This window comes from Lethenteron reissneri, chromosome 69 (assembly GCF_015708825.2).
Source record: "Lethenteron reissneri isolate LAM-NWPU_2019-01 chromosome 69, ASM1570882v1, whole genome shotgun sequence".
Lineage (NCBI taxonomy): Eukaryota > Metazoa > Chordata > Hyperoartia > Petromyzontiformes > Petromyzontidae > Lethenteron > Lethenteron reissneri.
The window spans coordinates 2,045,483-2,117,553 of record NC_083847.1 but is presented as its reverse complement, the minus strand read 5'-3'; the positions used below and the strand labels follow the sequence as shown (position 1 = coordinate 2,117,553).

Genomic DNA, 72,071 nt, shown 5'->3' with positions numbered 1-72,071 from the left:
AGCAGTCCATGGCGGCAAACTTCTGGTAGGGGAGGGAGGGCGATCTCTGTGTCGAGAAGTCAATGTGATCAGATCGAGCTGAGCGGAACTATGTCGCGCGAGTAGGAATACGTGGTTTGTAACGGCGGCTGCCTCAACATCGCATCATCATCGTCTTCTCGCACAAGGCACTGAGATGCTGCTGGATGCTGCTTCTAGATTAGTGGTCCTTAATACTGGTAGGAACCTCCTGGTAACACCAGCCCACAGGGGATTATTGTGTCCATCCGTCCGTTGTGCATCCTCATGTCCAACATAGAGTTGGACATGAGAGAAGCATGGGCTGAAGAGGTTGAGGCCAACAACTTAAGAGTGATTGACCCTGCACCTTACTGATGTTCATTGCGAAACTGAGGGGGACAGGGAATTGATGGCGTTTATATTGAAAGGGCAGGTCAAAGGGAATGACTGGAATGCTTTGAATGACGACATGGTGTCCTGCTGCATGGCCAGTCATGATGGTGGCTTCAGCTACATAGGGCATAATTCCCTTCATAGCTAATCGTGTACCATTGCAAAGTGTTGGTGGGTCTAGATTCCTGAGAAGCATGATGGGTGTGCCAATCTTGAGATTGAGCTTGTGTGGAGGCACACCAGGTGGCTGCAGAGAGTTGAAAAATTATGTCGGGTAGTTGACTGCCTCATTAGTGTTCAGTACAGTGTCAATTTACTTGAATGTGTGAGGAGTGCCTGTCAATTAATAAAGACGGTCGTTGTTACTGATATTGACATTGTAATTTTTTGGTGCGAGGATGGCTCTTTCGCATAGCCACTTGTGGTCATGGTAGTGGCGTGCAACATCACCAAAGACAGCTTCTTTAAGTTGCGGAAGTGTTGTAACTGTTGTGCCAATGTTGGTCAGAGATACTTCTATCTGCATTGTCAGGTAGTATGACTCCATTACCCATTTTGAGCAGACTTGCAGCAAACTGCAACAGATGTATTGCCTCTTAGATGTACTTGCATATTCATGTTTAGCCTGAGTCACAAAATGTATTTTCAAACGTATGATGCTTTGAGGCAGGAGTGGAATTCATCAGCTTTTGTTGCACGTGGAATGACTGGCAGTGTTTGTCGCAAATATTCCCAGTCAATAACAGAGTAACCCCTCCCATTGTTGTGTCATTATGACGAAAGTCTTGGAGGTTGCGAGCAATAGCCCCTAAGGCAGTTTTGTGAGACATCGTGCACTCATTCCAGACAATGATGTGGCACTGCTGCAGGACCTTGGCTTTGCCAGTGGCCCTATAAATGTTGCAGTTAGGTGCCTCTGCTTTAGCCAAATTTAAGGCAATTTGAAGACAGTGTGAGCTGTTCTTCCTCCTGTCAAGAGCGTGGCCGCAATGGCTGATGATGCGACTGCAATGGCAGATTTTGTCCAAAAGAAGATTGATGAGGAAAGTTCTGTCAGTTCCACCCGGAGCATCAAGACATCAAATGGCACCACTGCCTTGAAAACAGCAGTAAAAGTAATCTTCTTGAAGGCTTCTCTTTTTGGCTGGGAAGCAGAATTAGCTCATGTAGTTTGAATTTATTCCGTATTCTGCTGCATGTTATAGTTGGTTTCTCACATAAGCCTCAAGGTGCACGCTGAGATGAACCACAGTGAGATGTCGCTCGTGAATGGCGAAGTAGAGGATTCTCTATATGGCTTCATTGGTGCAAATGTATCTGCCCAATTAATATTATTAAACTTCATCATGCACTGCTCCATCTGTTGCGAGGCCAAATATAGCCATGTCAGATCCTTAGTGGATATACCTGCACACATATGTTACGGATTTTATAGAGTGGCAATACTCATAATTGATGTGTGCATTGAAGAGGCGTGAGAGAAGCAGACAGTGTGGAACAATGTTGTCTATTTCAAGGTCAGAACCACGAACTTTATAGCAGCTGTAAAGCCGCCTTTGTCGGGTGTTCTGCTACGATACAGTGGGTATCCATCTTGTGCAGTCTGTCTATCTTTCAGAAGTTGTCGTGGCAAGCGTTTAGTGCATTTGTTGTCTTTCATGCATGGTGATTTGGGATTGATGGCTCCACAGGGCACATGCGTGTTTTGACAGTGCTCTGCAGAAGAGGATCGACGTGTGGGTCTGGAAGTTCAGAGCTGATTAAGTCATCCACTGTGTGCACGTGAAGTTGATTTTGAAGCCACGGCAGAATATGTGTATGTGGAAGGCCACGCATTTGCCACTCAATTGCGTACATATAGCATCGGGTTTTGCCGAAAAGCTTTGCCTTGTCGATGGTGTGGCACATTAGGAATCGACCACTCTTTTAACAAGTCCTTATGTGCTGTGCAGTACATCAATGCACTTGTGTACACCAGAATGTGATGCCTGAGTTGGGCCTGTGGGGGGGCTGGCAGGGTTAATGATTAACCGGACGTGTACACCAGTCACGTGGTTAATGGCGACTCGTTGAAGACTGCTGTGTGTGACATTCTACAGATTAACCACAATAAATGTGTTTGCCCTCGATTTGGAGCACCTGCCCACGTCCTTCATTTCGAGTGTGCAACAATTGCATTCTTAAAAAAAAAATTTTGTGAGAATACTCTGACCAGAAAATCATGGCGATTGTGCGGTTTTTGGCCTTCCATCAGCTCAAGAGCCACTTCCTCCCAAGAACGTGGTGAAGAGATGAGGCCGGCCATAGTTTTGCACGTATGCATGTAGAGTGCGATCATGCATTTAGCGGGGAGCACCGGTGAAAGTGGAAGGCAAGATGACTAATTCTTTAACTTTGGCAGCATGTCCGTTGTTGTTGATTGCATCTTTGAGGTGAACATAGGTTTCGACTATTAGTTTAGTTTGGTTTAATGTAGTGAAGTGCAGCCTTTCCGCTTCAATTTTGGCATACATGTTGACAGCTAATTGGTGGAAGAGTTTTTGCATCACAAGACGAGATTGAAACTGCCATTTTGCACCATGATCCTGAAGGCATGGAAGTTCCTGGCTGAAATCTTCCTTTGTGTTAGCAAGTTTGTTACTCGGTCAGTTTGGCGAAGCAGGAAATGGTAGCCATCATCACCTTGCCATTGACCCACCCAATCGTTCACCCACTCACTCGTTGACCCACCCACTCGTTGACCCACTCACTCGTTGCCCCACTCACTTATTACCCCATCACTCATTGACCCACCCACTCATTCATCCACTCACTCATTGATCAACTCACTCATTCATGCACTCACTCATTTACGCACTCACTCATTCATGCACTCACTCGCTCATTGGCCCACGCGCTTATCGGCCCACTCGCCCATCAACCCACTCAACTCAATGACCCACCCACACATTGACCCACCCACTCAACGACCCACCCACTCAATGACCCACTCACTCAATGACCCACTCACTCATTGACCCACTCACTCATTCACCCTCTCACTCATTCACCCACCCACTCACCCACTCCCTGACTTCTTAAAAATGAGACTCATCTTGGTCTCGAGAGTTCTCACCCGGTCACACAAAATAAACACCAACTTGTTATCGCCACGTGCGATGCATATCGGTTACGTTGCATGTGCGCTAAGCACTGTTCTATGAACCCGGCGTGCCGAGTTTGGTTATCGCTCACTTCCACACCAACGCCAGGTACGCATGTGTAATGAGAGCCTATGTCCGGCTCACGTGGTGATCGGCTCTGCCGGTCCTGCTCTACAGCCAATGGGGGGAGAGCCTGGGAGCATGGCCCTGGCGTGATTGATGGATGTCAGCTAGGGTGATTGGTTCTGCTGGTCTTGGCCTCAGCCAATGGGAAGACAAGTCAGGGGCGTGGTCCCGGGAGTTGATGGGGAATCTGGAACATTCAGCGCAGGCTATTAAGGATTGGCTGGAGCGTACCACGTGACCCAGGCATTAAATAAGGGAAGAGCCGAGGGACACGGGGTCAGACGAGGAACGAAGAGAGAGAGGGGCCACGCGCGAGCGGGGCTCCGAGTGCCACGTGGCGGTGCGTCTCTTTCGATCTGTCAGCCCACTTCCCGTTGCCTGCCAGCAACGGGGAGTGCTTGTGAACTGAGATAAGTAAATAAAAGGACCGATTCCACAAGCCGTCTCCAAGAGTATTATTACATTGGTGTCAGAAGTTCTTCTGGGACCGTTTGGACGATCATCAAGATGTCCAAGCACCTCAGAAAGAAGAACCCACCCGACCCTCCATCGGAGGAGGTTGTGGAGACGGACGAGGACGATGTGCTGGGAGCTACGGCTCCTCTGCCTCCGGCTGCTGCTCGCCTCGATGCCGCTCATCGCCGACGGGAGGAAGAAACGACCACCTCGAGGGCGGAAGAAGGATGGCGGCTGATGGTGAGGCAGATCGAGTCGCTCCGCGCGATTTTGCTCAATTTGGTGACAGCGGTCGCGTCCTCTATGGCCCTGGGTCGGCCGCCAGTGGTTCATCTTAATGCCGAGGACCAAGATCTTCGGCGGGAAACGACGTCCGCCATCGCTCCTGCCACGTGGGGGGAGGCCTCCATCTTGGGCGGGGCGGCGGCGACGGAGCCGTTGGACGCCATCTTGTACGAGGCTGACACCACGCGGCCACCGGACGCCATTTTGACGGAGACGTGCAGAACGCGGGAAGCGGAGTTTGAGACGCTTGAGGCGTCTGCCTGCCACCGCGGACATCGTCTTCCACAGATCAAAGAATTTATCGCCGGGGGCGATTGGAGTGCTTTTACGTGGCGCTTCGAGTTGGCCTTTAGATCCGTGCATGGGACGGAGGCGGAGGCGCTGGAAGCGCTGCCCACGCTGCTGGATGATGTTTCTCTGGCGGTCTTCCGATCCATCCCGGCGTCCAAGAAGAAGACGCTTCGTGATGCTTTCGCAGAAATGGCGGAGTTTTACGACCCGCCGACGGCAGCCACGAGAAAATTTATGTCACGTCGTCGAGGATCGGAGGAGTCGCCTTTGGCTTACCGGGGGGCGCTGGTGGCGTTAGCCATGGCCGCTTACCCCGACGTGACGGCTGATCACCTCGATACTCTCATTCTTTCCCGTATGCTGGAGCTGTCCCAGGAACTCAACATCTCGCTGCCGGTATGCGGCCACGAACCGCTTACATCGCGATGGGTGGCGCGCTGCTTGGACGCTAAATTTAACCTCACGCGCTGGGATCAGATAGCGGCATGGACAGGAAAACCGGAAATTGACGGCCCACCTTTGGGGTGGTCTCCACGACGGGTCGTCCACTGCTCCGATGACTCAGGCGACGACGAGGTGGTGGCTGCTGTTCCGCACTGGATTCCGAGATGACGGCTGCGCGACCAGCGTGGTGACTACGCGGGTCAACCACATGCGGGGGCCGGGTCAACCGACCGCCGGCCGACGACGGCCACGTGTTTCAAGTGTGGCCGACGAGGCCATTTTGCCCGTGACTGCCGCTGCCGACCTCTGCCTTCACCGCTTCCGCCGAGTGGACCTCCATCTCTTCCACTGGGCGCAGAGCCGCAACACCCTCGGGCGAGTCTGCACAAATCGGACACCCGGCAGGTCTTGTCACATCATTCATCCACTCGCACACATAGTTGCACTTCAAATGATAACTGTGGTTCTTCTGTGTCATTACCACGCTCTACTACACAATGAAAAAAATTGGCTCGTAGGGTTGTGGCTGCGGCGTCGGGCTCATTGACGGTACGGGGTACAATCGAGGGCATCGACGTCCGTATTTTGGTGGACACTGGCACGTCTGCCACCATCATTTCCGATGTCATTTTTCATCTTTTGTCTATTCCCACGTCACGAATCCGCCCGGTTAATGACGCGTGTGTAGCTGCAAATGGGGGTAGCATTGGTATGTTCGGGCAAGTCGATGTGCGTATTGCTATCGGTAATATTACCGCCAAAGGATCGGTGTTCATTTCTCGCTCACTGGCCGTCCCATGCCTATTAGGCACGGATTTCTTGCGCCGCATGCCACTTAAGATACTGGTCGACCAGGATTGTTTAGAAATGCCGGGGGGTCGTAGGATGTCGTTCCTGCCTTCCCTGCTGGCCCGTTCGCCCCCAGGTAATGCAGTTAACGCCATGGTCGCTGCCACGGTAGAGGTTCCATCAGGCTCACAAATGCTTATCCCGCTGCGTTACCGTAAACCCTTTCAGGTTAAGGACGGTGCAAGGGGTGTGCTATTATCCCTGTCGAATTCGGTGTCTAAATCTTTTTCCCTGGTGGCGGCTCAAACAATCGTACGGCCGGGTCAGGCCCCGTTCATACTAGTGTTGAATGGTGGCCCGGACCGGGTCGTTGTTCCGGCTGGATCGGTATTGGCTCACGCCACTACTGATTTCACCAGTTTTGACGGAAAGCCACATATTGAAACACCCACCGATGGACCGCCACGCGACCGTTCACAGGAACGGTGGATTGCGGACTTGTGCGGGGAAAATTCATCTTTATCAAACACGCAAAGGACTTCTTTGCATTCATTGTTATTACGGTATGCGGACGTTTTCAGTAAAAATGATTTGGATCTCGGCCATACCGCACCATATTGACACCGGTGCGACGCCTCCAATTTGTATGCACCCGCATCGCATGAGCCCTGCTGAAAGGGAACACGTTCGCGGCGTGGTAGACAAGATGTTGGCGGCGGATAACGCTAATGACATTATGTGCCGCCACTACGTTCCATTGAGGTATCCCGTATCAATGAATTAGTCGCTCTGGACATCCTGGGGCCGTTTCCTCCATCGGCTAGGGGCAACAAATACCTTCTGGTCGGGGTAGAATATTTTTCTCGATGGCCTATGGCCTGGCCTCTGCCTGACCAAACGGCTACGTCCATCACCGATGCTTTCTTGAATGGTTATGTCATGGATAAAAGAGCACCCGAGAGGCTGCTCACAGATCAGGGACGTAACTTCTCCTCCAAATTGCTCAAGGATGTTTGCGATGTGCTGGGCATCAAAAAAATCCGCACTATCCCTTACTATCCGCAAATGGGTGGCATGATGGAACGATTTAACCGCACCCTTTCGGCTATGCTTTGTCACACGGTGAGTGAAAAACAGACCGTGTGGGACTTGCACATACCGGGCGTCCTAGCGGCCTACCGCATGGTTCCGCACGCGTCTACGGGATATTCGCCATTTTTCCTGATGTATGGCCGTGAGAATGCACCCCCCATTGATGTGCAACTGGGTACGCCGAGTAAACAACCGTCCCTTTCCTTGCCTGATCACGTACGGGACTCGCTTGCATGGGTTACAGAGGCGCGAGAGGCCGCCAGATGTGCGACGGCCCGTACGCAGGCAAGGAATGAGAGGTGTGCACGTCGATCGCGTACTCACATGCCCTGGTCGGTGGGCGATCTGGCATGGCTCCACTGCCCTCAGGTGCCAGCGGGCACATCCCCTAAAATGCACAGGCCTTGGCGGGGGCCTGTGACGTTGGTGGACATTCGGAACCCACAGAGTGTTCGCGTCCAATACGGAAAACGTCGGTGGTACGTCCATTCGTCGCGACTCAAACCCTACGTTGACTCGCGTGCCAACCCCTCATCTCCACTTGTTGACCTGCCAGGGTCTGCTGTGCCGAATATGCCGCTTGCCTCGCCCGTTGATCCCCAGTGAGACTGTGTTGTGCCCCCCGCAGATGAACAGGTTTTGAGGGCTGATAAGACCCCCGCCGTCCCTCCACCAATGGGACCTACCCCGGATACGACCGAAACCGAACATTCTCCTTCTTCTTCTTCACGTCAACCACTTCCTGCAGATCCGGTGGCAAGGCGACCATGCGCAGGAAGCGGAGAGGGTCCCGCGGCGCGTACGCGGTCGAAATCTCTTCCGTTTCCATAGCATTGATTGCCTTGCAGTCCCTTCCCTGTTGTTACTGCGCTGCAGGGGCGCCCTAATGTATGTCTGTCGTTCATGGGTGATTTTTATTTTTGTTTTCGGCGCATAGACGCCTGGTTCACCCCCTTCCTTGTTAATGCGTCTTAGACGCCCTAATAAGCAACTTTATGGAATCGGCTTGTCACCCTTTTCCCAGCCGAGACGGCTGACTTTTTCACCGGGGGGGGGGGGGGGGGGGGGGTGATGTAATGAGAGCCTATGTCCGGTTCACGTGGTGATCGGCTCTGCTGGTCCTGCTCTACAGCCAATGGGGGGAGAGCCTGGGAGCATGGCCCTGGCGTGATCGAGGGATGTCAGCTAGGGTGATTGGTTCTGCTGGTCTTGGCCTCAGCCAATGGGAAGACAAGTCAGGGGCGTGGTCCCGGGAGTTGATGGGGAATCTGGAACATTCAGCGCAGGCTATTAAGGATTGGCTGTAGCGTACTACGTGACCCAGGCATTAAGTAAGGGAAGAGCCGAGGGACACGGGGTCAGAAGAGAAACGAAGAGAAAGAGGGGCCACGCGCGAGCGGGGCTCTGAGTGCCACGTGGCGGTGCGTCTCTTGTGATCTGTCTGCCCACTTCCCGTTGCCTGCCAGCAATGGGGAGTGCTTGTGAACTGAGATAAGTAAATAAAAGGACCGATTCCACAAGCCGTCTCCAAAAGTATTATTACACATGCAAGGCTGAGTCGACCTAGGGGAGGCCCCAGGACCGGTTTAGATAATCGTCACAGGTGTTGGTGGCCGTGAGCAGGAATGGAACTCGGGCCGCAGAGTTTGTAGCGCAGCATAGCGCTAACCACAGCACCACCGCTTTCATAGGTGCTGGTCGCTAAAAGCACTTGCCCCAGAAAGTCTGTTGAGGCTATACGGAGGGATCTTTATGTGTGTTAGCTATGCGAGGAAACCGGAGAACCCAGAAATAAAAAAACAACCCAATTTAGACCAGGGGGAGAAAATAAACACAATCCACACAGAAAGGCGCCCGAGTCTGGGATTGAACCATTGCCTCCCTTCTCGCTGTGACGGCACCACTGCGGCCATGAGTTGTTAACTCCCTCGCCTGGTATGCAAGAGGTCGTGAGTTCGATCCCGACCCTGACGATGCCTGTTATATATTTGGAATTTTGCGTCTCTCTCTCCCCATGGTCTCATAGATTTTTCTCCAGGTCCTCCAGTCTTTCTATTTTTTTTATCCCCTCCACTTTTCGAATCACCATCAAGCGTTTAGAGTAGTACTAGCGGTAAGTACCCGGCGTTGCCCCGGCGAAAAAGGCAGATACACATGTAATTACAACAACAACAACCGCCATTCGCCACTAAGTGGCGGTGACGTCACCACGACGCTTGTGCCAGGCCATGTGCACCTTGAGGCCACGTGAAGTGTCGAACGCCCGCTGGCAGGAGGTCACGGGGCAGACCCAGGTGCCACGGGACGACTGACTGAGATGACTGAGATGACTGGCTGATGCACCACCTGTGCCCCCTACTGTACCAACTTGCTGTGCTTTAGCCACCCGGCGCTCCGCTCATTGTTGTGAGCATCGCTCCCCCGCCCTCCGTTGTTGTTGGAGGGTGACTGCCTCCAACTGCCCAGTAGCGTCCTTCACGAGCCTCCTCCACAGAGGCCGATCTTGACACCGCTGGTGCCAGTCATCGGCAAGTCCACTCAGCTCCACGTCCTCCTGTACCACATCACTCCATCTCTTCTCTAGCCCGTGCCGCGCCCATTGAGCCCCCTCGATCCGGCCGAACAAAAGCTGTTTAGGCAAGCGGGGGCTGGGCATGCGGGCTACATGACCCAGCCAACGCAGCCTTGCCTGCCGGAGGAGCTTACCGATGGGACTTTGCCCAGATCTTTCAAGGATTTATGAGCTCCTCACACAATCCAGCCTGGTTAAACCCAGGATGGATCGTAGGCAGGTAGCCTAAATGTTTCCAACCGGCAAAGATGCTCCATTAGGGGGGTCCACGTTTCGCAAGCGTAGAGAAGAGAGGGAATGAGAGTGGGCGAGAAGACCTGAAGCTTCGTACGGAGTGATAGACCACGTAGCTTCCACACAGCGTTACGCAGCCAATGAAAAGATAATGCACCTCGACTTATTCGGAGTGAGACCTTTGCTGTTAAACCGGAACCGGTCATTAGGACACTGGCAAGGTATGGGAAACTCTCCACTGTCTCCACAACTGGCCCATCACCAATTGGGAGTTGTGGGGGTGGAGTGTCCAATGGTACAAAATAGCCAGGTAGGTGCTTAGTTTTGGTGGGGCTGATGGTAAGGCCCCACCTGTTGGTGGCAAGCTCCAGGTTCAGCAGCAGCACCTCGAACTCCTCCTCCGAGTGAGCAGCAATTAGCAGATAATCGGTATACATAACGCGGTTGAGCAATAGGGAGCCATCCCTTGACCGCACCCAGGCATCGATCAGCCTCCCGTTGTATCTGTAGCAGATGGGAATTCTTCCGGTACAGGCATTGAGGGCTTGACGAACTACGTGGTCCAAATATATGTAAAATAATGTGGGAGCCAGAGGACATCCCTGTTGCACCCCAAGGTGTAAAGGAAATGGCTCTGACTCACGGCCACGTAGTTAGACGCGGGGCCGCTCACCATCATGAAGGTCCTTAAGGATGATGATGAGTGGGTCAGGGACTCAGAAAGAACGAAGAGCTACCCAGAGGCCAGGCCTACTGATGGTATCATAGGCCTTGAGCAGGTCAATAAAGCACACGCATGGACTAAGATGCACACATGGACCTACAGACACGCAAAGAAATGGTATACTAACATGGAGGTATGCACACACAGCGACGAACACACACGCACATGGACTGAGACACACACACGCACATATCGAGTCACACACACAAACACATCGACTTACAGACACACACACATATGGACTCGCACACACACACATAGACATGCACTTGAGATACACACACATGGAGTTACACACACATATCGACGTACACACATACAGGGACTTACACACATACATACATAGAGTGACACACACATTGCCGTACACACACATACACACGTGGCCTATCACACATAGACATCGACTTGAGATATACACACATGGAGTTACACACACATATATGGATGTACACACATACAGCGACTCACACACACACACACACCGACTCACACATAGCAATACGTGGACTCACACACACATTGACGTAAACACACATATGTACCTACACACACAAATATGGACGAAGACACACACACATGGACTTACACACACACAGCGACTGATACGCACACAAATGGTCTGACACGCACACTTGAACTGACACACACACATAAACACTTAGACTTACACACACACATGGGGCGTTGTCCATTCGAAAAAGACAGACACATGGAGTTAAAGACACGCATGGCTCTACACGCACACACATATGGACTCAAAGACACACACATCGATGGGCACAGCAATCCCCGATTATGACACAGCTATCAGTATGGCAGTACTAAGTATGATGAAATAGCGTGACGTGAGCGATGGAATCAATATACATTTATTGAAGAAATAATCAGAAATCACAGACTGGCAGTAGACCGTGGCAGCGTCATAAAAGCGCAGCAATAAAAGGGAAAATTGAGCAACGTAAATATCCAAAAAGACTTTTGTGCTCACAAACATAATTTATTGAAGAAATAATCAGAAATCACAGACTGGCAGTAGACCGTGGCAGCGTCATAAAAGCGCAGCAAAAAAAGGGAAAATTGAGCAACGTAAAAATCCAAAAAGACTTTTGTGCACACAAACATAATTATTGTAACATCTGTCAACTTGTTTCATAATTGTAAACAATGAACCTGAGTTGTTATCTGCACACAATATCTGGCAACGTATTTGTTTAATAATAATAAGCAATGAACGTGATTAATGATCTGCACACAGACATTATTATTGTAATGTTTGTGAACTAATGTGTTTAACAATAGTAAACAATGGACTTGAGTTGTTAGCGTAAGAAGCAAGGAACTTTGTACTTACCATAGCCATGTTGAGGCATTGTGCCATGCGTAGCCCCCGTCCTGGGTGGAGTTGGCACATTGCCAGGCTAGGGGCTGGGCCGCTACCTCCCCCCCAGCATCACCCGCGCGTGCAAGAATAATGCTATGTAAGCAGTAAAATATTATTATCGATGGAGTCTGTACTATAAACTGGACGCATCGTGTTAGGGGTGGTGAAGAGGACATGACACTGTGAAGAAATATCCGCAGCGTTATGTGTGTATGTGTTGGCTTCAAAACGCGTAAAACGAAATGTCCCCCGTGAGGTCGAGCGAACGCGCAGCACTTGGCAGGGTCCGCTCCCCCCCGCACGCAATTGGCGTTACTTGGTACGGTCGATGTCGCGCAATAAGTAAATAATTAATAATAGAAACGGCACAAATGTGTTAATTAAACTACTTTAAAGTTTACGGATGGGAAAATGGAATAGCCTATTCCCACCGCGGGGTTTAAGGCGTGCCGCCTGTCAATTTTTTTTCTACGTGAAGCCCACCGTCCGAGAGCCAAATCCCCCGCAAGCGTGAGCCCGCGGATACTTTTATATATAAAGAAAGAAGAAAGAAAGAAGAAAGATTTGTCGTGCTTTGTTTACCTTTCCTATACTTTGCACCTCTATCATTTTTGTGTGTATTGTGTTAGTTGTCGTCACGTTCTGATCCCGTTCTCGTGATAGATATCTGTGACAAAAATATATATCTAATCGGATTCTTCCTGCAGTATAAATATGTAGAGGTGGTACGTACTGGGGTGTAGTGAGCCATCGCGTAGCCGGTGTCGACATCACGGTCCGTGCATGGGTGGCTACATCGACGTCCGCATTAGCCCCGCCCTTCGGGGGGCAGAGGGGTTTATAGGTCGGTGCACGCGAGCACTCGGAAAGTCGTTGGAGCCAGTGAAGAATGAAGACGGAGCAAGCTAGATAGGACCCTGTGATCCCTAGCCCCGCCGCCCTTATCAGGGCCGAGACTCTGTGTGGCTGAGTGGTGATACCCTGGGAACCCGCGGCCCGACGTCCTTATCAGGGCCGGGTCCGATGGGCCAGTGGTTGAGACCCGTACCCTGGCTAGGTCGGGTCAGATAGCCTCCTCTAGGAAGTACATAGCCAGAGGACCTGAGAGCGTAGCCGGTGTCAGGCACACGTAGCCGTAGCCTGTGTTCCTAGGCTGTATAGCTGATTGTTCTGTAGAGTGTTATCTTTCTTCTTATATATAAAAGTCTCCGTGCGCTCGCGCTTGCGGGGGATTTGGCTCTCGGACGGTGGGGTTTAAGACCGAAATAATTTGCCAGGCGGCACGCCCTATGCCCCGTGGTGGGAATAGGCTATTCTGTTTTTCCATCCGTAAAATTTAAAGTAGTTTAATTAACACATTTGTGCCGTTTCGATTATTCATTAATTACTTATTGCACGACATCGACCGTACCAAGTGACCCTACCAAGTGATGCGCGTTCGCTCCAGCTCACGGGGGACATTTTATTTTACGCGTTTTACAGCCAACACATACACACATCACACTGCGGATATTTATTCACAGTGTTATGTCCTCTTCGCCCCCCCCCAACACGATGTGTCCAGTTTATGCTACAGACTCCGTAGATAATAATATTTTACTGCTTACATAGCGTTATTCTTGCACGGGCAAGGGATGCTGCGGAGGGGGTAGCGGCCCAGCCCCGAGCCTGGCAACGTGCCAACTCTGCCGCCTCGCCAATCTAGGCCAGGACGGGGGCTACGCATGGCACAAGGCCTCAACATGCCGATGGTAAGTACAAAGTTCCTTGCTTCTTACACTAACAACTCAATTCCATTGTTTACTATTGTTAAACACATTACTTGACAAACATTACAATAATAATGTTTGTGTGCATATAAAAAGTCAGCTTCATTGTTCAACATTATGAAACAAGTTCACAGATGTTACAATAATTATGTTTTTGTGAAGATAACAACTCAGGTTCATTGTTTACCATTTTGAAACATGTTGACATGTTACAATAATTATGTTTGTGTACACAAAACTCTTTTTGAATTTTTGGGTTGCTCAATTTCCCCTTTTTTGCTACGCTTTTATAACGCTGCCACAGTCTACTGCCAGTCTGTGATTTCTGATTATTTCTTAAATGCATTTCTATTGTTTCCATCGCTCACGTCACGCTATTTACTCATACGTAGTACTGCGATACTAATAGCTGTGCCATCATCGGGGATTGCTGTGCCCGTCGATGTGTGTGTGTGAATCCATGTGTGTGTCTTTGAGTCCATGTGTGTGCGTGTAGAGCCATGCGTGTCTTTAACTCCATGTGGGTGTCTTTTTCGAACGGACAACGTCAAAGTGTTTGTGTGTGTGTGTTAGTCCATGTGTGTGTGTCAGTCGATCTGTGTGCGTGTACGTCGATGTGTATGTGTGTGTCAGTCCATATGTGTGTGGGTTAGTCCACATGTGTGTGTAAGTCTATACATGTGTGTGTCACTCCATGTGTGTGTGTAAGTCAATGCGTCTGTGTGTGAGTCCATATGTGTGTAAATCCATGTCTGTGTATCTAAAGTAGATATCTGTGTCACAGTCCATATGTGTGTGTAGGGCTATGTGTGTGTCAGTCTATGTATGTGTAAGTACATGTGTGTTTACGTCAATGTGTGTTTTAGTCCACGTATTGCTGTGTGCATGTCTATGTGTGTGTGAGTTCATATGTGTGTGTGTCTGTAAGTCGATGTGTTTGTGTGTCAGTCCATATGTGTGTGTGTGTCTCAGTCCATGTGCGTGTGTGTTAGTCGCTGTGTGTGCATGCCTCCATGTTAGTCAGTGTAACTGCATTTCTTTGCGTGTCTGTAGGTCCATGTGTGCATCTTAGTCCATGCGTGTGCTTTATTGACCTGATCAAGGCCTATGATACCATCAGTAGGCCTGGCCTCTGGGTTGCTCTTCGTGCTTTCCGAGTACCGAACCCACACATCACCATCCTTAAGGACCTTCATGATGGTGAACGGCCCCGCGTCTTAACTACGTGGCCGTGAGTCAGAGCCATTCCCTTTACACCTTGGGGTGCAACAGGGATGTTCTCTGGCTCCCACATTGCACCACGTAGTTCGTCGAGCCTTCAATGCCTGTACCGGAAGAATTCCCATCTGCTACAGATACAATGGGAGGCTGATCGATGCCCGGGTGCGGTCAAGGGATGGCTCCCTATTGCTCAACCACGTTATGTATGCCGATCATCTGCTAATGGCTGCTCACTCGGAGGAGGAGTTCGAGGTGCTGCTGCTGAACCTGGAGCTTGCCACCAACAGTTGGGGCCTTACCATCAGCCCAACCAAAGCTAAGCACCTGCCTGACTATTTTGTACCAGCGGATACTCCACCCCTACAACTCCCAATTGTTGATGGGGCAGTTGTGGAGACAGTGGAGAGTTTCCCTGGACAGTGTGCTAATGACCGGCTCCGGTTTAACAGCAGGGGTCTCACTCCGAATCAGTCGAGCTGCAGTATCTTTTCATTGGCTGCGTAACGCTGTGTGGAAGCTACCTGGTCTATCAATCCGTACGAAGCTTCAGGTCTTCTCGCCCACGGTCATTCCCTCCCTTCTCTACGCTTGCGAAACTTGGACCCCCCGAATGGAACATCTTCGCCAGTTAGAAACATTTAGGCTGGCCTGCCTATGATCCATCCTGGGTTTAACCAGGCTGCATTGTGTGAGGAGTTCACAAATCCTTGAAAGATGTGGACAAAGTCCCTCGGTGACCTCCGGCAGGCAAGGCTGCGTTGCCTGAGTCATGTAGCCCGCATGGCCAGCCACCGCATGCCTAAACAGCTTTTGTTCCGCTGGATCGAGGGGGCTAAACGGGCGTGGCACGGGCTGCAGAAGACATGGAGTCATGTGGTACTGGAGGACTTGGAGCTGAGTCCACTTGCGGATGACTGGTACCAGCGGTGTCAAGATCGGCCTCTCTGGAGGAGGCTTCTGAAGGACGCTACTGGGCAGTTGGAAGCAGTCACCCTCCAACAACAACGGAGGGCGGAGGAGCGACGCTCACAACAATGAGCGGAGCGCCGCGTGGCTAAACACAGAAAGTTGCCACAGTAGGGGCCACAGGTGGTACATCAGCCAGTCGTCTCAGTCAGTCGACATGTGCCATCTGGGTTTGCCCCGTGATCTCCTGCCAGCAGGCGTTCGACACTTCACGTGGCCTCAAGGTGCACATAGCCTGGCACAAGCGTTGTGCACATAGCCTGGCACAAGCGTTGCCGTGACGTCACCGCCACTTAGTGGCGAATGGCGGTTGTTGTTGTTCAGTCTATGTATGTATGTGTAAGTCCATTTGTGCGTGTAACTCTATGTGTGTGTGTCAGTCGATTTGCGTGTGTAACTACAAGTGTGTCTGCCTTTTTCGCCCGGGCAACGCCGGGTACTAACCGCTAGTAATAAATACGTGCTTCCTCCGTCAACTCGTCTCCTGCAGTATTTACACCATTACAAATACATCAGCATCAGAATAATTATACTGGTAGGAACCTCGTGGTTACACCAGGCTACAGGGGATTATTGTGTCCGTCGTGCAGGGAGGGGCTGGGTGGGGAGGGGAGGGTGGGGAGGTTGCTGGGAGGGGAGGGTGGGTAGGGGCTGGTGGGGAGGGTGGGGAGGGGCTGGGTGGAGAGGGTGGGGTGGGGCTGGGTGGGGAGGGAAGGGTGGGGAGGGGCTGGTGGGGAGGGTGGGGAGGGGCAGGGTGGGGAGGGAGGGTGGGGCTGGGTGGGGGGTGGAAGGGGTGGGACTGGGTGGGGAGGGGCTGGTCACCCCGTGGTGCCCTTATAAAACTCAACGTTTAACCTACTCACGCCGGCTTGTGCCCGCCCTCACAGTCGGCCATATTTGCGGAATACACCACGCCGCCGTTGACCCTGGCCATTGACCGAGCAACCCAACGTTCCTACCAGCTCCCTCCGCAGGAATGTGTTTTATATATATACTGCAGGAGGAATCCGATGAGATATAAAGCTATTTTTGTCACATATGTCTAGTAGGAGAACGGGCTCAGAACGTTACAACAAAAAACAATACACGCAAACACAATAACAGTGCAAATTGCAAGAAAGTTAAACAAATTAGAAAATAAAAAGGTTTTATTTTACCAGGTAAAGCCCACTGAGTTACACGTTATTTTTCAGAAGCTACCTGGCCACAAATGATAGGTCAACGAAGTGGATCACGATCACGTGGAAATGTTTAGCAGCAGCCGATGTCAGAGGCTCCCAGCGGCGTTCAGATTCGGAACATGTATTTAGACTGGAGGAATCCGATGAGCTTCTGAGAGGTGGGGTGTAGTAGGTGGGGGTGGGGTGGGAGCTGTTGACCTGTCCCTAGGATTACGTAAAATCAGTAAACACGCCACGCCGACTCAAAGCCAGCGAGCGAGTAGGCGATAGCTCTTGCTCAAGGGAAATGTTGTAATCATGTCGGCTTGGCAGAGAAAAGTCGGCAATCTGCGGAGGGAAAAACCCACAAACGCCACAGGACCCGCTTGTTTCTTGTAAACGTGATGCAACGAGTACACACAACGATACTAGGTTATAAAGACATACAAAGGCAAAGACAAAGACCCCCGTATGGAATTAACAGACTGTAGGGGCAAGTGCTGTTAGCGAGCACCTATGAAGGCCGGAACGGTACACGAGGGGGTGGGTGGCCAGCACCACGCCCGACCGCATTTGTCTCCCCAGACGGCGATGTTTACACACCGCACCAGGTACTCATTTGAGGCTGAGTCGACCTAGGGGAGGCCAAGGACCGGCTCATATCATCATCAGAGGTGTTGGCCATGAGCGGGAATCGGGAATCGAACCCGGGTCGCCGGGTTCATAGCGCAGCGCACTAATCGCTACACTACCGCTCCCCCACAGAGAGCACTCTCCCAACCCGTATAGCCTCAATGTATTTGCGTGGCAAGTTGCTGTGAGCAAATAGCACACCCATGAATGAAGGCCGGCACGGCCTTTAATCAAATATTAAGAAGAAAGGAAGGCAGGCATTTCTAAATCCTTTATATTAAGTTCGCTTGCTTGCGTAGGACCGTGCACATCTTTCGGTCGTTTTTTAACCCACTTCCCGTGATCTAATCGAGCTGACATTTTGCACACAGACTCGTTGTGCGTGACAATGCATTTTCGTGAAAAAAAATTCCAAAATTTTACACTGTTTAGGGAATTTTTGTTTAAATATTTAATTACCAATTGTTTAATGCTGCCAGACAATCATCTGACCCATAGGTGGCAGTCATCTCAAGCCAGAGGACGAGAGGACTCGAGCCGCCCCGATGCCACGCATATAAAGGATTTATAGTGAAAAACTTTGTTTTTACGGGTTAATTTTTTCTGGGTTACTGATGGGATGTGAAAAAACAATGTGTTAGATTGTGTGTGTGGTGTGTGTGGAGAGACACATATGAGAAGGCGATTTGTTATTTTTTATCTGACAGTTATTATTTTGTATTGTGTATTATGTAAGTTTGAGTTGTACCTGGGCCATAATAATGATATCCAACGGAGAGGGGAATTGCTTTTAACATTTAAACTAAACAATTTATTTTAATACAGTGAGGGAAAAAAGTATTTGATCCCCTGCTGATTTTGTACGTTTGCCCACTGACAAAGAAATGATCAGTCTATAATTTTAATGGTAGGTGTATTTGAACAGTGAGAGACAGAATAATAACAAAAAAATCCAGAAAAACGCATGTCAAAAATGTTATACATTGATTTGCATTTTATTGACGGAAATAAGTATTTTTCCCCTCTGCAAAACATGACTTAGTACTTGGTGGCAAAACCCTTGTTGGCAATCACAGAGGTCAGACGTTTCTTGTAGTTGGCCACCAGGTTTGCACACATCTCAGGAGGGATTTTGTCCCACTCCTCTTTGCAGATCTTCTCCATGTCATTAAGGTTTCAAGGCTGACGTTTGGCAACTCGAACCTTCAGCTCCCTCCACAGATTTTCTATGGGATTAAGGTCTGGAGACTGGCTAGGCCATTCCAGGACCTTAATGTGCTTCTTCTTGAGCCACTCCTTTGTTGCCTTGGCCGTGTGTATTGGGTCATTGTCATGCTGGAATACCCATCCACGACCCATTTGCAATGCCCTGGCTGAGGGAAGGAGGTTCTCACCAAAGATTTAACGGTACATGGCCCCGTCCATCGTCCCTTTGATGCGGTGAAGTTGTCCTGTCCCCTTAGCAGAAAAACACCCCAAAGCATAATGTTAGCACCTCCATGTTTGACGGTGGAGATGGTGTTCTTGGGATCATAGGCAGCATTCCTCCTCCTCCAAACACGGCGAGTTGAGTTGATGCCAAAGAGCTCCATTTTGGTCTCATCTGACCATAACACTTTCACCCAGTTGTCCTCCGAATCATTCAGATGTTCATGGGCAAACTTCAGACGGGCATGTATATGTGCTTTCTTTAGCAGGGGAACCTTGTGTGCGCTGCAGGATTTCAGTCCTTCACGGCGTAGTGTGTTACCAACTGTTTTCTTGGTGACTATGGTCCCAGCTGCCTTGAGATCATTGACAAGATCTTCCCGTGTAGTTCTGGGCTGATTCCTCACCGTTCTCATGATCATTGCAACTCCACGAGGTGAGATCTTGCATGGAGCCCCAGGCCGAGGGAGATTGACAGTTCTTTTGTGTTTCTTCCATTTGCGAATAATCGCACCAACTGTTGTCACCTTCTCACCAAGCTGCTTGGCAATGTTCTTGTAGCCCATCCCAGCCTTGTGCAGGTCTACAATCTTGTCCCTGACACCCTTGGAGAGCTCTTTGGTTTTGGCCATGGTGGAGAGTTTGGAATCTGATTGATTGATTGCTTCTGTGAGTAGGTGTTTTTTATACAGGTAACAAAGCACTCCCTTTAAGAGTGTGCTCCTAATCTCAGTTCGTTACCTGTATAAAAGACACCTGGGAGCCAGAAATCTTTCTGATTAAGAGGGGGTCAAATACTTATTTCCCTCATTAAAATGCAAATCAATTTATACAATTTTTGACATGCGTTTTTCTGGATTTTGTTGTTGTTATTTTGTCTCTCACTGTTCAAATAAACCTTACATTAAAATTATAGACTCATCATTTCTTTGTCAGTGGGCAAACCTACAAAATCAGCAGGGGATCAAATACTTTTTCCCTCACTGTATGTAACGCCTACTGAGCTATATCTCTTTTTCAGAAGCGCCCTGGCCATTACAAATGACAGCCCAACGGAGTGGCATATCATCATCACCACCATGTGTAAATTTATAGCAGTAGCCAAAAACTCGCAATGCCGTGATGTTGATTCTGAATGTGGAGGGAAAAACTGGAGGACCAAGAGAAAAACCCATGCACCATGGGGAGAGACAGAAAGACGCAGACTCCAAATATACAGCAGCAGGCATCGGGGTCGGGATCGAACCCACGACCTCCTGTACACCAGGCGAAGTAGTTAACATCTCATAGACAACGCGGCACAAATCTTGGACTTCGCCAGCATTGGCTCTAGGAAGGCTGACTTTGCAGATGAGGCACTAAATGCCAAAACCCGATGCATAATTTTTGCTCGCTATTGAATCAATGCTGCTGGAATTATTATTTATTAAAAAAACCCGTCCAGAACTCACTCCCAGGAGGCCTCGTGTGAGGCTGATGGGCTGATTGGACGTGGACACAAAGGTACAGTCCGTCCTCCAATAACGCGATGGTGGTGGTAGTAGTTACTGGCAAAGGAGGTCTCAATGTCTATGGGCAGTGTTGAATCTTTGGGCAGTGTTAGTCTATGGGTAGTGTTGAGTAAATGGGCATTGTTGAGTCTATGGATAGTGTTGAGTCCATGGAGAGTGTTGAGCCTATGGGCAGTGTTCAGTCTATGGGCAGTGCTGAGTCTATGGGCAGTGTTGAGTCTTTGGGCAGTGTTGAGTCAATGGGCATTGTTGAGTCTATGGGCAGTGTTTAGTCTATGGGTAGTTGTTAGTCTATGGGTAGTGTTGAGTCTATGGGTAGTGTTGAGTCTATGGGTAGTGTTGAGTCTATGGATAGTGTTGAGTCGTTGGGCAGTGTTGAGTCTATGGGCATTGTTGAGTCTATGGGTAGTGTTGAGTATATGGGTAGTGTTGAGTCTATGGGCGGTGTTGAGTCTATGGGCGGTGTTGGGTCTATGGGTAGTGTTGAGTCTATGGGTAGTGTTGAGTCTATGGGTAGTGTTGAGTCTATGGGTAGTGTTAGTCTATGGGCAGTGTTGAGTCTATGGGCAGTGTTGAGTCTATGGGTAGTGTTGAGTGTTTGGGCAGTGTTGAGTCTATGGGCATTGTTGAGTCTATGGGTAGTGTTGAGTCTATGGGTAGTGTTGAGTCTATGGGCAGTGTTGAGTCTATGGGCAGTGTTGAGTCTATAGGCAGTGTTGAGTCTATGGGTAGTATTGAGTCTATGGGCAGTGTTAGCCTATGGGTAGTGTTGAGTCTATGGGCAGTGTTGAGTCTATGGTAGTGTTGAGTCTATGGGCAGTGTTAGCCTATGGGCATTGTTGAGTCTATGGGTAGTGTTGAGTCTATGTGCAGCGTTGAGTCTATGGGCAGTAGTAATAGGTTTTTACCCTTTTATCTGGCAACAAAACTGACACCTTTTTACAAGGGATCATGTTTGCGTTAACCACAACACTTGCGGTCAAAATGCAAACAAAAGGCAACTCTGATAATCTATGCACTGTCCTTGAAATTGATTGGTCGACACCCGAGACAGCTTTTCTTAGAGCCCAGTCTCACATGGTGTTGGACTAGATGACGCCAAAAGGTGCACAACTCAAAGACAATGCACCATCAGAGTATTGAGAGCTCGGACAAGCATTTACATTGAGACCTCCTTTGACAGTACCTTGCTACTGCCAAAGGAGGTCTCATAACGCGATGGTTGTAGTAGTTGCGTTCCTGAAAGAACACCGCGCTATGGAAATATCGCGTCGTAACAAAATTTATAATACAATAGAGGAGTCCGCGATAACGCGTCAGATGCGTAACGCAGGGCCGAACAAAGACCGAGGTGCGTGAAGGGTCTGGTCTAGAAGCATCATCCAGCAGCATCCCACTGCCTTGCGCGATGATGATGCTACTCCGAGGAAAGCCATACGACCGCTTATTCACGCTCGCTGCGACGTAGTTTCGTTCAGCTCGATCGCGTTTACATCCAATTCGTATCCGCGTTATAAACACGACGTGTTCCCGAATACACGCATCGCGTTGTGTATCCAATTCGCGTTAGGCAACAACACGCAGCGTTATATAGAACTGACTGTACCCAGTTGCGTTGTGTAAACATCGCCACTGGGGAGACAAAGGCGGCCGGACGTGGTGCTGGCCACCCACCCCCTCGTGTGCTGTGCCGGCCTTCATAGGTGCTACTCGCTAACACTTGCCCCGACAGTCTGTTAAAGGCTATGCGGGGGATCTTTGTATTTTTTTTTGCTATGTACAGAATGATGGTGGTAGTGTTGTTGGTGTAGGTATGTTGAACTTCTTTCGCACCGTACGTAGCCATACCATGCGAACCGGGAGTGTGGGGGAAGAACAACAAACTATGGTTCTCTGTGTGAGTCTATGGGTCTCTGTGTGAGTCTGTTGGTCTCTGTGTGAGTCGGTGGGTCTCTGTGTGAGTCTATGGGTGTCTGTGTGAGTCTGTTGGTCTCTGTGTGAGTCTGTGGGTGTCTGCATGAGTCTGTGGGTCTGTGTGAGTCTGTGGGTCTCTGTGTGAGTCTGTGGGTCTCTGTGTGAGTCTATGGGTGTCTGTGTGAGTCTTTTGGTCTCTGTGTGATTCTGTGGGTCTCTGCATGAGACTGTGGGTCTGTGTGAGTCTGTGGGTCTCTGTGTGAGTCTGTGGGTCTCTGTGTTAGTCTATGGGTCTCTGTGTGAGTCTGTGAGTCTCTATGTGAGGGCATGGGTCTTTATGTGAGTCTATCGGTCTCTGTGTGAGTCTGTGGGTCTCTGCATGAGTCTGTTGGTTTCTGTGTGAGTGTGGGTCTCTGCATGAGTCTGTGGGTCTGTGTGAGTCTGTGGGTCTCTGTGTGAGTCTGTGGGTCTTTGCATGAGTCTGTGGGTCTCTGTGTGAGTCTGTGGGTCTCTGTGAGTCTGTGGGTCTGGGTGAGTGTATGAGTCTGTGTGCGAGTCTATGTAGTGTATGTATGCTGATGGGATGTGGACACACACGACTTTAATGATAGTTTTGTTTGTTTGCACGTTGACGTGTGCGAGTGAGCGATTATTGGAACCTCGGGCGAATAATTCATCTCTGCGTGTTCATCGTTTTTTTATTTGCTCACCCACCGAGCCTGTGGCTAACCGGTGGCGCAAGAGTGGAGATTCCATCCCCCCCTCCACCACCATCCCCACTGGGATGGTGGTGGTGGGGTTCTATAAAGCGAAGAGGGCAACGAGACACCGACCATCCGAATTCCTCTTTCCAAGCTCGGTGCCAGCTAAGCTCTCATCCATCACCACCATGCAGCAGCAGCAGCTCCTCCTCCTCCTCCTCGTCGTGGCTCTGGCGGTCGGCATGGAGGCGACACCCCTGAGTAAGTGGACGAAAGAGCTTCATGGCTCATCGGATTCCTCCGGTATATTGAATGCTGAGTGTCGCTATCGTTGCTGTCATCAACAGCATCGGCATCATCATTAGCAGCAGCAGGAGCAGCACAATACAGTGATTAACTGCAGCAGCAATTTATTCCAACACCACCACCACCACAGACAAAGGGAGCCACTGCAGCTATGCACTTTTAAATCATCATCTAGATTGACAAACTCTTTTCTTTACAACTGCTGCTTGTTGTTGTGTTCAGTTTATTGTATTTCCTCAGAACCTCTGATTAGCACGGTTGGCTACGTACGGTGCGAAAGAAGTTCAATATACGTACGTCTCTTGAGATTAATTGTTTCTCATTGCTTTGAGGGACGAATTGTTTCATGAGATTCACTGTCAGTGGGATTCACTTGTCTCATGCGATTCACCGTTTTTTTTACGATTTGCTGCCTCTCGGAATTATTAAACTATGAAACAAATTTTTCATTAAACACATTAAAAAAATCTTACCAGGTAAAGCACCACTGATCTATGTATCTCTTTTGCACAAGCGACCTAGCTGTGTAAATTTATATCACCCAAATAAATACTCTAAATGCATAGAGACCCATAGATATGCATAGAGATGCATATAGACCCATAGAGATACATAGAGACACATACACCAAACAATAAACTAAATATAAGGCCCCACTCAGTTGCTATGCAGCTATTTTTTACATGCTTTTATAAACTCACTCTGTCTGTTGTCGAATCCTCAAATCTTGTAACCCAATTTTAACCCACTTCACAATGTGATATCGACTGCAAACTTGGTATACGTATGTCATACTGATGACAATACTATATTCTATCATTAAAAATAAAATATAAATATACTTTTAATCAATATTTTTTACATGTTATGTTTCGGCTTGGCTTATGGCAAGCTTCGGGCCACTTCCTGGAGTCGTGGAGTTCTGCCATTACTAGTACGGTACAATTCATTAACGCGTGTTTAAAAAAAAGTATTTTCAATATTACTTATTTTTGCAGAAGCGACCTGGCTGGCCACAAATGACGGCGCAACGAAGCGGCCCATCGCAATCGCGTGGAAATTCATAACAGACAAATAAATTGACTCTCTAAACGCACGTTTCTAAACACGCGTTTCACCGTCTCGAAGGAGGAGTAACTCTTCTCTCACGAGCATCGTTGTTTATTTGCGATGCTACTGTCAGTGGGATTGATTCACCGTCTCGTTTTAAGTTTCGCTGTTTTTTGAGATTTACTTTCTTGAAAGGGCGCCACAGTGGCTATAGGAGATGCTAACTTCCTCGCCCGGTATACAGGAGGTCGTGGGTTCGATCCCGACCCTGACGCCTGCTGCTGTATATTTGGAGTCTGCGTGTTCTCCCTGTGCTCGTGTGGATTTTTCGCCGGGTCCCTCCGGCTTTCCTCTCCACATGAAAAAATTAACATCACGGGTTTGTAGTATTTGGCTGCAGCGGTACATTTCAAGATGATGATGATGATAAGGCCACTTCGTTGAGCTATCATTTATGACAGCAAGGTGGTTTCTGCAAAAGAGCTCCTGTACGTAACTCAGTGGGCTTTACCTGGTAAGATTAAATATTTTCGTGACTGCAGGGATCCATACTCTTTGGTTATTTTGGTAAAGTCACGTAGGTATAAAATGAAATCAATAAAATCACGACCTTTCGGGCGCAACACAAGCGTCCGTCATCAGGTGGGACAACCACAGCAAGAAACAATTGCAGCAGCCCTTTTGCTCACTTCAGCTACTTGAAAGTTGACTATGAAGATTAGACACGCCCCCTCGGCTGCCTGCTAAAACTACTAACCATGTTCTACGTGACTTTACCGAAAGAACCAAGAAGATGAATCCCTGCAGTCACGAAAGCTTTAAATCGAAAATACTAACCATGTTTTATTTTACCCGGTAAGAAGGACTCACTGAGCTGCTGTTTTGATCTTTGTCAGAAGCAAACTGCCTATCAGAAATGATAGCCCAATAAAGCGGCTTATCATTTGGAGATAAGGGACTCTTGTGCTTATGAACATTCGACTTACAACATTCAGAGATGGTAACAAACCTGTCCATATGTCCAGTTGCCTGTTCGGATCGAGAGTCATCAGCTCAACTGATGCGCAATAGATGGCGGTGGTGGCATCTACATCCGCAGAACATGAAGAACCAGTGGCATCTACATCTGCAGAACACGAAGAACCAGTGGCATCTACATCTGCAGAACATGAATAACCAGTGGCATCTACATCTACAGAACATCAAGAACCAGTGGCATCTACATCTGCAGAACATGAAGAACCAATGGCATCTACATCGGCAGAACATGAAGAACCAGTGGCATCTACATCTGTAGAACATGAAGAATCAGTGGCATCTACATCTGCAGGACATGAAGAACCAGTGGCATCTACATCTGCAGGACATGAAGAATCAGTGGCATCTACATCTGCAGGAGACTATACAACTTTCAAAGCCATTCGCCGTGTTTAGTGTATATGCCGTACAAACGACAGGAGTAAAGTTGGACTTACAAACAAACCGACTTACGAACAGACCTCTGGAACCTAACTTGTTCGTAAGTAGAGGAGTCCCTGGATACAGCAGCAAAAATAAAGTATTCTGATTAAGTTTCGTTTAGTTTTTAATGTCACCAACCTGCCTCCCAATATATGAAGACTTTGATTCTGTGTTCACTGCTCTGCTGATTGTTCACTGCCCCCCCGCCCCCCGTTCCGCGTTTTGTGCAGATGTTACCGGGTTGCGATCGCTGCACAAACGCTACGTCAACACCTACGACGGACCCATCGACTTCTCTTGCCCGGCTCACCAGTCCATCTACATCATCCACAGGTGCGGGTAGTCCTCGAATTATAAACACAATTTCGTTCCCGAGACCCGCCGTTCGTAAGTTGAACGGTTCGCAAGTCGGAACACAGTAAACTACCGCATGTCATGCCCACACAGACACTCCCTCCCAGCACGAGGCTGACTTCATTACGTCTCGCGGATGAGCGCTCGGCTGAACAAAATGGTGAGAGTTCATGCTTTAAGCAAATGTAAAAAAATATTTATTTCATGGAAGCTGCTTCGTAAGTGCGAGTATTCCTAAGGGGCCACCTATAAATGACGTCACGTACCTGGGGGGGGGGTCAGACATTTGTGACGATGTGTGACGAGGGGGGGGGGGTTGAGAAATAAGACGTCACGTAAAAATGCGCAACTTTAAATAAATATAGACAACACGTTCTACATAATTAAATATACTTTTTAATGAATGTTTTCTCCTACAACATCATAGTGCAGCGCCACATTAAATACGCAGAGCTTTGTGACGTCATATTTGAGGGGGAGGTCTGACTTTTTGTGACGTCGTGTGACGAAGGGGAAGGGGGGGGTCAAAAATCGCGTGACGTCATTTATGAACGGCCCCTAAGCCGGGTGTGTGTAAGTCGAGGACTGTCGGAACGCACAAAAGGGCAAAGATCCCCCCCCCCCCGTGTATCCTTTAACAAATTGTTGGGGAAAGTGGTGTTCGTAGTGAGTAGCAGTGCCTATGAAGGTCGGCACTGGCACATGCAGGGGGTGGGTGGCCAGCACTACCACGCCCGCCCGGCCGCTTTTGTCTTCTGAGTGTAAATGTTTACTACACACCGCAATGGGGGGGTACTCATTTGAGGCTGAGTCGACCTAGGGGAGGTCCAGACCCGGTTCAGATAATCGTCAATGGTGTTGGCCTCGGGCGGGAATGGAACTCGGGTCGCTAGGTTTGTAGCGCAGCGCGCTTAACCTCTACCGCTCACCATCACAGGTACGCACACACACATAACACCAATAAAAACAACCGCCTTTGACCACTAAGTTGGCGGTGACGTCACCACGTTGTTTGCGACAGGCTAGGTGCACTTTGGTGCAACTGCCAGTCATCTCAGCCAGTCATCCCATGGCACCTGGGTTTGTCCTGTGACCTCAGTTCAGTTCAGTTCATTTATTAGGTATAGCCCTGTGTGTAAGTCGACCTGCTGGCAGCGAGTCTTCAACACTTCACATGTCCTCAACGTGCACCTGGCCTGGCACATGTGCCGTGGGGACGTCACGACCACTTCGTGGCGAATGCGGATATTGGTATTGGTGCACTTTGAGGCCAACGTGAAGTGTCGAACGTCCGCTGGCAGGAAGTCACGGGACAGAACCAGGTGGTGCCATGGGTTGACTGAGATGATTTGCAGATGTGCTCCCCACTGTGCCAACTTTCTGTATTTTATCCGCCTGGCACACCGCTTCGTGTTGTGAGAGTCGCTCATCTGCCCTCCGTAGTTGTTGTTGCGTCCTTCACGAGCCTCCTCCTCCACAGAGGCCGATCTTGACACCGCTAGTACCGCTCATTGGCAGTTCCACTCAGCTCCACATCCTCCTTCACCGTATCAGCTTCAACTCTTCTGCAGCTTGTGCACTGCCCGTTTAAAACTAAACAAATTTTTATTTTATTTTACCAGGTAAGGCCCACTTAGCTCTTTTTCAGAAGCGTCTTGGCCAAAAAGGATAGATAGTTCAACGACGTGGCTTATCACGTGGGCATTTGAACCTTCTGTTTATTCTGGACCCCGGGGTTTGGAATAAACAGAAGTAAAAATCGGAATTTTTTTTTTGGCGACTCCGTTCCACCGCGCACAGAAACGCTGCGACCCACCTGGCGCGGATCGTTCGGCTGTCATTGTCGTCCAAGCGCGGCGAGGACGAATGCGCAGAAGAAACAAATAATTGAAACTTTGATTGACGCATCGTGTAGAGCTCCTCTAGAGGAATAGATTGCCGTATCGTTTGCCTTCAACAGGCATAAAATTATGTCGCAACGCAGTTTATGCGAGAGTCGGGGGCCTATGGGACCCTGGGGTCTGCCATGAGGTTAATTTATTGCAATACAGACAAATACTCTAAACGTGTGTTTATAAATGTGGAGGGAAAAACCGGAGGACCCATAAAAAAATCTACGCGACTACGGGGGGAGGGGGGGGGGACACAGCAGGCATCAGGGTCGAGATGGAACCCACGACCTCCCGCATACCAGGCGAGGTAGTTAATATCCCCCTGCATCTGTGTCTATCTGCGTGTGTGTGGGTGGGTGGCTGTTAGCATCCACAACAACGACGCTGAGGACCGTATCTGGGACTTCCGCTGCAAGGAGACGTTCGACGTGAGCCGCCCCGTCTCCTCCTTCGCGACCTCGTACGTGAACAACTTCGACGAGAAGCTGGATTTCACCTGCCCCTTCAACTCCATCGTGTCCGGCATCGGGAGCTACCACAGCAACGACGCGGAGGACCGCAGGTGATGGGACCGCCGGTTGCTTAGAATTTGACAAAGCTGTGGGAAAGAGCCGATTAGCGAAAGCGCCAGCGGTGGTGGCAAACTCCACCCCCCCCCCCACGACCTCCTGCATACCAGGCGAGGTAGCTAACATCTCCTCCCCACTGTGTGTGTATGGGGAGCTGTAAGATCAGTGGATGGTGTAAACCCGAACGATTGAACCCCTGACCTCCTGCATGCCAGGCGAGGTAGTTAACATCTCCTATCCATACTCATTGGTTCTTTCGATAAAGTCACCAAAGAGCATGGATTCCTGCAGTCACAAAAGCTTCAAATCAAGATCTCATATCCACTGTGTGTGTATGGGAAGCTGTAAGCGCAGTGGATGGTGCAAACCCGACCGATTGAATCCCTGACCTCCTGCATACTAGGCGAGGTAGTTAACATCTCCTAGCCACCGTGTGTGGTGACCTCTAGTTAGCGCACTTGCGCTGCAAAACCCGGTTCGATTCCTGTTCACAGCCGCCACCAGTGATAGCGATTATCTTCATTAGTACCTGGGCTTTTCCCAGGGCGACTCAGCCTCAAATGAGTACCTGGTGCAATGTGTTAACATTGCTACTTGGGAGACAAAGGCGGCCGTGCGTGGTGTTGGACACCCACCCTTGTGTTTGCCGCGCCGGCCTTCATAGATCCTCACTAACAGCACTTTCCCCAGCAGTCTGTTAATACGACACGGGGGATCTTGGTATTTTTTGGTGGTGATGGACAGACTGATGGTGCTGGTGATGGTGGCGATGATGTATGTATATTGAACTGCTTTCGCATTGTAGGTGCAGGGGGAAGGACAACACACTAAACACAAACAACTGTTCTAAGTAAATGAGTTTGATGATGATTTAAAAGTGCATAACTCCAGTGGCTTCCCAGTATCGGAAGGAAGAGCATTCCAGATGGCCGCAGAAACAGCGTATCTGAAAGTGCCGCACTATGCGGTGACCATCTTTGTTCGATAGCTAGCCAAAAGCCGCTGCTGCGAGGATGACGGAAGTTCGTGTGATGGTTTGTGGTTGTGATGTAGATGATGTTGGAAGTGATGAATTGTGATATTGGTGTTGGTGGTATTGATGAGATAATGGTGTTGTTGGCATTGATGAGGTATTGGTGTTGGTGGAATTTATGAGATATTGTATTGGTGGTATTGATGAGATATTGGTGTTGGTGGTATTGATGAGATTTTGGTGTTGGTGGAATTGATGAGATATTGGTGTTGGTGGTATTGATGAGATATTTGTGTTGCTGGAATTGATGAGATATTGGTGGTATTGATGAGATATTGGTGTTGCTGGAATTGATGAGATATTTGTGTTGGTGGTATTGATGAGATAATGGTGTTGGTGGAGTTTGGCATGATGAGCATTGTTGTTGGTGCTTTTGGGGTCCCCAACCACTCTGCTCACTATTTTATTGTATTTTTTTATTTTGCCATGTAAGGCCCCATTGAGCTGTGTAGCTCTTTTTCAGAAGTAACCTGGCCATCACAAATTATAGCTCAACGAAGTGGCGTATCATGGATAAATGTATAGCAGAAAAATACTCGAAACGAATGTTTCTAAATGTGGAGGGAAAACTGGAGGACCCTCAGAAAAATGCATGCGACCACAGGGAGAGAGAGAGATGCCAACTCCAAATATACATCAGGCGTCATGGTCCAGAAATCAAATCCACGACCTCCTGTAAACCAGGGGAAGTAGTTAACATTTCCCCATCACTGTGGTGCCCATAATGACGGCGATTACCATAATGACGGTGGTTATCAAATGGTGTTTTTCACTGATATTTTTGGTCATGAAGATCACGGAGATGATGAAAATGATGAGGATGATGACGAGGATGACGATCATTGCCTTGCAGATGGAAGTTCACCTGCACCATGCAGGCCAACGTCTGCATGGGTGCGTGCCAGTGGACTGACTATCTCAACGACTTCGACGCGCCGATCTTCTGGGTCACCCCGGACTCCCGGTACCTGGTGGGGGCGCACAGCTACCACAGCAATGACGCCGAGTAAGTGTTTCCGCCCATCCGTGGCTGTTGTCACTTGAAACTTGAACCTTATGGCGGGACCCCGGGTTCCCGAATAAACGGAAGTCAAAATCGTAATTAATACATTTTTGGCGACTCCATCTCAACGCGCACATAAACGCCGTGGACCCACCAGAAATAAATCCTCTTTCTTCAATGAGCACCCGTCGTTGCCAAAATTGCTGTATTCATAAACTAAATTTTGAAACGTTGATTAGTGCATTGTGTATAGCTCGTCGAGATGAATAGATTGCCGTATCGTTCAACTTCAACAGACATAAAATGACGTCGCAACGCAGTTCATGCGAGCACCAGGAGCTTATGGGACCCCGTGGTCCCGCTTTAAGGTTCACTTCACAAACCGCTATCATTGGACACAGCAAGATGGGGACCGGGGTTCAAATTCCAGACTCAGGACGCATTTCAGCGTGGAGTGTATATGCTCTCTCCCCTGTTCTGCAGAGACTGTGGAAGTGTGTACACGTATTGAACTTCTTTCACACCATACGTAGCCAACCATGCTTTTCGAAGGTGTGGGGGAAGGACAACAAACTCTGCGGCTCTGTGCGAGTCTATGGGTCTCTGTGTGAGTCTATGTAGTGTATGTTCAACTTCCATTGAACTCCCCTCTGTTCTGCAGCGAGTATGTGTAACTGCCCCGCCAATGGTGAATTGAGGGGGTGGAGTGTTTTATAACACAAAATACCCAGGCAGGTGCTGAGTTTTGGAGGTGCGGATGGTAAGGCTCCACCTCTTAGTAGCATGCTCCAGGTCAAGAAGCAGCGCCTTCAACTCCTCTGAGTGAGCAGCAATCACCAGATCATCAGCATTTACTACTATAATGAGCCATGAATGTCCGTGTGTCCCGCGCATGACGTCACTCCACGTCGACCAGCCCCCCTCATTAATAATCATGAACAGGTTACGTCCTCCACATGGACCCCCCCCTCATTAATAATCATGAGCGGGTGACGTCAATCCACATTGAACAGCCCCCCTCATTAATAATCATGAACAGGTGACATCCTCCAAATGGACAACCCCCCCATTAATAATAATTAGTGGGTGACGTCACTCCACATGGGGGGGCTAGGCGCCTCCTTCCCCCTTTTCAGCGTCAACTTACAACCCTCACTACAAAAGCAGAACCCTCACGTCACGCGATCTCCGTAACGCTATTGAGATGTATAAGTAAAAAGGACGTCATGATGAACAAGGGATTATAACCTTTAAATGAAAAAAGTCTGTGTCACTGTGGCCTTACGAATTGCACACGAATGGATGCAATGAATATATCACGTCGTGGTCTGCTTTTCGCTTGCAATTTCAGATTTACTGCAATACACCCGTCCTTGGACGGGCAAAATGCTAGTACATAACATGATTGACCAACAGGGAGGTATCTCTCGACCGCAGTCCGAGCATTGATCAGCCTCCCATTGTATCTGTAACAGATGGAGATTCCTCCAGTACAACCATGGAAAGCTTCTCGAACTACATGATTTAAAAATTATGTTACATATTATAGAACACCCCAAGATAAACAGGGAATGGCTCTGACTCCCAGCCACGCAGCTTTACCCGGGCATGCCCACCATTATGAAGATCCTTAATGATTGTGAGCAGAGTCAGGGACTCCAAAAGCACGATCAACAACTCAGAGCCCAGGCCTCTTTATGGTATCATAGGCCTTGACCAAGTCAATAAACACACAAATGAATACCAACATCCATCATTTCCCACTAAGTGGCGGTGACGTCACCGCGACGCTTGTGCCAGGCTATGTGCACCTTGATGCCACGTGAAGTGTCAAACGCCCGCTGGCAGGAGGTCACGGGGCAGACCCAGATGCCACGGGTCGACATACTGAGACGACTGGCTGATGCACCAAGTGTGCCCCCTTACTTGCCAACTTTCTGTGCTTTAGCAACCCGGCGCTCCGCTCGTTGTTGTGAGCGTCGTTGTTGTGAGCGTCGCTCACAACAACTAGTGTCGCAAAAATAAACACACGCGCACACACACACAATGTGACTGACATCGGCCATAACATCCCCATTGGTGAAGAATTACCTGCAAATTGACTCCGTTTGGATTAAATACAGCAGCAACATCGACACCTTTCCCAACCTCCTGAGATATCGATGTGCAGAAGCTTTAATCCAGCTGCATGGATGATGATACTGATTCGAATTCATGGGTCCCTTGCTCATAAATATCTGGGCAGTTCACCAGCATCGGTATGAGTGGGCCTGACTTTTGCCGATGAGATTCCGTAACGCACTTCATAACACATTTAAGTGTAGTACATTGTTCTGCTCCGACTTACGCACTGTTTGACTTACCAATGGATCTCAGAAACAAAGTGTCTTCGTAAGTCGAGGGCTACCCGGATATAAGTACAAATTGCTTAAGTACATAGTCTTGCTCATTATTCAACACCACGTGCGAGCTTGCAACAAGGCAGAAAAACAACAATAACAGTGACTTAAAGCTTTCGTGACTGCAGGAATTCATATTCTTTGCGTCTTTCGGTAAAGTCACGTTGATAGAAATTGTGGAAAATAAAACATATCACGACGTTCCGATCGCAACGCAAGCAATCGTCTTCAGGCGGAAAAAGTGGAGGTGAACTGCCCAGATATTTATGAGCAAGGGACCCTCTCGGCGGGATATGGATTCGAGCTTGATGCAGAAACTCAACAATATTTTGTGTTCAGTAAAGTACTATCAGTAAATTAATTCGAATCAGTATCAAGCAAGTCCTCCACTTTTTACGCCTGAAGACGAGTGCTTGCGTTGCGATCGGAACGTCGTGATATTTTTCTTTTCTTTTTCTTTTTTATTTCTATCCACGTGACATTACCGAAAGACCCAAAAACTAACATTAACAGTACCAGACCACACCAAGACAACAACAACACTCCCAGACCACTCCAAGACAACAACAACACTCCCAGACCACACCAAGACAACAACAACAGTCCCAGACCACACCAAGACAACAACACTCCCAGACCACACCAAGACAACAACAACAACAACAGTCTCAGACCACACCAAGACAACAACAGCAGTCTCAGACCACACCAAGACAACACTCCCAGACCACACCAAGACAACAACACTCCCAGACCACACCAAGACAACAACAACAACAACAGTCTCAGACCACACCAAGACAACAACAGCAGTCTCAGACCACACCAAGACAACACTCCCAGACCACACCAAGACAACAACACTCCCAGACCACACCAAGACAACAACAACAACAACAGTCTCAGACCACACCAAGACAACAACAACAACAACAGTCTCAGACCACACCAAGACAACAACAGCAGTCTCAGACCACACCAAGACAACAATCCCAGACCACACCAAGACAACAACACTCCCAGACCACACCAAGACAACAACAGCAGTCTCAGACCACACCAAGACAACATCAACAGTTGCAGACCACACAAAGACAATAACACATAGTCCCTCAATTACATTGCACATAAAATATGAAACTATCAATACACGGGTAAGGATGTGTACAAACGTATTTATTTTTAATGCAACATTTAGTAGTAGAGCTGTCGCGACCAATATTATCCATAAGAGGTTGTTTTTTTTGGCATGTAAACAACACGTGACAAATGAGTTACAAGTTCAGCACACGTCACAGTACTCAAATTGTAAATGTGGTTGTGGCTTTACTCTCCAACACACAGCTGGCTAGTGCTGAATTCCTAAACTAATTGGCCGCGTTTTATTTACGTGACAAACCTTACTCATTGGCCGTGTCGAGTGGTGGTTGGGTTTAACGACGCATTTATATTTACGTGATCTAACCAAAAAAAATAACAAAATAATATCCTCAGAACCAAATGAGGTATATTCCAGGCCATGGCTTACATCAGTCCGAAAACGATCTTGATCCCACAATCTCCTTCACCAACGCACACTACCCAGCGTGGTGAAGTATGGTCAAACAGCCGCTGTGACTAACACGGTCATTGGAAGGCCTTCATCCGGCAGTGGATTGGCGTTGGACTGCGTTTTAGATGTTAGATGTAAAATGTATCGGTTTGGGATCATGTTGTCATTGCTTTACATGTATAATGCAGATTTTGACAAACTTTACTGATTGGCTGTGTCGGGTGGTGGCGGTGGAGTTTAACGACACGTTTTTAACTTATTTGCATTTTTCTTCTTGTGTCCACAGGGATCGCAGGTGGAAATTCCAGTTCTGCACCAAGGCCGCGTGCTAAACCAGCCGTGGAGTTTAGTTCTCCAAATTATATGTTTTGCATTTCATGGCGTACACGCCACACGCTTGCATTAACGGTGTATGCATCACATAAGCTTTTAAACTTGCACTGAATGTTTTATATGCGGGTGGTTCAGAGTGAAGGTGTCTTTCTAGTTTATCGGAAAAAAGTTGAAAGCCAAGTGGAAGTGCATAATACTGATGCTCAACGCGCAATTCACAGCAGTGGTCTAAATACAAAACGTTAAACAAAACATTAAACACCTTGGCAGATTTATCAGCGTAGTTCAGGATAATTTTGCTTGTGTTTGAGAAAATGTGAACACGTCATCTTCATCATCATCACCACGATCTATGAACATACTCCGTCATTTGTTTACACTTTCCTCTGTCTTGTAGTGCCAATACGCTGAAGTATTGCCTCATTTTTCTGGCACCAATCTCTTATGTCGTCGTCTTCATCTCTTTTCGGTTCCTTGCATTTTTCCGCACATACTTTGAATTTCCCTGTTGTTGTCTATCCTACATATGTGTCGAAACAGTGCCAGTTTCATTCTTATCACTGCCTGCATCATCAGGTTGTCTTTTTTGTACGGGCAACCTTTTTCCTACTTCCACATTGGTCACTCTTTGGGTCCAGCACAGATGCAGTAATCATCATGTGGCAATACATTTCGAATGCCAATATATTATCTCTGTCAGTCTTTTTCAATGTCCAAGTCTCGCAGGCATACACAGCTGTACTGAACACGCATTGTTCCTCAGATGCTCGGTTTGGTCTTGTAGCTGATTTTCTTGCTTCTCTAGATGTCATTGAAATCTTGCAATTACTCCTTTGCCTTTACTCCATTCCCTTACGTGTGAACGTGTAATCGAATGAAACGGAGACCCTTTCGTTTTTCAAAGCATTCTCCTGGTCCGCGTAAAGCATTTGTCCCACCATCGTTGAAGATGCCTTTACGTCAGAGAAGTGCAATTATTTAGCAATTTGAGGACATCTGCTTTCACGTGCACGCTGCTCTACCGAACTTGAGCGCCATTGAAGACCGAACGCACCACTCAACCACTGCTGTGAATGTCGGCTTCATTACACCCTGCTTGCTGTCCCGACCCCCAGATAAATGGTTTGCTGCCATCTTGGAAATACCAAGACTGATTTTCACATGCGGCCACAAGTCAATTAATTTGTGTGTATGAAGCATAATTTCATTGCTCACACAACTTTTAAAATGCTTCTTATAACCCAGGTTTCCCCAAAACCCAGTTAGCGGAGCCCCACCATCATTACGTCGCAAAGAAGTTTGATTACATTTCAAATATGCAAATCAAGTTGCTTACAAAATGCTCGAAGCGTCTAATGATTGCTCAAGTGGCGTCGCGTGAGATTGATGCCAATAAAAATTTTAATCAGAGGATCTGCTTAAATTCAGGATGGATTGCGTGTGTGTTTTTCTCTCGAGGTGTAGAGCGCTTGGTGTGTGTATATTTGTTTGCACATTTGCTTGTGTGTGCGTGCGTGTGTTAATGTGTGTATCTGCATGTGTGTGTATCTGCATGTGTGTGTTTCCCCGTTTTAATGTGTAAAGTGTAGTGGTTAGTGAGCTGCGATATGAACCCAGCGACCCGGGTTCGGTTCCCGCTCACGGCTAACACCAGTGACAATAATCTGAACCGGTCCTGGGCCTCCCCTGGGTCGACTCAGCCTCAAATGAGTACCTAGTGTAAAACATCGCCATTAAGGAGACAAATGCGGCCGGGCGTGGTGCTGGCCACCCACTCCCACGTGTGCCGTTCCGGCCTTCATAGGTGCTCGCTAACGACGTTTGCCCCAACAGTCTGTTAAGGAAACACGGGGGGTGGGTGATCTTTGTACTGTACTTGTACATGGGGCCCGTATGACAATGACAAAGACCCCCCAATATGGTTTGCATAGACTGTAAATTCTGCTATTGAGCACCTATTTAGGGTAGAATGATGCGTGAGGGGTTGGTGTGGCTATTCCCACGCCTGGCCACATTTGTCTCCCCCTTTGCTCGTGTTATAAAGCCCCTCATTAGCTACTCGTATCAATGCCGAGTCGACGTAGGCATATCTATCAACCCATGCAGTTTATGCCGTATTCTTGCACAGAGAAATTGAGTTTTCAGGTCCATACGGTGTACAGCTGTTTCAATTCGGTAAAAAAACTAGTTTTTTTCTATTTGTGTGTCTCCCGTGTGATGGGACTTTGTAGCATGAACGTTGAGCTTTATCGGGGCACGGGGTAACCAATAAGGTCTGAATTGGTCTGTAATTAGCAGAGGTGGGACAAAGTCATTGTTATGCAAGTCCAAGTCGAGTCTGAAGTCATCAAATTCATGACTCGAGTCTGACTCGAGTCCAAGTCACATGACTCGAGTCCACACCTCAGAGGTGGGACAAAGTCATTGTTATGCAAGTCCAAGTCGAGTCTGAAGTCATCAAATTCATGACTCGAGTCTGACTCGAGTCCAAGTCACATGACTCGAGTCCACACCTCTGGTAATTAGGTAGGGCACTGATAAGGAGTTGACATGTATGCGTAGAGGGCAGGCACAGGACAAGTTCAAAAGTCACTTGTTCCTGCTCTATCAATACCGTGTGTTGCACACTCGAAATGAAGGACGTGGGCAGGTGCTCCAAATCGAGGGCAAACACATTTATTGTGGTAAATCTGTAAAATGCAACAGCACGTTTGTCACACACAGCAGTCCTCAACCGAGTCGCCATTAACCACGTGACTTGTATATAAGTCCGGTTAACAAATAACCCTGCCAGCCACCCACAGGCCAAACTCAGTTATCGCATGCTGGTGTACACACGTGCATTGATGTACTAAACAGCACATAAGGATCATGGGACTTTGCTAGTACCAAAATATGATAATAGGTTTTTCCTAAGCAAAAAACCCACGACACAAGCGGTATTTGCTTGTGTTGCGATCGAAACGTCGTGGGTTTTTTGCTTTTATTATTTTCGATTTATTTTTACATTTTTACTGTGTTTTTTAGCTTTCATTTTATTATTATTATTGAAATTATAAATTTAAAATTTTCATCTTATTATTTTTTGTTTTCTATCTACTTTACTTTACCGAAAGAACCAATAATATTTTAGCACGTTCTTGAATAACATGTTTGTAGGTGTTGTGTACATTTTTTGTGTTTAAAATTGTTTACTACGTGAAATTAGCATAACCACTAAAATAGATAACTTAATATCCTCCTGTAAATAGTTACTTTATTTATTGTACTGTACTTACCACTCCAATCTCGAAGACTGGGGTGATGATAAGGGGTATAGAATTGAAAGTGGTTATTCAGTCTGAATCCAACTGTGTCCGTATATTGCTTGCAAACGCAATTGAACACATTACTTATAAGAACGAGCCTACTGAAATCCGCTGTTGTTTCAACAACTTGTGTTTGACAATGCAGCCTTTAAACGGGTGCTCTGGTGAACGCCGAATTTCACGCACTTTTCGCCGGATCGCACTGTATATTTTCTGTTTTTATTCATCATGAAAAAAAGTGTTTATGTACGTGCAGTATTGTTGTATGTAGTGTATAATGTACTGTACTCAATATTTAACATTTAAATGAAGCATTGCTACTTGTGTTGTCATGCATATGGTGCCAATTGCCAGACTGGTTACAGCCTTTGGAACAGTTTCGCTGGATGTACCCCGTCACCGCCGGTAAATGTGGGAAGCAATAAAATTGCACCCCCGGATGTTTCGATGATTTAGGGTATCATCTTCTTGGTTCTTTCGGTAAAGTCACGTAGAAGGGACGTAATAAAATAATAAAAAATAATAAAAATAAAACATAATAAAATTATTCTCACGACGTTTCGGCCACAACGCAAGCAGCCGTCCTCAGGTGAAAATTAGGTCCGTCGAGGCGACAGAGTCTGAATGAAACGGCACACGAGCTTGGAGCATATATATAAGCTGGACGCATTGACAAAGGAATTTGCATATCAAGAGGAATTTAGCATATTTATGGGAAATGCAGGAATGTGATTAGTACTGCATATGCATGTGCATTATGCAGGATTAACAGCATCAAAGGGAGCTGCAGTTGCTGCTGCAGTTGCTGCTGCTGCTGCTGCAGTTTCTGCTGCTGCTGCAGTTTCTGCTGCTGCTGCAGTTGCTGCTGCTGCTGCAGTTGCTGCTGCTGCTGCTGCTGCAGTTTCTGCTGCTGCTGCAGTTTCTGCTGCTGCTGCAGTTGCTGCTGCTGCAGTTGCTGCTGCTGCTGTAGTTGCTGCTGCTACTGCAGTTGCTGCCTTATCCATTTAATATAACACTATGTATTATTCTACCCACCCTAATGTGTATTACACTGCTATATATTTACTATACAATTACGACACCATACATTACTCTGCACACTGCACCATGCCAGTGAGTGGAACGCGGTCTGAAAGTCACCGTAAACGTGAACACAATCAGTTAAGATCCGAAATGGTTTATTACGTCCTTCCAATGATTGCTAAGCCAGAATCCATCTTCTCGGATTCTGGCTTAGCAATCATTGGAAGGACGTAATAAACCATTTCGGATCTTAACTGATTGTGTTCACGTTTACGGTGACTTTCAGACCGCGTTCCACTCACTGGCATGGTGCAGTGTGCAGAGTAATGTATGGTGTCGTAATTGTATAGTAAATATATAGCAGTGTAATACACATTAGGGTGGGTAGAATAATACATATTGTTATATTAAATGGATAAGGCAGCAACTGCAGTAGCAGCAGCAACTACAGCAGCAGCAGCAACTGCAGCAGCAGCAGCAACTGCAGCAGCAGCAGCAACTGCAGCAGCAGCAACTGCAGCAGCAGCAGAAACTGCAGCAGCAGCAGAAACTGCAGCAGCAGCAGCAGCAACTGCAGCAGCAGCAGCAGCAACTGCAGCAGCAGCAGCAGCAACTGCAGCTCCCTTTGATGCTGTTAATCCTGCATAATGCACATGCATATGCAGTACTAATCACATTCCTGCATTTCCCATAAATATGCTAAATTCCTCTTGATATGCAAATTCCTTTGTCAATGCGTCCAGCTTATATATATGCTTCAAGCTCGTGTGCTGTTTCATTCAGACTCTGTCGCCTCGACGGACCTAATTTTCACCTGAGGACGGCTGCTTGCGTTGTGGCCGAAACGTCGTGAGAATAATTTTATCATGTTTTATTTTTATTATTTTTTATTATTTTATTACTTTCCTTCTACGTGACTTTACCGAAAGAACCAAGAAGATGAATCCCTGCAGTCACGAAAGCTTTAAATCAAGATTTAGGGTATTTTATAAATGTCCAATTTTGTTTAGGGGCTACCTGGAAACAAATTCTTGACAATCCAAATAAACGTCAAGACAACCAATGCATGAGCGAATGTTGAACTTATTCTGCACCGCACGTATCCAACCATGCTAATCGGATTTGAGAGAAATGTTGCGACACTTTAGAATGCTGCAACATTTCAATGCAAAATATATGTGGGTAAAGCCGATTCTGCTTTGATCACTTCATTACAACACTTTAGAATCAACTTTTGCGTATAATTTATCTACAAAGGACTGGCTGCAACATTGAATTTAATAATTCACCTCTTTTCAGCCACTTAATTTGCATAATCTCACAAAAGGCATACTTTCAGGACACTGAGATCAGGGGAAACAGCATAATATTAGATATGTTACTCTGAATAAATATTAGTGTTCCTCTCTATCCTTAGAATATAAGATTAATTTTTTATTGTTTGTGCCTTTCTGACCCGCCCCTACTGGACGTCTGTGAAAAAGAGCTTCATAGCTCATCGGATTCCTGTAGTATAAATAAAGATTCTGATTCCGATTCACATCAATAGTTTTATATTGGACTTGTGTAAATATAGCAAATGTGTTTCTTAAGTTGTTTGGGTTGAGTTATGGCACAGTAGCTTCCGCTTTGTTGCTATCAACCCGGCTATGCGACTTGATTTCTAGCCACTGATAACACCGAGTAATATCTTACTGCTCCCCCCTGCACCTCAAGAGTATGAAAAAACAACTCCCATAACCGGCACGGCGTGGCGAGGCCTCTTATCCAGAAAGACAAGTTTTGTATTACTGTTACGCATGCTGAATGTTAAATACAAAAAAAAACTATTTAAAGTCCCACTGAGCGATGTAGCTTTATTTCAGAAGCGAACTGGCTATCACAAATGATAGCTCAACAAAGTGGCTTATCACGTGTATATTTATAATAGCCAAATACTCTAAACGCATGTTGATTCTAAATGTAGAGGGAAAAACCAGAGGACCCAGCGAAAAATCCACGCGACCACGCGGAGGACATGCAAACTCCAAATATAAGCAGGCGTCAGGGTCGGGATCGAACCCACGACCTCCTGTATACCAGGCAAGGTAGTTAACATCGTGCCTCCGTGGCGCCCTCTATTCTTGAACGTGGAGCAAAATTAACGTTGATACTTAACGATACCCCCTCCTTAGTGTGTGATTAGAAAGAGCTGAGGTTCAAGCCGCCTTACCTAGTCATTCACTGCACTCTCACTGCGATTGACACGCGGTTAGTGTGCACTTTTGGAAGGTAGGCTACACTTTACTATTGGCTAAAGTAACGTGGATCTTTAACCAACCCTGCACTAACCGCCATAGTCAAGTATGATCACACAATCCACACGTCCCACACAATATGCCCAGGCCTTCATTTTGTAAACCTTTTTTTACGAAGCATATGTCAAAATGCCCACAACGGCAAGTTGCTGGCAATAAATCGCACTCTTGAAGGTGAACAAATAAGTTTGAATACAATTCTTAAATTGAGCAACGGTGTGACAACTTGAGATAAGAGGCGGTTGGTAGGGAATTCCAAGTGTACCTGTGAGGCAAGAAAAACTTTGATGGTTCGTGTCGTGGTTGAATACAGGATGAATGAGACAACAGCTAAGGCTGTACAGGTACAGATATTATGGTATCGTCACACACCAAAACTACGTCACCAAATTCCAAATTTCCATTTGTATAACGTCCACCTTTGTGGTCTGCAACTTGTATTTCTTTCCGAGTAGACCAAGATTTTGGTCTCATTTAATATTTTATGTGAGGGGCTTATATATTGAGCCATAGCTGAGTTGCAGTGGTGTTTTTGTCTACAAGTAGAGCCTCCAGCATGTTCATGGTTGCGACAATTCCACCCTCTTTGTATAGGTATTGTTTTCTGGAGTTTGGACAGTAACAATTAGAAGGAGTCTAAAGAAGAATCAATGTTTTTCTATTCATATTACGGTTGTGAAACAATAACTCGTAAACCGGTAGCCCTTTTCAAAATAAATTACAGGCATGCCCCGGTTTACGCCCAAGATGCCTTCCTAAAAACCAGAACGTAAATCTGAAGTGCTTACATCGAAGCATAATATGATACTTAACCTACTACTCTTAGTAGTAGGTTTGAGTACTAGAGATGGGATGTTGGATCGTAACGTGGGACTACATAGGCAGCCAATTGAACATTTGTACTCTACAACCATCTGTGAAAAGTACGTGTTAACTATTGATGATAATATATTTTCTTGTCTATTGTACTGTATGTATTGATATTAGTTGTTTATCATCTCAACAATAGTTTACACGTCTATATAAAAAAGTCGACGTAAATATGATATGAGGGTAAAAAAATATTCACAGTGTAGGTGTCCAGGATGCTAACGCTTGGGCGCCATCTAGCGCCTAAATGTCGCAGTGCAACGTAAACAATATTTGGTTTAAAAATGGGACCTTTTGCCAGTATCAAAGTAGGAAACAATAAGAATAGGTTTCGATTTAAAGCTTTCGTGACTGCAGGGATTCATCTTCTTGTTTCTTTCGGTAAAGTCACGTAGAAGGGAAGTAATAAAATAATAAAAATAAAACATAATAAAACAATTCTCACGACGTTTCGGCTACAACGCAAGCAGCCGTCTTCAGGTGAAGAATGAGACACTACCAAACTAGGAGCTTATATATAAGCTGCATTGGGGGTTGAAGAGCGCCTTAACAAAAAGAATGTGCATGTGAAGAGGAATTTAGCATATTCATGGAAAATGCGTAGGCGTTGGGCGGGGGAGTGTCAAAGTCATATTATGCCCATGCATTATGCAGGATCAGCAGCAACCAAGGGGGGTGTAGGGATTAGCAGTAACAAAGGAAAGGAATGTTAATGATATGTAGCTGCAGTTACTCAACAACCACGTAGAAAACTAAAGTATAAACTACATAAAAAACTAAAGTATAAACTGCATCGCACCATCAGTATACTTACTATACTCTATAATAAGCTGAGTTACTAACAGCAAGTAATACATTACAATTCTACCTCGTAAAAATTCTATAATATGCTTCCATCTAAACCTTATTCTCTTACATCACACGAGCATATACCGTACTATATACTGCCATAGATAAACCCAACATTAAATTATATACTGTATTGCTGTAAACCAACCTATATCTTATACATTTAATATAACACTATGTATTATTCTACACACCCTAATGTGTATCGAAATGGTTTATTACGTCCTTCCAATGATTGCTGAGCCAGAATCCATCTTCTCGGTTAAAATTGTCTCTGTGTTTGTATATGTGGATCGCCTCATGAACGAATCTCTCATGATAGCCAGATGGCTTGCAGAGAACCTCTGTCTTGGAGAAGTCAATATCATGTGAGCCCACTGAGTTGTAACAGTGATCTGCCACGGCTGAGGTGTTTGTCCTACCGTGTTTCAGGTCAGCTTTATGTTCACGGATGCGGTCCGAGACATGTAACTGCTACCACAGAGGCAGAGGGGGGGGGGGAGGGGGGGGGGGAGGGGGGAAGGTGCCTATTTAATATTCTTGCCTCATTATTTAAAAGTTCACGCTGGGAGATTATATCCAGAGTGCTAAGCATTAAACCAAGGCAGCTCCCTTCCTTTCTCAGTGAAATGTTAAATTCGGTAAAGTGTTATGTTTTTTGATACACATTTTTTAGCGTGGTAATTTTTTTTTAGCTTATGAATAAAAACTATTTTAGCAACCCTAATTCATTTGCTGTACATCGTATGTTACTAGCCCTATGTCACGAGCTCGTTTCTGCATTTCAAGCAACAAAAAATCCTATCTTAGATGAATAGTAACCCCCCGATGCGACAATTAATAAACGTTATTTTTGAGTGACCAAAAAAATGTGGTGTTTGGACATTGGCAGAAACTAAATCAAGAACGTAGCTTGTGTGAATGGTCGTGATTTTTACATTTCATGCCACTGTGTGGCAGACCACAAGTTAGGTCCTATTATGGAGCATACAGCAATTCTAGATTGGAAGCTTTCGTGACTGCAAGGATTCATACTCTTAGGTTTTTTCGGTAAAGTCACGTAAATATAGCAAATAGCGTTTCTTAAAATGTTTGGGTTGAGTTATGGCGCAGTAGTTTCCACTTTGTTGCAATCAACCCAGCTATACGACTATCTACTGATAATACTGAATAATATCTGACACTTTACTGCTCCCACCCTGCACCTCAAGAGTATGGAAAAGCAACTCCCAAAACCGACACGGCACAGTGAGGCCTCTTATCCAGAAAGCCAAGTTTTGTAATACTATTACACATGCTGAATGTTAAATAAATAAAAACTATTTAAACTAGTTTTCTTTTACCAGGTACGTCCCACTGAGCTATGTAGCTTTTTCAGAAGCGACCTGGCTATTACAAATGAAAACTCAACGAAGTGGCTTATCAATGCCACCGTCACCGTCATCACGACCACTGCTGCCACCATCATCATCACCACTGCTTCGACACTCATAATCATGATAACCAACAACATCATCACCGCCACCTTCATCACCAACACCCCCACCACCTTCATCACCACTTCTACCATCTTCAACAACACCAACCGCCATTCGCCACGAAGTGGAGGTGCAAGACTATGTGCACGTTAAGGCCACGTGAAGTGTCGAATGCCCACTGGCAGGAGGTTACAGGACAGACCCAGCAGGTACCGTGGGTCGGCTGACTGAGATTACTGGCCGATGCACCACCTGTGCCCCCTACTGTGCCAAGTTGATGGTGTGTGGTGTTTGTTGGCACACAATACCCAGGTAGGTGCTTACTTTTGTTGGGGCTGATGGTAAGGTCCTACTTCTTAGTGGCACGCTCCAATTCGAACAGCAGCATCTTCAACTCCTTCTCTTGGTGAGCCGAAATCACCAGATCATCGGCATACTTAACATGGTTGATCAATATGGAGTTATTCATTGAACACCATGACTACCACATTCATCATCATAATTACCACCCACACAACCACCACCTTAAATCACCACCACTGCTACCACCGTCCTCACCATCATCACTAATACTGCGACATTCATAATTATCAAAACCACCATCATCATGACCACCACCAACCACCACCTTCATCACCAACATTGCTACCATCATCATCAACAGCACTATCACCAACTTCATAATTATTATGACTACCATTTCATTACCACCACCTTCATTACCATCACTGAGACCATCATGATCAACATCACGACTCCCATATTCATAACACTATGTAACACAATTTTTTTTCCTGGGTAGTAAGTGTTATTGCACTATTGCTTATGCCTAAAAAGTATAGAAAATGGCTATTATTCCCCCAAAACTATGCTTTTGTGACCAGGACAGTGATATTTTGAAATTAGCAAACAAAAAACACACTATGATAATATATGCATTTTCCTTGAAACTGATTGGTCCACACCAGGGACGGCTTTCTTTTGAGCCTCGACCCAATTGGTGCTAGACCAGAGGACACCAAATGGAGTACAACTCAAAGACAATGCACTATCAAAGTAATGAGGGCTCGGGGTAAGCATCTACATTATTAGACCTCCTTTGCCAGTACCAAAATATAATAATAGGGGTTTTCCCCTTTGTCTGGCAACAAAACTAAAACCTTTTACAATGAATCATGTCTGCATTAACCACAATACTTATGGTCAAAATGCAAACAAAAACATACTCTGATAATATACGCATTGTCTTTTTAACTGATTCGTCCACACCAGAGACAGATTTCTTTGGAGCCTCGTCTCAAAACGGTGTTAGACCAGAGGACGCCAAGTTGCATACTTTTGACGTCCTCTGGTCTAACACCTTTTGAGGTTGTTGCCAGAAAAAAAAAAAGGAATACCTATTCTCATTATTTATCCTAGCTTAACATTCCAGGCCCATAGATCCAATACCGGACACAGTAATAGCATTTCTTGGTTTTTTCGGTAAAGTCACGTAGAAGGGAAGTAATAAAACAATAAAAATAAAACAGAATAAAATAATTCTCACGACGTTTCGGCTACAACGCAAGCAGCCGTCTTCAGGTGAAGAATGAGACACTGCCAAGCTAGGAGCTTATATATAAGCTGGGTTGGAGGTGGAAGAAGAGTGCCTTAACAAAATAATGTGCAGGCGCTCTTCTTCCACCTCCAACCCAGCTTATATATAAGCTCCTAGCTTGGCAGTGTCTAATTCTTCACCTGAAGACGGCTGCATGCGTTGTAGCCGAAACGTCGTATAATTATTTTATTATGTTTTATTTTTATTGTTTTATTACTTCCCTTCTACGTGACTTTACCGAAAAAACCAAGAATATGAATCCTTGCAGTCACGAAAGCTTTAAATCGAAAAGTAATAGCATTGTGCTATTTTCCATTTATAGTGGTAATTGAATTGATCATTGTCAATCAAAAGACTCTTCTGCCTCCCTAACATAAGTAATTGCATCTGAAGTGTCTCCTACCTGTCATCTACCAATGCACAGTCGGATTTCAGCTCACCAACAAGCGTATCCTACAGCATTTCGGCCTTTAGTCTGAACAGGTTCAATCACCATATTATTGGGTCTTTCGGTAAAGTCACGTAGATAGGTTCAAAGAAAATAACAAAAATAACAAAAAATAACGACGTTTCGATTGTAACACAAGCAATCTTCATCAGGAGAAAAAAGAGCGGGAAAGCTGCTGAGGCAGGCTGTTAGAAAGGTTTGAAATTGGTGTATCCCAATGGTCATAAACGAAGTGGGCGGGGCTAGTGATGTTAAAGTGAGAAATTTGCATGTAAATGTAAGGTCAGACAGCTACCTCCACGACGACGAAGGCGCGGAGGTGGCCATTGTATTGTGAGAGATTAGCATGTCAATGTAAAATCGCAGAGCCACCTCCATATCGTGGACACGAGTGACGGTGGCTGTGTTAGTGTGAGACATTTAACCTGCTAATGTAAAACCAGAGAGTCGAAAATAACTACTAACATCGGAAGTTAGGGTGGAAACATCACGGCCTGTTATGACTTAAACTGGTTAATAACGTCCTTCAAATGATTGCTCAGTTTGTACCCATCTTCTCGGTTGAAATTGTGTCTGAGTCTATATATATGGATGGTTTCATGAACGAATCTTTGTTGATAGCAGTGGGCTTGCAAAGGAACTTCGTCTTAGAGAAATCAATTTCGTGTGAGCCCACTGCATTAAAACAATGATCAGCAACGGCCGAGGTATTGGTCCTACCGTGTTTGAGATCTGCCTGATGTTCCTGAACACGGTCCAAGACTTGTCACTTAGTTTCCCCAATGTAACAACTGCAGCAAACAAAGCTTAGTTTGTAGACGCCAGGGTATTGCATGTCAGGGGTCACATCCTTCACAGATGGGATCAGATCACGAATTTTGCGTACTGTGTTAACACAATTTTAAGTACGTACGGCCACCAAACTGAAAACCTTTACAAGAAATCATGTCTGCATTAACCACAATATTTGTGGTCAGAATGCAAACAAAAAAATACTCTGATAATATATGCATATTGTCTTTGAAACTGAAACCCAGTCTCAACCTCAAAAGGTGTTAGACCAGAGGATGCCAAATTACGCCTTGTGGTGTCCTATGGTCTCCCACCTTTTGAGACTGGACTCCAAAGAATGCTGTCTCTGGTGTGGACTAATCAGTTTCAAAGACAAATCATATATTATCAAAGGATGTTTTTTTTGTTGCATTCTGACCACAAGTATTATGGTTAATGGGGTCATGATTCCTTGTAAAAGGTTTCAGTTTGGTGTTTTAACATCTTAACACCTGTTATGTTGCCAGAAAAAAAGGGGAAAACCTATTCTCATATTTTGGTACTGGCAAAGGAGGTCCCATGATGTATGATGAAGAATGCCTGTGCTACTCTTGGCTGTTTCTCCTCCAGACGCTGGTAGCAGTCATGAATTAAGTTGGGTACTGATCAGAGAGTATACAGGGCAGTTGTGATCTCTCTCATGTACGGTGAAAAGACATCGAGATCATACTAATGGGATCTGAGATTGCTTGACAGGGTTCAATAATTAAATCGTAGATCCCTGATAAACATTTGGTGGCAGGACGAGTTGTCCAATATTGAGGTGGTTGATTTTGCGAGATACCTGCTATGTCCACCGGGCTGGCCATGCAGCCAGGATGAAGGACAGAAAGTTACCCAAATACTTCATGTTCGGTCAGCTTCATGAGAGACGGAGGACGAGAGGGAGATAGTAGCTCTGACACAAGGAAAGACTGCATGTCAACCTGAAAAAGTTTGAATATAATGGTCGAGCATAGCTTCGTGGCGTTATGGGTTTGAGCATAGGGTTGAGCATATGTTCGAGGTTTTGACAGTTTGAAAATGTGGATGAGCATGAGTTCAAGGTGCTGTGGTTATTTGTAATCGATGCAACAATTTACGTCCAGTGAATCAATGTTTTCCATTGGTTAGTAATTATCTGCACTCCTGCCCCTTATATAGATTCGACAGGTGCATGCATAATGCTTCCATACTTCAAATTAATAATATTGCAAAGCTGCGCCATTTTGCAATGTCACTCATCAGACATCATTTGACATAATCTCGCTGTGCGGCTTGCAACCTAATATGATGATCGCTTATCAAATTCTTCCAGCCACACTCATGTTATGAATCGTTACAGAATCCTTGCATATGTTTGTGTTTTCTAGCTATTTTTTCTATAACAGGGTGACATCGCTGACCAGAACAATACCTATTTGTGTCAAAGAATAAAATTCAGTTCAATGAGAGACAGGTCACGCTGTCAGAATGTGGAATGTCAATCACTGTCTCAGGACTACAAATGCAGGATGCGCACCACCCCATACTTGTTGGAGCAGAGAGATTTCTCGACTTCTTATGCAATACTGTATATATCGGGTCAGTTGTGACTGAATCGTGAGCCGACAAACTATCGCCATATCTCAAACCCAAGTACAATTTCAAAGGCCAGATAGTGCCTTTGTCTGAAGCAGTTATTTCCCAACATCGCTGCGATGTCCAGATTCAATCCATAGCACTGAGACGGTTCTACTAATGATTACTGATGATTGCTAAAATATCATGGATGACTGTTGCGCCGCAGCATTAGTTGTCCTCGAGCTCTCAGCCATCTTAGAAACCATCGACCACGTGATACTCAACGGGTAGCTGAGGTCAAGGTTCGGTGTATCAGGTACAGCAATGGGGTTGATTGAGTCATACCCACATGGTCGATCACAGTTCACTAAAATGGGTGATGAGCAGTCATTGCTTATGCTGTGCCTTGTTGGCGTACCACAGGGGTCCCTCCTCAGGCCCTTGCTATGTTCAACATATGTCTCCCGGATCGCCAATATCATCTCATCAGAACATCAAGTTCCATCAATATGCTAATGCTGCACAATTCTACACTGCAGTGAAGTAAAAGTTAGATATGCAGAGCCTTGCTAATCTCGACGACTGTACTGTATGTAAGTGGTGCACGTGTGGTTTGCACGAAACAAATTCTGCTTAGTCAGAAAAATATGCGGTTTTGCTGTTTAGTACTCGGGCTCAGGCAAAAATAATTGTGGGAGAATCAGGTGTTCAGTTTTCTACTCATCTAAAGAGCCTCAGCACCATACTCGGCAGGTACTATAAGATTTGACCATCTCCCTCCGGTGCTCGCTTAGCTGCATTAACTTTGAGTTGCTGAACGAAAATATTGAGGCCGCCCTCATTACACACAAAGTGATTGTCACAAATGAACCACAATAATCATGCTGATCTCATTAAGGATAATAAACCATCATGTAAACTCTGGTCAACCAACCATCGAATAAAGACGGTCACTGCATCATGCACTTTAAGATCTGCTTTGCAGACATCTGGAATGCTCTTCCTTTCGATATTAGGAAGCCACTGGAGCTATGCACAAATTAAACATACATACTGCGCAACACGTAAATGATTGATTATAGCGGCCATTGCAGGTAATTAGCAGCAATAGCTGCTATATCCGAGGTTTACTCTCGTTTTTGCCATTATGTTTTTGTCTTTCCACGTGTTGCCATGCATTTTAAATGTATTCGCTCTTATTCCAATCCTCTATGTGCCTTAATGCGCTAATTTAGCATTCATGTTACGTTGACATTTTATTTATATACCATTTACATACATGAAACAATTCCTATGCAACTTGACATCTAACCTTTGTTACTCTACATTCTATAACGATTGATTAATATTTGAATTTTGGGTGAGACAACACAGGACACAATCAAAAAAATGTGTCACATGTACAAACGTTTAACACCCCATTAATTATTGTTTCAGCTCACCAACAAGGTGAAATAAAATCCTCAACAAAATCCTCAACATCAAATTTAGCAACGATATACGTGCCACTTGACACTACGACATGACACCTGCTGTCAGTCAGGAATTGAGGACCCCGTAGATTGGATCTAAGGCGGCGATCCCTACTGAGCAACGTGAGAGGGACGCCGACTTCTTGCTGCCGCCAACCGGAGAAGGATGGCGCGAGCACAACACACGTCTTGCGGGTTTGCTCTCTGCTGAGCTGTTTGCGCAGCTCGGGGTTGCTGCGCCTGCCGAGGATGCTGCAGCACGGGGGCACCGGGTGGGCATCTTGACTGTCGCCATCGGCCAAGCGTGGGAATTGGCAGAGCTCCAGCTGATGCAAGCAGCCGCCATTTTGCCCGCCGTGAGCTGGGTGCCAAAATCGGCTACTAGTTTGTCAACTGGGCGGGAACCGCTTCCCGCCAAATTCGACTTGCCGTCGGCGTCTCGTCCGGAGGTGCCTTCTCTTCAAAAGCGGCTGCCGTTCATCAGAGAATTTGTGGCTGCGGGGGGCGACTGGAAGGCTTTTCAGCACCATTTCGCTGCTGCTTCCGCCCTTGCGGGATGGTCCGACGAGGAGGCGCTACGAGCTCTCTCCACCACCTTGGACGACGACTCCTTGGCGGCATTCAATGCCATCCCCACAGCGGACAGAGCGATGCTGCCTCAAGCTTGTGCCCAGATGGCTATAATTTTCGACCCACCATCCAACACGCGTCGGAAATTTATGCTGCGAAGACGGGGGAGACCGAGACGCCCCTCGCCTCTCACAGGGCATTGCTGTCACTGGGCCACGCCGCATGGCCATGGATGGAGCAGACGGCGCTGGACTCTCTGAAACTGGAGAGATTGCTGTCGCTGGCACAGGAGATGGGTGCCTCTCTGCCTGCTATGGAGGAGGACAACTTGACATCGTTGAAGGAAGCTCGAAGCATCCAAGCCCATTTCAACTTATAGCGGTGGCCCAGGGTGGCATCAGGAGCCTGTGCAAGCCTGCGCTTCGTTCGTCAGGAGCCGGCGTGGGAGGGATGGCGCGGGATGACAATGGAAGCGGGAACGACGAAGCAGGACCCCCCCTCCGACATGGAGGTCCCCGATCACTTGCTTTAAGTGCAGCCTGTGGGGCCACATCTCAAAGGGATGCTGCACGACCCTGGATCATTCTCTTTGCCTTCGCCGTCTCTCACCCTGTCGACCTCCGCTGCCCCGAGCCCATAGGCAAGTCGTGATGCATCGGACACCCGGTCAACCCAGTCACTTCATGCATCTCCCTCTCTGCACGTGTCGGGTTCACACACCATCATCCCTCATCATGTCATGTCGTGTGAATGCCAGACTTCGGCGGGTGGTGGGTGGCCGTGGGGCGCGGGGCAGTGGACCGCGTTGGCGCATTGTGTTGTGGCGGCGGCGGCAGGATCATCAGCTGTTATTGGGTTCATGCAGGGTGTTGAGCTAAGGGTACTCATTGATGCTGGAGCATCCGCTAGTATTATTTCGGAATTTATTCATAAGTCTTTGCCATCGAGGTCATGTTGTCTTAATTCGGTGAATGGTGTGTGTGTTACCACTAATGGCGGGAGTTTGGGAATTATGGGCCAGATATCGGCAAAAGTATTAATCGGGGATATTGAATTGGTGGGCCTGGTGTTAGTCTCTAAGATGTTGGCTTTTCCCTGTTTGTTGGGCACCAATTTTCTCGGAAGGATGTCCCTTAAGATCCTTGTGGATAAAGGGTGTGTTGAACTGCCGTCTGAGCATCGGTTGGAATTTTTGAGGTCCCCGACTCGATTGACAAGGGCCAACGCCACGGTTCAGGTACTCGTGAAAGGATCCGTCAACGTTCCTCCTGCTGCTCAGATTTTAGTGCCCTTGTGGCTGCGGAAGCAGCTTGATTGTGAAGACACCGCGGGAGGGGTTCTTTCAACCTCTTCAAACAGAGCGGTTCTAGGTCTCGCGTTCGTGGGGGCCCAGACGATAGTTAGGGGGGACTATAACCCCTTTCTACAAGTGTTGAACGTCGGGCTGGGTGCCGTGGTTGTCCAGGCGGGTACGGTTTTGGCCTATGCGACGGCCGTGTGTTGTGAGGTGGCCAGCAATATGGCCACAGAGGTTGTTGACGCGGTGGAGCAAGAAGTTAAGTCAGATGAGGCTTGGATGGATGCACTATGTAAGTAAAATTCGAAATCGTCTGGTGAGCAGCAGGGCGAGTTACGTGCATTGCCCAGGGAATTTGCTGACGTTTTTAGTCAGGGAAAATATGGTATTGGCCGCACGTCACTATTGCAGCACCGCATCGATACGGGTAATGCTGCTCCTATATGCCAGAATTCATACAGTCGATGAGATGTTGGCCACCGTGGGGAGATCCATTGTCCTGGTTTAAAAGCAGGATGGGAGTGTGCGTTTTTGTGTAGATTTCTGCAAATTGAATAAAGTCTCCGTGGCAGATACACACCCACTCCCACGGATGGAACAACTCCTTGGATGCCCAGTCGGGTGTGTGGTTTTTCTCCACCTTTGACTTGCTGTCCGAGTTTTGGAAGTTGCCTCTGGATGAGGGTTCTAAACCTAAAACCGCGTTCCGAACACCCCAGGGGTTGTTCCAATTTAACTGTCTCCCGATGGGACTCCACTCAGCTCCGGCCACGATCTAGCGACTTATGGAGCTGGTTTTGACAGGTCTTCAATGGGACTCGTGCCTCATTTATTTGGATAACGTTATATTGTGTTTGGATGCACGTTCCAGGAGCACCTGCAGCGGTTGTGGTTGGTGTTTGTCAAGGTGTGGGTGGCCAATCTTAAATTCAAACCGCAAAAGTGTCCTCTTTTGCAGACATGGGTTTGTTTTTTTCACGATGTACTTACAAAAAAAATCCGCAGACTACCTGCTGGATCTCCTCTCTGTTTCGAAGAACAAATGTGACCTAAGGTCTTCGCTCATTTACCAGCTTTACATTCCTTATTGCCATACAAATACTGGAGGAAGGACCTTTGCTATTGATGCCCCCAGGGTCTGGAATGCTATTGCCAATAAACTGCAACTTGAATCACTACCTATGAGATCTTCACTCAAAACTGCTCTAGAGGAGTTGTACACCCCTAGCTGCCACTGCTATTCAGTGCTGATCTTTAAAGGTGCATTGAAAAAATGTGCTACTCCTACTGATGCTCCTGCTGTTATGGAGTGACTCATGCAGCCAGCTATGGCTACAGGGTTTTTGTGATACATGTTGTTTATTGTAAAATTTCGGTCACAGTTCCTATGATCACTGTTACATTGCTTATATGGCTTTATTTTGGTGATTTCGACAAGTTTTTTGGTTTGGCCATGTTTGTTTGTTGTAGTATGGAGTTAGACTGATGGCTTTAATCTAAGTTGTTTGACTTGCATCCCACTGGGATTATTGCACACAGCGTTGGTGTACGGTGCTCTTTCTGGAAGATTTTGGTGTTTTTTCCTGGATTTTTCTGTTTACGTATAGTTACTTTAAAATGTTTTCTTGTTCATGTTTTTGTTTTTTGTTTATTGTGGTTGCACCCGATTCAAGAGCCGAATGGCCCACAGGGCTATACCAAATGAATGAAACTGAAACTGCTATTTGGGTCACATTGTCAGCGAGTCTGGGATAGCCACGGATCTCGACAAAACTGCGTGTGTGCGCACATGGCTGACCCCCACGTCGGTGGGTGAAGTTCGCAGTTTTGCCGGGTTCGCATCATACTATCGCCGAATCGTACCGACGTTTGCAACGATCGCTAAACCACTCCACGCCCTCACCGCAAAGGGCCAGATATTTCGATTGGGGGAAGAGGAGGAGGCCATGTTTGTGACGCTGCGCGACAGCCTCGCTAATGCGCCTCCCCTTTGGTACCCTGATTTCTCTCTGCCATTTGTGTTGGATACACACGCCAGCAACACCGGGATCGGCACGGTACTGTCACAGGTGGTGAATGGAGTAGAGAGGGTCGTAGCTTATGGGAGCCGTGTGCTGTCCCCCGCAGACCAGCGTCATTGTGTGATGTGCCATGAATTGTTGGCTATTGTGCAAGTTGTACAGACAGTTGGTTGTTCGCACGGACCATGCAGCTCTTCAATATGCATTGCGGGTTGACCAGCCATCGAGTCAGCTTTCCCACTGGTTAGAAATTTTACAGGACTATACCTTCACGGTCACCTACAGGAAAGGTGCATGTCACTGTAATGTGGGGCCATCTCCAGGTGGAGGACGCCTCCTTGTTGAAATTATGGCGTCGCGCGGAACGAGGGGTGGTAAAATGTGCCAGCGGGAATGTCTCTCATAGTCCTTCTTGATGGGCTATTGATGATGAAGTGCAGTGTTACTGCATCGTTGTGCCAACTGCTCTGCAGGGTAGAGTTACACGGGCTGTCCACGTGAAGTTAATGCACCTTGGGGTGCGGAAAACCTTGTTGACCCTGAAGCGTGACTTCTTTTGGCCCGGAAAGTCAGAAGATGTGTACCACACGGTCAAAGGTTGTGTTGTGTGCGCTCGCCGAAAGCCCCCCGCCGAGGCAAGCCCAGCCACCGTTGCAATCCATCAAAGTGTCGCGTATTAACGAGCTTATTCCTGTCGACATCATCAGCCCATTTCCTGCCACTCAGAGGGGAAATACATTTCTTCTTGTCGGGGTGGAGTACCTGTCCCGGTGACCGGTGGCATGGCCTTTGTTGGATCCGTCGACCACGTCTATCGCGGACGCATTTCTACATAGGTAAGTTTTGGACAAGGGGGCCCTGGAACGTCTCCTTACTGACCAAGGTCGTAATTTTTATTCTAAATTATGAAATGAGGTGTGTGACTCCCTGGGTACTAAAAAGATCCAAACATCGCCCTACCATCCTCAAACTGACGGGATGGTAGAGCGCTTGCACAGGACTCTTACATGCTGTGCCAATAGGTTATCGAGGCACAGTCCGACTGCAATTTGCACATTCTGGGTGTTCTGGCCTCGTATAGGATGGCCACTCACGCCTCAATGCGGTTTTCCCCCTTTTTCCTCTTGTATGGGAGGGAATGTGATCCTCCCATGGAGGCTAAATTAAGCATGGACCTGGGCAAAAAGAAGGTCGCTATGCCCATGCAGCTTATGATTAGGCGGCTGATGGAAGCACGGGAGGCATCTCGAGGAAATTCGGCCAAACGGCAAGCCGCCAATGAGAAGCTTGTGGGACTCCATGAATCCGGAAACCCATGGACCCCTGGGGACAAGGCATGGTTGCATTGCCCCCAGGTGCCCCTAGGCAAGTCCCCTAAATTTAACCAGCCATGGCAGGGCCCGGTTGAGGTGGTCGAGGTTAGGAGGCTGCAATGTGTACTTATCTAGGTCAGTCGCAGGCACTGGTTTGTGAATCTGTCATGGCTGAAACCCTATTTTCCATCTTGTGATGTCACTTCATCCCACCACCTGGGTACCAGGTGTCTGATGTGTCCGGTGAGCCAGGGTGAACAGTCGCAGATGGTGCGCCTCAGCAGGATTTTGTTGTCTCGCCTGCAGGATCCCAACGCCTGACACCTGCAGACCCACCGATGGTACCTTCTACAGATGGACCGAGGATGACTGAAATGCTGTCATCTCCTTCTTCTCCTTTGTCTTCTTCTTGGGAGGGGCCGCGCCCATTAGGCCATTTACATATCGTCCCAGGGGTCCCCAGAAGCCCATTCTTGTCCCACCTGTTAGATTTCGATAGCCCGCCCCTTCTTGTTAATGACCAAATTATTTAGACGACATCTGGCGGGTGACCGCAGACGCGAGCCAGGCTGTGACTACTGGTTGACCTGGGATCCTTTGTGGGCTGCGGCACGCTGATGGTCGTTGGACATTGTTCAATCCCTGTGGTCCCGGTTCATTAATATTGGTTCTCTATGGTAATTATTAATTAACACGGTTGAGTTTGTATTGTTCTTGTTGTTTCCGGAAGGGAATCTGCAGTTACAGCAGCCCTGACTGACAGCAAGTCACGTGATAGACAAGAGAGAGGGATGTAGGGGAAAGGTTACAGAAGGGGCACGTGGGGGAAGCCCGGAAACCCGCTAGGATGTTCTAGAGAGGGGGCGTGGCCGGGGCGGAGCAAGGCCACGCTGGGAGCATAAAAGGGGGCCCTGAGCGAGAGCTTGGGGCTGCCGTGTGGAGTGGGGGGATCCCCATCGTGCTGCTGGAGTCTTCGTCGCCGTCACCGTCTTCACCATCTCGGCGTCACCAGTCAGGCAGTCTGCCAGCTGTCCTGACTGGTAACCGTAGTTGCTAGAGTGTGAACTGTTGAGGCTGTTAATAAACATAGTGACTCCTACTTTCAGTTTCTCAGAGTCAGTCACTACATAGGTGTTACAACCCGACATGAACCAGAGTAAAGTTAGACATTAACCATTATTATAATTTATCTTGGACATTTTTTTCAGCGTTTATCTAATCGTCAAACCATGAAATAACGTCCTCAGTGGTTCTCGTCGACTTCCACTGAACTTAGTCAGTGGACAGTGATCAACAATGATAAGCGGCATTTGTTTGCATTTTACCACAACTGAGAAAAGGTTGTCATGGAGACCCCACGGTGGTGGTTGGCTTGACAAAGACCTTACCCTGTCCGGAATTGTTCAGCAAGGCTCGCTGACTTCTCATGAATATACAAAACTTAACAGGATAGCTTATATTTATAATCAGCTACATTTATAATCAGCTACACTTAATAATCCACAGCATCAAACGATCAGCTCTTTTAAAGTTATTTTTCTCTATCTCAAATTCTCTCCTAATTTCTCTCTTCCAATAAACTTAATTTCACATACTAATTAGAGTTGATATAGCACCCTTCATAACATACCATCAATAACCATAACATGGGTTGAGTTAGAAGTTGTTAAAACAAAACAGGAAATGCCTTCTGAAAGAAACGTATTGTAGGTGGGACTTGAAGATCCCCACCAAACTGCACTTCCTGATAGCATTCGGTAGAAAATTCCACAATGCAGGTGTCACAGAAGCGAAGACCCGATCGCCCATGGACTTGAGTTTTGTTCTGGGAATGCAGAGGAGATCCAAGTCCGCCGACCTCAGAGTTTTTGTTGGCACATCGAGACGCAGCAACTACCGAAGTTATGGAGGTGCAAGATCATTCAAGGCATTGCATGTGTGGAGGAGGAACTTAAATTCAACACTCCCACGTTGTTAAAAGTAAATGTTGTTGCTCTCCCAATGAAATAAATATTCCATCACAGTTTGCGAGTATTTCATCGATCGCTGATGTTCTGATTCTGACTTCCTGGATATTGTCCTAATGAAATATTATGCAGTTTAAAATTAAACGTCAGATCTCATTGGAAAATTTCGTTGTGAGAATTGTTCTTCTACCTATTGGTGAGTGAGCTGAAACAAACCATTATTGTCTCGTTAAACGATTTACATTTAATCATTAGAGCCTGTCTGACGAATAATATTACTGAAAGAACCGAATTAGCTCCAAATACCACATTGCATGATTTATTCAAAGCATCAACTTGCAATGATTAGGGTATGGATTGTATATAAAAAAGTTACCCCTATCTAGCTTCATTCTGCTATTCCTTTTCCACAAATGCAGATAATATCTGTCTATTTCTTACTTCCGTGAGGCTATATCCAACCTGTATCGCTGCTCCCACAAATCACGATCTCGTGTCATATAAATTCATGTAATGGATTATCTGCTTGGCAAATACGTTGATCATCATTCCGAGATTATTGACAATGCAATAAACCTAAAAAAAACAATAGTTTAACGCAATTTGGGGGTGTCTTATTAATCTCAGGAATCTTCGTAGAAGCATCACGTCAGAACATAATATTTGTATTTTATTTTATTTATAAATACGTATATCACGTTATGCAATAAGCGCAATTCCTCTGCTTTAGTGACTTCACTAAAGCAGAGGAAGGAAGAACACAAGGTAAGATTTTGTTTTAAATTTGTATAATTTAGATTTATGTCAATTTCACTCAAAATGCTCGTGTTTAGTACTGTGTTGTACACTTGGCCTTTCAGTTTTTAGCACTCGAGGACTTTTCTATCATCTTAAAGAATAAAGAATCGTAAATACTTCAGATATTTACCAAAATCTAAGATTTATTGCCTTTTAGTGACTATTTACTTCGAGCTCGTGTTCAGGAACGTATGAATGCGTCTATGGCAAAACAAGGTCGAAAAAATTATGATTTGATTTACGACAGGATTTCAATCTCACTAAGTCGACAGCAGTCTGAGCTCTACTATCTTGTAATGCCTAACAACTGTAGTGATGGATACCATTTACTTATTTGTATAAGTATGTTTACTAAATTTTTGACTGGTGGTGCCGTGACCTTTATCATAGCAACACACCTTGTGTTCCACAACTGACTTAGCCACATTCCACAGGTGACGCGCATGAAGGTCTCTAAACAGTGTCCAGTGGAGTAGAGTATTTTTTTTTTAATTAACATTGTTAAGTTACGTACAAAAATATGTTATATTATGCTCATATAAAGAGCACAAATTAGGCCAAAGTTGGATTTTTTAAATTATATCTGGAATAGATCACTGTTCCAACGTCACTGCACTTCATTACAGTATATCAATGTGCTTCAGTCATATCGAATGATCCAGCACGCACTGCTTCACTCCACCCATTCCCCAGAGTTGTCACCTAGTTATCAAACTTTATTCACTGTTACCATGCTTCCTATTGCAATGCAAAGCACGGATTGATTTCATGACCAATGTTGAGTACTACGTCTACCAGACTGAAAGCGTGGTCTCAATGACTGTGTTCATCCAAAGTACTGTAAGTCCAATGATTGATGTATCTGCTTCTTTCCATACCCTTCTCGACTTGGGAATTCCCTCCAATTTAAATCGTATTGGGGATTTTTTCCCCTCACAACTCTATGCGCCATTTGTTGCTTGTCATATCCACTTTTAAACCTTTGCATCTGTATAGATGATAGCTACTCACTATTCGGTAACCTGCAGTGCCACTATGTGTCAAAGGGGCGATGCAGCGTTACCTCTCTGGGGAAAACGGCCAGGGTCAAGGAGAGGTGAGAGCGGATCAAAAACGCTGATTCCCGCCCGGCAAACGGCCGGGGTCAGACAAGGTAAAAGAGGATAAAAACGACAGATTGGGAAGGACCTTTCAGAGGGTTCCACGAGGGAGCGCAGGACTGGTATAAAAAGGCGAGTGCTGAGAGCGCGAGCCAGTTCTCTCTACACGAAGACCGAAGCCCGGCTTGAATATAGTACCTTGGACCAAGCCTTGCAGCCCTTCTAAGGGCTGAGGCTCAGTGTTACCAGTGGTCAGAGGAGAATAGGTCCTGGATAGGCAGGACCCTGAAACCCAGCCTTGCAGCCTTTCTAAGGGCTGAGGCTCTGTGTGACCAAAGGTCGGGGACCCACCGAGCCAGCGGTGGGTCAGTTAGCCTCCCTTAGGTCCCAGCCGGAGGACGCTAGGTTAGCGGGTAGACTTGTGTGTAGGTCCCGACAAGTCCGGAGGCTGTACCTCCTCAGGTTAACGGGTAAGGGGACCGTATACCCCTTGTGTGTTAGGGACCATGTCGAAGAAAGACAACAGTGTGTGCCTCAAAGGAGTTTATTTGTCCATAATTCAAGACACTACACATCTTTGCTCAGCAATCATATTAAAGTAATCAAAGCCTTCTTCCCCTCTTTATCCCAATCAATATATATTCCAAGTTATGTTGATGCGTCTGTCTACTGAAGATACGTTTAAAACAGTTTCAACTCTCTTTAATCTACAACAATGTCCCAAGCCCACCTAATTGCCCCAAGCTGAATACCAAGTTGTTACTCTTTCATATTCCACATTCCACAAATAACGCACATTAAGATCTCCAATGCCTAGGTGGTAAATAGTGTCGAGTGGAAGGGGGAGGATTATTTTTTAACATTCATTATTAATCAAAATATGTACAATATGAAATATTGCAACTAATATAAAGAGCACAAATCAGCAAAAGGTAGTAATATTTATATATATATATGGGATGGATCACTCGGTACCCTCTTCACTGTACTCGATACAATTCAACGTAAAGCATTCATATCGATTCATGATCCAGTGGGCACTGTTTTTAAATCCTTTATATTAAGTTCGCTTGCTTGCTTGCGTGCTTGCTTGCTTGCTTACGACCGTGCAAACCTTTCGGTCGTTTTTAAACCCACTTCCCGTGATCCAATCGAGCTGACATTTTGCACACAGACTCGTTGTGCGAGACAATTAATGTTCGTGAAATTTCTTTTCCAAAATTTTACACTTTTTAGGGAAAACAAATTAAATATTTAATTACCAATTGTTTAATACTGCAGACAATCATCTGACCCATAGGTGGCAGCCATCTCAAGCCAGAGGACGAGAGGACTCTAGCCGCCACGCATATAAAGGATTTAGAGTGAAAAACTTTTTTTTATGGGTTATACTTATTCTCCACTCACTCCCTGCTATTCAGTTGCCTACTTATCGCTCTTCATTAACTTTTACCATGTTTCATGTTGCAATACAAATGTAGTGAGTAACTTCTGAGACACTAATAGTAGGAGGCAACACACGTTTATTCTACACTTAGACACCTGTTCACACACGGGATAACTATAAACGGGTCAGAGCAGCCGGCACCCTGTCTGACCCACGACACCGGAGACGAAGACGTAGCACGTTGGGTTCCACTCCACCAACAGACAGCCCTTATCCAGCCTCGGGACTTCCCTTTTATGCCTCCCGGCGTGGCCTGGCTCTGCCCTCGGCCACCTTCTGGAACCTACCAGAAGGTTCTTGGCCACCTTCCACGTGTCCCCTGCCTGGCTCCATTACCTTGGATATGCCCTCTTCTGGAACCCACCAGAAGGTTCTGGGCTATGCCCCACGAGTCCCCTCGGTCACCTTTGCCTCACATCCCTCACCCCGGCCTATCACGTGCTCCACCAGACTACCGGGGTGTTACATCATTATATGCCTCTTTCTGCTAGCAGCCGGCGCTGCGCACCCAAGTCACCCACTCTGTTGCATTGCATACCATGCTGGCAGAACGGCCGCTACACTCTGCTTTGCTGGCAGGTCTTCTGTTATGCCCACATTTCCTCTCTCTGTCAGTAACCAGCTCCATGCGCCGTAGTGACCCATTCTATCTCACTACACAAATAAAGGATTCATTCCACCAGACTGAAAATATGATCTAATTTACTTTGTATGGAACCAACGTCCTGCAAGAGCGAACATTTCTATTTCTCCTACTTTTTATTTTCCCAAGTTCTCTATCCTTAGTTAATGAACACCGTAACTTTTTTTTATCTGTTACAGCTTGAATCGTATGGGGATGGTTTTTCCTCACCACTCTATGGGCCGTTTGTTGCCTGCCACTTCCCATTTTACAGCTTTGGATCTTTGCTCAGCAAGCATAACATAAACAAAGCCTTCCTTCGCATTCTATCCCAACCCATATGAATGATAAGTCATCGCAGACTGAGCAACACTAAGTAGATCGCTCTTATCTCATCTTAAACTAATAGTCCCCCGTTAACTGGATGCTAGGGGATGGGAGAGTCAGGCATACGGCCTCCCAGAAGGAGTTGAGGGGAACACTCCTCAAGGTTTCCAATCGTACATATGCCAACATGTCCCAGACGCCTTAAAAAGCATCGACACCCCGGACCTTGTCCCCGTGAAACCGGAGGAGATTTTTGAGGAGTACGGAGTGGGGAGAAGAGGTGGAGTAGATTGCAGTAGACTGATCCTCATGATTATCACATGGCATCTATCCCTCTCCTTGTCTCCATTCTACCCTCTCCGAGAAAATGGATCCGACATCACGATACTACACAGTAGGAATCATGCCCTGGCCTGCCAAGACATGGCCCGGGCATTGGTAGCAGCCCGGCCGAGGCTCAGAAGGGGAGGTGCTGTACAAACAATGACACATGCCACTATTGGGAAACGAAATATGCGAGTAGAATCAAATATATGTCGGAGCATTAAAGCATTAAAGCAGAAAATATTGCGTTGATGATTGGTGAATATCAAATGGCAGCCTTAGTGGAGGAATGTTATGCAGATATTATAGCATATTATTCGAAAAACCTGAGTGGAATATCTTTTAAATTGTTCCAGATGGTAGCTTCGAAGAAGTATACAACAGAAACATCGAACACATATAACACCTGTGCAAAATAAAAAAGTAGAAAGTTCCATGATGAGAGGGAATCACTCTGCTCATGACCCAAGACGTGCAACCAACTGCTGAAACAGAATAATCACTATATCCAAAAGTTCCAAGAGACATTTGAAAAAAAAATCACCCAAGTATCCAATGTTATTTTCTGTCACAACTGTGGTGATGGATACCATTTGCTTATTTGTATAAGCGTAGTGAGTTCAACTGAATCGCAGACGTATTCTTGGAGGTAACACATTGATTTAACCCCAATACACGGGGAAACTGCCCCTTTAGATATAACAACCTATGGTGGTGACCACCAGGCTAAATACACTAATTACAACATAACTATCTACTACAGACCGGACCACAGCTGGGGTCCAGGTCCACGTGTTGGAGACTCGGTAGAACGTAGACGAAGGTTTGTTCAGGATGAACAACAACGCCTGTCCCTCTGGGGGACCCGGCTTATATCCTCTGCGGCGTGGCTGGCTCTGCCCTTGGCCACACCCACCTTCCAGAATCCTCGAGCAAGATCTGGACCCCGACCACGTGACCACCCCTTGCCCCCACTTGGGGCACCTTTGTAGACTTCACCGGTAACATGTCCTCTCGGGTCAACCAGAGTGCCATGGCCTTTAGTAACCCCTTTCCTACGGCCGGCACTTCCACAGCCTATTCTGTAGGGCTGGCACTGCACGCCAAGTGTGATGCCATCCAGCGCTATCAATCAGCACTCACCGAGCCCCTCTAGGGCCGGTACTACACCCACATCATAGTGGTGTCCGCGATGTCGTGACATCGCACGCCATGCCTCTCTAGGGCCGGCACTGTGCAGTGACATCCCGCGATGTCACTACATAAACACGTTGAATATGTTTTTTGACTGGTGGTGCCGTGACCTTCATTTTAGCAACACACTTTGTGTTACACAACTCACTCATTGCCTGGAGTTTACTCTTCATTCACTGTTACCATGCTTCCTGTTGCAATGCAAAGCACGGCTTGTTTCCACAACCAATATTGAGAATTGCGTATGCCAGACTGAAAGCGTGGTCTCATTTACTCTGTGTTCAACAAATCCAAACATTGCTAGTCTGCTTCTGTCCATGCCCTTTTCGACTTTGGAATTTCCTCCTATCATCGCTTTTCTCAAGTCCCCAACCTTGCTCAGTTTATTAACCTCATGATCTTTTATCTCTTCCTACTTAAATCGTATTGGGATTTTTTTTCACTAGTCTATTGGTCATTTGTTTTCTACCAACTTCCCATTTTTTTACTTTTGAATCTTTGCTCAGCAAACATATTATAATAAACAAAGCCTTCCTCCGCTCTCTATTCAAATCCATATACATTTTAAGTCATGTTGTTGCTTGATTTGAAGCGTTCGTGACTGCAGGAATCCATACTCTTTGATTCTTTCAATAAAGTCACGTAGGTAGAAATAAAAATAATATATCACGACGTTTCGATCGCAATACAAGCGATAATCATCAGCTAAAACAGAACCCAGCAGTAGAACTGCTGAACTAAGAAGAACACAGCGAGAGAGCGGATGTTTTTCCTCGTTCAGCAGTTCTACTGCTGGGTTCTGTTTCGCCTGATAACGATTGCTTGTATTGCGATCGAAACGTCGTGATCTATTATATTTATTTTATTTTTCTACTTACGTGACTTTACCAAAAGAACAAAAGAGTATGTTGATGCTTCTTTCTATCGAGGACAAATTTTAACAAAAATTGCAGCTCTGTATAAATCAACATACAACAATGTCCCAGCCACACCTCATTGCCCCCAAGCTGAATGCCAAGTTGTTCTTCCATAGCCACCGTCCTCACCCACAATCACGCTCCAACCTATCAAGCTCCAGCCTTACTCTTGCAGCACACGAGTCCGGCGTTTATCTGTTTGCTACTTAATGGATAATAAAACGTCGGTAAAAGGTAACACCTACCATTTGTTTCATTGGAATACGATAATTAAGTTATCAAAGTAAAGTTGTTGATTGAGAAATATGCAATAGCGGCCCTAAAATATGGAATGGTAATGCAAAGCAAAATATGTTGGAGACATATATTGCACAAAGAAAAAAATTGTATTTGAAGTAAAATTATATAAATGAGGGAGAGTTGTTTCTCGATATCATACTTGAATTGGAAACAACTTCCCTTTGAAATTAGAATACAGGATGTCTTCTGGACTCAATGCAAAAATAGTTTTAGTAATTTATTTAATTTACGAGGTAAGGCCAACTGAGCTATTAAGCTCTTTTTCCAAAGCCACCTGGCCACAAATGATAGGACAACGAACTGGCTTATCATGTGGACATGTATAGCAGCCGAATACTGTAAACACATGTTGATTCTAAATGTGGAGGAAAAAATGGAAGTCCTGAAGAAAAATCAACGGGACCACAACGAGAAAATGCAAACTCCAAATGTACAGGTGCCAGGGTTGGGATCAAACCTATGCATTCTTTTACATACCAAGCCACGGAGTTACAATCATGGCACTGTGTTGGGATGGTAACATCATCAAAGCAGCATACAACCGAATTATAAACTTGAATGTCCGAGAATAATGCATCAATAACATGTTTATATTTCTTCGTTCGTTTCTCACTCCTCTTGTCCTACTGCGGGTCGCAGCAGCAGCATGTTGAGTAGGGTGAACCAGATCTACCTTTCCCATTCGACAGACTCTAGCACTTCCTGGGAAATTCCCAGGCGTTACCAGGCCAGCCGAGTGAGATAGTCCCGCCAGTGTGTCCTGGGCTGGCCCTGGTGTCTTTGCCCAGTGGGATGTGCCTGGTAGAGTTCCAGGGGGAGTCTACCGGGGGGCATCCTTTCCAGGTGCCCGATCTACCTCAACTGGCTCCTCTCGATCTGAAGGAGGAGCGACTCGACTCTGATGCTCTCCCGGATTACCAAGTTCCTCACCTGATCACGGAGGGTGAGCCTGGCAACCCTCCAGAGAAACATAATTTCGGTACCCGCAATCTCATCCTTTCGGGTATTACCCAAAGCTCATTACCATAGGTGAGGGTGGTAAGGTAGATCGACCTGTAAACCGAGAACTTTATTCAAGAACTCAGCTCCCGCTTCACTACAATGGAATGGTACAGTGCCCACAACACTGCAGATGCTACTCTGATCCGTACGTCGATCTCCCACTCCCACTTACCATCACTCGTGAAAGAGACCCCAAGGTACTTAAACTCCTCCTATAAGGGCAGCTGTTCCCCCCTCACCTGTAGAAAACAATCCACCGTCTCCCAGGAGTGAACCATTACCTCAGATTTGGAGGTGCTGATTCTCATCCCAGCCGCTTCACACTCGGCATCAAACCATTCAAGTGCATTCTGGAGATGACGGATTGACGAGGCAAAGAGGACAATGTCATCTGCAAAAATCAGCGATGCCACCTCTATGCCCCCGTACTGGATACTCTCCATACCTCGGCTGCACCTTGTTATCCTGTCCATGAAAATCACAAACAGGAGTAGAGACAAGACGCACGCTTGGCAGAGTCCAACACCCACAGTGAACGATTTTGATTTAACTCCAATAATATGGACACAGCTCTCACTCCGGAAATAGAGGGACCAGATAGCACACAAAAGCGTCACCTGTACATCATACTCCCGCAGCACCTCCCACAAGACATTGCGCAAACACAGTGATATGCATCATCCAAGTCTACAAAGCATAGGTAGACTGGAGAAACATACTCCCATGACCCTTCAAAAATCACTGAGAGGGAAAAGAGCTGGTCCATTGTTTCACGACCATGACAGAATCCACATTGTTCCTCCTGAATCTCAGGCTCGACCATTGGGCAGAGCCTCCTCTTCAGTACTCTGGTATAGGCTTTACCAGGGACGCTGAGGAGGGTGATTCCTCTGTAGTTGGAACACACTCTTTGGTCCCCTTTTAAAAAAAATGGGAACCACGACCCTAGTTTGCCAATCCAGACGTACTGTACCCGACTTCCATGCAACATTGAAGAGGCGTGTTAACCACGACACTCCTACACTGTCCAGCAATTTCAACGACTCTTGGCAAATCTCGTCCACCGCAGCAGCTTTTCCACTATGAAAGCCTTCGATTGTTGCAGCAACTTCAGCAGCCCTGATTGATCTGACCACTCCAGCTATTTCCACGGCTTCCTCTTGAAAGAAGGGCATATGTCCACCGGGGTTGAGGAGCTCTTCAAAGTGTTGCTTCCACCTCTCGACTATCTCCTTTAGCAACTGGTGCAACTGCCACCCTCTTGGGAAGCCGGCAACTCTCAATCGAGTCGGAAGACCTTTATCAGAGCACAGCTCATGTAAAGAAACTCCTTGGAGACATCCTTTTTCAGGGCAATTGAGCTCTATTTCTCTGAACTCATATATGGCTATCTTCAGCCCCGGTGGTTTCCACTCAGTTGAGTCTTGAACAGTCAACCCCGATGGTTTCCACTTTGTCGAACTTGAACAGTCGGTCCTGATATCATCCACTACTGGTCGTCGATTAGTCCCCGAACAAGCACCATAACCATGGGCCTTGCTCTCTCTTATAAACTTCCTCGGCCCGCCCCTATCAGACAGTGAGCCCGCGACTTAATTATAACACGTGTGACTGTGCCTTCTGGCCACCTGTTTTCAACCATCTCAACTCGCCCTTCTAGAACTGTCTCCTGTACAGTCCCCTACATCACCCCCGCCATTCCATTGAAAAGCATAGCCGTTCCAGCTACAACTTAATTTTTACAATAGGGGACTGAAAACAAGTGAACAATGGGATCTCACGTGGAAATTTTCCCTGGGGATATGGGATGCTTAACATTTAACCTTTAGGTCAACGCATAACATATGCCCTTGAAGCAAACAAGGAAGGTGTAATGACCTAAATTGACCATTGCATACCATCAGTATGGTCAATTAAGCTAACCTTTGCGTTAGCTACCCTGTAAAGGATGAACATTACAACACAAGCAATACACAACCAACGGTACCCTTACATCTGCTGCCACCCGTCAATGTGTGTATTTTGTTGAATGACACGTTCATACCGGCGACGCTCCTCCCCCACATTTTCTCGGATGACTCCGTCGGCCTCCCCCATCTTGCTGATCCTCATTGAGGTCATTCCTGAGAAGAGGGGAAGACAGTTGCATGGGCAGCACTTTCCCGAGGAGGATGCCTTTTCCCCCAGATTTCGTTATAACACCCTTGCACCCGGCCCTTCTGAACCTGAATGACATCTTGTGTCGGTGTTTCCTTATGAAGTTTTAGATGGCTTGGATGAAACATTCATCGCCGGCGTCCCATCTGGATTTGTTCACTCTGTGAGCAAAACAATTGGACAATCTCTACCGGGTCCTGCCAGGGACGGTGCAGCTTAAACGACGTGCCCACCTGGACCTGTGAACAGTGTAACCAGGCCCAATCGCCCTGCATGAAAGGCACTGGCGTTTCTGTCCTTTTTCACAAGCGTTCGTTCGCTGATTGATCTGCCAGACCCCACTATTGCGGCCTCGCGAGTTTCTCGCAACCTTTCCAGTGGCAGTTTTGAGGTAGGCCGGCCACAAAACCGATTTGGCAGGGAGAGCCATTAGTTGGTTCTCAATAGGTGGCTCAGGGTCTCTCCCATATTTTAAAAAGAAGGGGAGAGCCCCGTCGATGCATGGCACTCAACGGTATGGACCTAGGACTCCTGGGATGTGTAAGTCCCAGTCTGTCTGATAATCCATCATAAGATGGCACAACATTATGGACAGTGTGCGGTTAAGCCTCCCTACTTGTCCATTGCACTGAGGGTGGTTCGGTGAAGTTCAAATTTTCTTAGTGCCCATGATATCACAGACATCCTCGAAAAGTTTAGCAGAAAAATTTTGACCCTGGTCTGTGAGCAGTTTCTCAGAGGGGCCTTTGTCCAATACATAGCCATGGAGAAAGGCCTCTGCTATAGTCGCAGCACATCTGGTCTGGTAGCGGCCATGTGATGGGCCAACAGGGGAAAAACTTTGTCCCAACAAGCAAATATTTGATGTTTTAGGAAACGGACCCAGGCTATCCAACGCCACCAGCTTTACCCTTGACACTGCAATCGACTGCAGGGGAGCTGTATGGCCTGTAAAGGAGATTTCCTTTTTTCACACTCTTGACAAAGATTAAAATACTATCGCACATCCTTCAACATTCCGGGCCAAAAATATCGAAATTGCAGTGTGAGCAATGTTATACGGTGGCCCCAGTGCATAAGTTGTCCAATGAGCACTTCTAATAACAGCTGTTGTCGTGGGGTGGGGGGGGGTACCACCAGGCAACGATGCTGCATATTAGCCTCCCCACCTTATCAAATGGCATCGCCAGTTGTAAAATGGCGCCCACACTTGACCATAGTTTATGTTGGCCAATTTCTTCAGCGTTTATCTAATCGTCTAACCATGAAATAACGTCCTCAGTGGCGGTGTGTAGTTCTCGTTGACCTCCACTGAACTTAGTCAATGGACAGTGATCAACAACGTTTAGCGGCATTTGTTTGTATTGTACCACAGCTGAGATTAGGTTGTCATGGAGACCCCACGGCGGTGGTTGGCTGGACAAAGACCTTACCCTGTCCGGAATTGTTCAGCAAGGCTCGCTGACTTCTCATGCATATACAAAACTTAACAGGATAGCTTATATTGTCTAAAGCTGAAAACTAAGTGTTATACTAGTAAATGATTGAATTTCTCATTCATAATCAGCTACACTTAATAATCCACAGCATCAAACGATAAACTCTTTTAAAGTTAGTTTTCCCTGTCTAAATAGCTCTCCTAATTTCTCTCTTCCAAAAAACTTAGTTTCACATACGAATTAGAGTTGATATAGCATCCTTCATAACATATCATCAATAACCATAACATGGGTTGCGTTAGAAGTGGTTAAAGCAAAATAGGAAATGCCTTCTGAAAGAAACGTATTTTAGATGGGACTTGGATATCCCCACCAAACGGGACTTCCTGATAGCCTTCTGTAGAGAATTCCACAATGCAGGTGCCACAGAAGCGTAGACCTGATCGTCTATGGACTTTAGCTTGTTCTGAGAATGCAGAGAAGATCACAGTCTGCGGACCTCAGAGTTTTTGTTGGCACGCAGAGGTGCAGCAACTACCGAAGTTATGGAGGTGCAAAATCATTCAAGGCATTGCATGTGTGGAGGAGGATCTTAAATTCAACACTGCCAGGTTATTAAAAGTCAATGTTGTTGCCCTCCCACTGAAATACATATTCCATCACAGTTCTTTTTCTGACTTCCTGGATATTTTCCTAATGATGTATTATGCAGTTTAAAATTAAACGTCAGATCTCATTGGAAAATTTGGTTTTGAGAATTGTTTTTCTACTTATTGATGAGTGAGCTGAAACAAACCATTATTGTCTCGTTAAACGCTTTACATTTAATCATCAGAGGCTGTCTGACGAATAATATTACTGAAAGAACCAAATTAGCTCCAAAAATCCACATTGCATGATTTATTCAAAGCATCAACTTACAATGATTAGGGTATGGATTGTATATAAATAGGTAATCCCTATCCAGCTTCATTCTGCTATTCCTTTTACACACAAATGCAGATAATATATGTCTATTTCTTACTCCCTGAGGCTATATCTAACCTGTTTCGCTGCCCCCACAAATCATGATCTCGTGTCATGGAAATTAATGTAATGGATTATCTGCTTGGCAAATACTTTGTTCGTCATACTGAGCTTATTGAAAATGCAATAAACTTGCAAAAACCAATTATTCAACGCAATTTGGGGGTGTCTTATTAATCTCAGTAATCTTCGTACAAGCATCACGTCAAAACATAATATTTGTATTTTATTTCATTTATAAATACGTTTATCACGTTATACAATAAGCGCAATTGCTAGCAATGTTTTAAACACAGATACATCAGGAGCGGGGTTGGGGGAGGAGGTTGACAGTGGGGTATAGCAGCAATGTTGCTAAATTCTATCTCAAGGAGAGACAACCTTATTAATACTATCTAAAGTAATAGAGGAATAATTCTAGAGTGTTGTATTCATCACACTCTAATGGCGCAAGGGTTAGTTTGTTTCTCAGCCCAGATTTTTTTTAACAACTAATTTTTTTGAGTACATAATATTTGTGATCCATTAATATGCAATTAAGTATACATTTTAAGTATTTTAAATATCAATAAAAGTGTTGATCTAAACATTGGGAAACATTACATCCGGTTTATGGCAATCCGTTTTGAGACGTTAACGACGTGTAAAATAAGGCCAAACATTGATCGATTTACGACGAAGAATCTTCATTTACAAAGCATTAAACATGACTCTGTACACATTTGAACAGTGATGTTTCTACGGTGCATCGTCATTATTTCCTCGTTATTAGCGAGGGATACGTTCCGGAGATACTCGTGGATATTTAATTTCGTGCATAATGACGTTGGCCTTTTAGTGAATCACCTTGAATAAATACGTAAATTAGCTTTTTCTCTCATTCCTTTATCTTATCACTTTATCTAATCACTTTCTCGTATCACATTCTTTTTCATCACTTTATCTCGTAACTTCCTCTCTCGATTAACTTGTGTAACGTTACAGATGTAATTTCGCAGATTGCCAAATTGCAGATAGAAAGCTCATGAATAACAAGAAAATAGTAGAGTAGAAAGTTAGGGAGCTTTTTTTTCCTCGCAAAATGTGAAGTCACTAAAGCAGAGGAAGGAAGAACACAAGGTAAGATTTTGTTTTAAATTTGTATAATTTAGATTTATGTCAATTTCACTCAAAATGCTCGTGTTTAGCACTGTGTTGTACACTTGGCCTTTCAGTTTTGAGCACTAGAGGACTTTTCTATCATCTTAAAGAATAAAGAATGGTAAATACTTCAGATATTTAACTAAATCCAAAATTTATTGCCTTTTTGTGACAATTGATTTCTAGCTCGTGGTCAGGAACGTATGA

General features: G+C 46.3%; 1 protein-coding gene across 1 annotated transcript; it reads left to right on the top strand.

Moving 5' to 3' along the window:
• The first annotated feature begins 23,361 nt into the window (after positions 1–23,361).
• Positions 23,362–36,615, top strand: LOC133360818 (hemagglutinin/amebocyte aggregation factor-like). Its single transcript, XM_061579694.1, has 5 exons — positions 23,362–23,497; positions 26,284–26,386; positions 28,667–28,861; positions 30,755–30,907; positions 35,142–36,615. The coding sequence occupies exons 1-5, from the start codon at positions 23,425–23,427 to the stop codon at positions 35,185–35,187; spliced, it is 570 nt and encodes a 189-aa protein (XP_061435678.1). The 5' UTR covers positions 23,362–23,424; the 3' UTR covers positions 35,188–36,615.
• The last annotated feature ends 35,456 nt before the right edge of the window (positions 36,616–72,071 follow it).

Coding starts and splice junctions, on each gene's coding strand:
- LOC133360818 (XM_061579694.1), top strand. CDS start 23,425: ATGCAGCAGCAGCAGCTCCTCCTCCTCCTCCTCGTCGTGGCTCTGGCG. Junction 28,862..30,754: donor AACGACGCGGAGGACCGCAG/GTGATGGGACCG, acceptor ATTGCCTTGCAG/ATGGAAGTTCACCTGCACCA. Junction 30,908..35,141: donor TACCACAGCAATGACGCCGA/GTAAGTGTTTCC, acceptor TTGTGTCCACAG/GGATCGCAGGTGGAAATTCC.